The following is a 68,923-nucleotide window of genomic DNA, read 5'->3' as shown; positions in this document are numbered from 1 at the left end:
GCCACTTGAAGTCTTTACGTTTTCAGAAATAGGTGCAACATAAATAGCAAAAGTTGATCTTTCTTTTGCTGCGTGTATAAATGCTTTTGCACCTATCAGTACGGGTTTTACTATACTAGACTTATAATTTTTTACTTTGTTCATAGAACTATTAATAATGCTCTGGGAAAAGTCAAGTTTACGCGAATTCCAATCTATTCGAGGGTTATATTTTTGTAGCCAGGATAAACCTAAAATAACTAGATTGGACGGGGATTTAATTATGTTAAAAGCTATGTAGCTATCATGACCGTCTATTGTTACTTTTATAGGATGAGTTTCATGAGTGACATCTCCAGAAGACAAGGGACGACCATCTATGACTTCTACATGTACTGGTTTAGGTTTCCGTACAAAGGGTATTTTACGACTTTTAACAAATTGTTCATCTAAAAAACATGCTGAGGCTCCCGAATCTAATAAAGCAGAGGCTTTGTAATTCTTAGGTCCTAAATATAAGTCTATTATAAAACAAGGAGAGGGTTTTGAGGAGAGGATAGGACCTTCATTAGGAATTGTACAAGGTTCCAGCTGCACAGTCCCTATTGTAGCTGGACGAATCCGTTTTCCGACATGTTGTCTTCTTTGACCGTCGTACCCCTCATTTTATAGTTGCATCGTTTCTTTGGACAATGTTGAGCAGTGTGCTTAGGTTCACCGCAATATAAACATAATCCTTCTTGACGACGACGAATCTTTTCTTGCTCAGTTAGAGGTTTAAAATGTACCGCATCAATTTGCATGTCTTCTACTTCCGAATGTACGTTTGGCAAAGATGTTGATGTTGCCATTGAGTAATAACGTTGAGGTTCCCGTGAATGATTCTCAGATCGAAATTCAAAAAGTCGATTATCACATTTTACTACAAAGTCGATTGCTTGACTCAAAGTTTGAGGATCAGGTAAGTTGAGCATCAATTTCTTTACTTCGTATTGCAATCCATAAAGAAATTGACTGATGAGTGCAGCATCATCCCACTTGATGTCAATTGCAAGTTGTCGAAATTGTGAAGCATATACTGTTACTGAGCGATTTCCTTGTCAGAGAATTTGGATCTTATTTGTTGCAACACGAGTTGCATCGTGTTCACCATACATAGATCGAAACTCCGCCAAAAAAGCTTCCAAATTGTCCAATATTGGATTTCGTTGTTCAAGAAAAGACGAAAACCACGATAATGTAGAACCAGAAAGTAGAGTGCCAATAAACCTAACTTGTGATCCTGGAGTTGGATAGCTTTGCGGTTGAAGTTCAATTGCCAATTGTACTTGATTGATGAGCCCTCGAAACTTTGATCTCGTACCATCAAATTTCTCAGGTAAGGCAATTCTTGGTTCTCTAGTGCTTATAGGGTGTTGTACAATTGGAGAAGGAACGTGATTTGTTGTAGATGTTGAAGCAACTCCGATCATCTCTATATCTTCACTTTCTGCTATTCTTGTTCTTTCCTGTGTTGGTGAATTGAGTTGATGCATCGCAAGCATTAACTCCCTCATTTGCTCTTGCATTTGTGCCATTGCACTCTTCATTTCAACAAGCTCTGCCATAATGACACTAAGAAGAAAAATTTGTTTGATATTGCTCAAGACAAAAGAAAAGAAAGACTTGATAACAAAGAAGATACTAAGAACAATATCAGTTTAGAAGTGGGTAATCCGCAAACTTCTAATACGCTTATGTCTTGTCAAGAGAAAGGGGTAATCCACTCTTACTCAAGAAAAAACAAAGCTCTGATATTGTAAGTGTATTCTTGTCAATCTGTCAAGGACAAAGACTCGATGAGGGAAAATATACACCAAAAGGCTATCTCGATATAATAAGTCAAAATATAAACAAGTAGGTATATTAAAAGGAAACTGGAATGGCTATTGCCACAAGACAAGAAACTAAAGACTCTTGAACCTGGACTAGAAGCAAGAGAGGAGTTGACAAGAGTGAAGAAGCCTTCACTCTTGTCTCTATATATACTATCTAAGTAGGAGCTACGTGGCGACGTTCTATAGGACCTCCAATATGTATTGACTTTGTAGGACACATGCCTTGTCTTACAAGGCAAGTTTTTCTACGTGTGGGCCACATAGTTAGCTTGATCTTCAAGCTAACAACATGTGTGGCACATGGCCAACTTGTTGACCACGTTTCTAATCCAAAAAGTCAATTAAAGACACCTATGAAGTCAAAGCAGCGTTTAGGAAGTTTCTAGGAAGCTTCTATATTAAATATTATAGAATTAACTTACTTGTATCTACTTTTACTAACTTCTACCTATTTCTATATGTAATTATTAGCTTACATGATTATGGCCGTGACACAAAGTTGAATTGCATAGAAGTAAGGATCAGCAACAAAACAATGTGCATGATACTTTTGTTTCATGTATTTCAAATGCAATTAACAAAGCAAATAATTATACATCTTTGCTATATACAAAAACTTTGATCTTTCTTTGAACTGACAAAAAATCCTTCACTATTGAGTAGTTCATACCATTAGTGATTTTGAGTTGTTGTTTCCATTAAGAGAATATGTTTTGTTTCAAAAACCAATGCAAAACCGCATTTAGGAGGAGTTTCTATATGGTATGATGTCAAATGTGAAATTGCATCAAGTGCAACCAAGTTAGAAATTATGTATTATGATATTTGTGGACCAATGAAGACACCATCTAATATGGAAGCAAGGTACTTTGTCACATTTATTGATAATATTTCAAGAAAAGTATGGATTTACATCCTTAAAACCAAGAATGAGTGTTTCTTAAGATTTAAGAAGTTTAAGGTACTTGTGGAGAAGCAATGTGAATGTAAGGTCAAAGTATTGCGCACTAACAATAGAAGAGAGTATATGTCAAAATATTTTGAAACCTTCACCAACTTGCTAGAGAAGGAAACCAGCTCAGGACTAACTCAATCTAGCAAAGTCTGCTGGAATTCTTCCAAAACAACCATTGTGGTGCCTTCAACTCAACAACCAGAGAACTGTTTGATCTAAAGGCGGCTCCTACAGCTCCAGCATTGGCCGTTGCACTGCGGCCCAAGCAGCAAGATTTCTAGAAACTGCTCATCTGGTTCATTTGTGAGAAGATCACCAGCCTCAGCAGTGTAACGGCAATGCGGTCGACGTTTCATTCGTCTTCTGGATGGGTGCAAACTATCATAATCCAGTGGCCGTTGAAGAGCTTTCCTTGCCTCGTTTCAAGCACAGAGCTCCGAGCCTCAGCTAACAACCACGATGCCCTGCCCCTCGAATCGCGTTCCTCATCCGCCGTCCAACGGACGGCTTGGTGCGGCATGGCCTGGTGCGAAGTGCGGCCTCGCCGTCACTGCAAACTTGGCGCTCTGCGCTTTCTGACTTCGAAACTGCTCGAATCTTCACACACCATGATGTGGCATCACTGGGCCATCATCGATGTTCGCTCTTTCGAGCATGGATCAGCGCTTGCAGGTCTTGGCTATGATCGTAGCTGGTGGCGAATGATCAGGATTGCAGACAGTAAGAATGTGATGGTGCTGTTTTGTCTGATATGGGTAGAATGCGATGTGCAGTGAATGACGGATATTCAATCCCAGCTGAGCAATTGCAATGAACACTAGTCTTGCACATACTAGTGTATGTTGCTGAGAATTTGCATCTAGGGTTGAAGTGTGGGTGCACATGGATCTTGGTTGAAGTAAATTTGTAGATGTTGTGTCTGCTTGATTGGTTACAATTGTGTGTATCTGGTTGCTACTTAAATTGCAATTGTGTGTTTGTGTGATGGAAGACGCTTGAGCTGCGCATGTATTGAGCTTCACTGTCGGCAGGTGGTTGTGTTGCCGGTCACCATACGAGAATGGCTGACGTCGGAGTGGTTCATTGTTTCGCATGGTGTGTGTGCACATTTTGCCATTTCCATTCGCATTGTGGCGATAATTCCTTTGCATGGATTTAGGTTTTGCAAAATGTAGCAAGATGTGAAGTTTTTTGAGTAAAACTAATTGTTTTGAGGATGGAAGAAGTAGGATTTAGTAGGTCGTATCCTTCATCAGTTGTTAGAATTTATTGAGTTTGTAGTTTTTATGAGATGTAAAATGTAATGGTTAAAAAGTTGGGTCTAAATTGATTGTAGTAAAGTAAGAGATTGTGTTGGATTTGGAATTTGGTTTTTAAATATATATAGTGTGTATAACTAAAAATTCACAACGACATCCAGAATAATTTGGAGTATTTGAGTGGTATAAGACGATTAGCATGGTTGTTTATTATGTAGGTTGTCAAAATTAACTGGATTTTGTAATACACTAATGTGTATAAAAATATTAGTACGTTAATAATTTAATATATATGTATACATACATATTGTTTTTTTAATAGAAGAATTTAATAAGGAAAAGTGGTGAAGTGTTACAATCAAAAATAATAAGAAAGAATGTATCTGTTAAGTTGGATTAGAAATTTAAGTCACACAATTAGATTACACAACAAAGAAATTTATGAGTAAATATAGATGTATTAAGGTGTAAGAGTATAGATTGTAGTTACTTACAATTTATGTAATCATAAAATATTATTTGAGGTAGTTTACTACAAATCAACCAACCATGGTAAAAATTGACAATTAAACATAATCAGGCATTATATTCGATTAAAAATATTTTCATTATAATAAAAACTCTTATATATTGGTTTGTAATTTGTTTTATAAAATTTTATTTATTAATAAAAGATGTACTCCATCATCTAAATATATCATCTAAAGATTGTTTATGGTGGATTAATGTAATATATATTTAGATGTGTGCATAGTGTATTTTTTGGTTTCTAAGTGCATTTTGAGTATATTTTATGGTAAAGAGATTAAAATCAAACTTTATGAGATTCGATGAAAATAATTAATTATTAAATTTAAAACATATATACTATAAATAGAATATATTTAGAAGAAAATAAGACATAAATCAAAGTGTTAAAAAATAATAATATAATTATTATTAGTATGTAGAATATAATCAAAGATCTAACATTTGCATTTTAATCCATTTTTTTTGTAAGGAATTATAATAGTAATTATTTAATTTTCTTTAATAGGATAAATTCTACTATTTATAAATAAGATTAATTTATTATTATAATTATTAAGATCGTCATGATTTTTTTATTGATTAAGTTTTTAAATTAATAAAATAATGAATTTCTAATTTTATTTTTTAAATTTTTAAAAATTTAAAATTTCATACATTTATATTATTGGATTCAAAATAAATAAAATATAAAATAAATATTCAAGATTTTTTTGTAACAGTGTTCAATCATTGAGCTATAAAATTAATATAAATACTTAAATTCGTAATCTTAAAAATACGAAAAATGTGTGTACTAAAGATCTACTATTCAAAAAGATTAAAATTATTTTTTTTTTGTATAACTTAATCAAATTTTTTTTATAAATTCTTTTTTGATTAACTTAATCTAAGATACATTATATGGTAATAATATATTGCAAGTGTTAAAAAAAAATTAATTTATTTCTACTAGATGGCTACAGCTTCACAAGATAATTGTTAAAATCATTGATTGCAATCTCTATATTAACAGAACTTAAGTTTAAGATCTGTAACATTGAAAAAAGTTTATTAAAAAGACTTTATGGTAAATTTTTTAGTCGATTTCATTTAAAGGTGTATAAAAAACATAAAGTTTACCAAAAAATTTTTAAATTTTAAATTATAATATACTTAGATTAAGCATATTATTATAAAACAAGAGTACCAAAAGAAACAAAAAAAACCGCCCATTCCTAAAAAAATATTTTTTATATAACTTTTTACTACTAAAAATATTGTACCAAGAATTTAGATAATTTATTGCTTTAAGAATATTTGGTTTATATTCATTTTGTATTTTTTTTCCTTATAATTAAAGAAATTACATAATAAAATAAGTTTATAAATAATTACTAACATTTTTTTGATAATAATTTATTTTTTAAGGTTAAAAATGATATCCATATAACATATCTAAAAATATATAGTTTATTTGAAGTTATTTTATTAAAGATATTGTACAAAAATTACATAGTTTAATCGTAAAATACTAAAGGTTATAATATTACCTATAGTAGTATAAAATTTAGTAACAATATTAGATTTAATTAATCATTTATCTTAATTTTAAACGGTTTTTATAATATAAAAAAATTATTGTCTTTAGTGAGATTTTTTTATACTTAATAATATCACCAAATAACTTAAAAATTAAAAATTTATTATTTATTTTTAATAGATATTATCTAATTTTTTTATTGCATTTAAGAAAAATTGTGTAAATCTTTAAGGAAGTTAATTTCTGACTGAAACTTTATAATACACATTTTTAAAACTTTTAAATACTATCAAAATTTATTAACTTGTCAAATTATTTTATTCATCAAGATTTAAATAGAAATATCAATTTGATTTAACTAAGGCTTTAATAGAAATTAATACTTATATTTAAAATTTAGCAATTTAAATTTAAATTATATGGTACTTCTAAACACAGTAATAAATCTTAATATCTTCTACTAAGTTTTATTACTTCAATCAAATACATTTTATAAGGTTATAAGCTTGATAAAATAATTCAAATATCTTCTTGTTTACTTTCAATGTATATTTTGAAAACATTATCTTCCAAGATTTCTTTCTTCTTATGAATGCATTTTTGATCGTGTACACAAAATTTAGTAATATAAAATTTTACTGCATTACTAATTTAGTAGTTCTTTTATATCACAAACATATATAAATTATGTGAAGTATCAAAACAAAATTTTATCTAAATTATTTCTTATTTAGTAAACTAATACAAGTGACAATTTGTGTTGAAAGGTAATAAAAAAAATCAAAATATTAAATAATATATATATTTAAAATATTTTACTTTTAATTTTATTTGATTTTAATTCATTTATGTAATATCATATTATAAAAAAGTACCATTAAATATATATATATATATATATGTATATATGTATTTCTAAGCTTTTTGAATTTTTTTTATGTAAAATTTTCACAATATATTAAACTTAAATATGTCTCAGTTTATAATTATTTTTAATAGTTAAAGACAGTTTTTTTTAAATCAATAAGATATCACAAATCATTTTATGAAATCCTACCATTTATTGTAAGAATTTTTATATAACATGGTAGACATAAAAAAATATTAGAAATAAATAAAATATCTAAGAATTTAGATAATATATATCCAAAAATATATAATACATAACATGTATATATACACACACATACACACCCATATATATATATATTATTTTTAGAAATAAGAAGATTGGTATCTTAAATTTTATAATTTTTTAGTAAAATATATTTTTTACATATAATGTTGGAACAAATATATATATATATATATATATATATATATATATATATATGTGCATATATTTATGTTTATTTTTTATTTCATTTTTTTAAAAATAAAACCTTATGATATAAATAAAAAAAAACAAACTTAAAACAAAATTTCTTTTATTTGTAATGTGTATTTTATATGCATGAATATTTTATAAAATTGATCCAATTAATTTATTAATCAATAAAAATAATTTATTTTTATTAAAAAAATTTACTGATTTAAAGTGTAAATGAAAATTATATTTTTAAAATTTTACCTAAATATAATTTGATTAGAATTATTTAAAATTACCTTTATTAAAATATTATTTTATATAATTATTTTAAAATATTATTATATAACTTTTTTGTATAAGTTAAAGACTTGATTCTTATTCTCAGCAATAAAAAAGATTAAGAAGATTAAAATTTAAAGTATCAATTGTATAAAAGTTTATCAGTATAAATTTGAAAAATTTGTATTCTAAAATATTACAATCACACATAGTAATTTCTTTTTTTAGTATTTTTTTTATATACTTATATAAAAATTTAAAAAATAAGAAAAAAAAAGATTTTTTTTGTGTCATTGTATATATATAATTTTTTAGTAAATTAATTTATATAATATTATTTACAAATATATAGTATATAATAAAATATTAAATTTATAAAATATTCTATGATAAATATATGTTATAATTCATTACAAAAAAATAAAAAAAAAGTTATTAAAAAGCTCATGTAGACATATTATTACAAGTAACTAATTTATTAGTTATAATTTATTGTAGGTTATATTTTATGTATCATTTTATTTTTTTACAAAAATAAATCATATTAAATAAATATTTAATAATGATGTGATCCATATCTTAATAAATATCCTATTTTTTGTTCAGGCCTTATTAATTTAATGTCATTTATCTTTGATTTATTGTTCTTATTAGAATATAAGATAAAATAACCATTTTTTTGTTCACTTTTATTTCAATATTAAAAATCTAAATATTTCTTAAAAGAATATATTCTTATTGTAAAATCTTCTTAGATAATTCAGATAAATTATAAAGATAGTGATCAAGGGAAAAAAAACAATAGCAAAGTATAGAACAAAGAATTAATTTTATCCATCCTACAATCCTAAATCCTAGCATTAAACATAGGTAGTGGAGTCAATTCCACTTTCTTGATTATCAACACACTTGTATTTTGAAAAAGATTACGGATCATTTCAATTTAGAATTTTTCATCTTTATAGAATAGCTGACTTTGGAGGTTGATTTACATCAATCATATATCTTTAAATTTTAAATTTTAATTTTTTTTATATAAGACACCTAAAAAAATAACATTTAGATACAAACTATAGAATCTATTCCAAAAAATAAAAATAAAAACTCTACAATAATTCCTTTTGCAAGCTAAATTATAGGATGATAAAATGATATATTAGGTGTTTTTGGATGTGGATATTATAAGAGGGTAGTAAGCTTTGAAAAGAACAACTTCTTATAAAAGTGTTAAAAGCATTAAATGTAGCCTACACTCTCCATAATATTTATTATAGTTTACAATAAATACTATAGCTACAAAGTTTGGAATGTAATGAGGAAAAGTTGTTTATCTTTTTTCCTTCTCTTTGTATACAAGAGATAACCACATCAATACATAGATAAGAAACTCTCTCTCCTTCTATACACTTTCTTGTGTGTAAGTGTATGTACATTACTTCCAGCTACTCTTGTGTCTCATCAAACAATCTCAACACATTATTAACATGAATTCTCCTGTATATTAGTTTTAATTCTAAGAAACTTCTTTGTACCTTGTTCTTTATTTTTTTATTTTTTTTTGTTTTATTTTTTTTTGTTTTCTACAATGCATTGCTCTACACTATGCATCTTACCAATTATGCTCTATGTCTTACTTGCCTTTACAATCTTACAATCAAGCTACACTGCCTTGCCAAATTATCGTGCATTGCCATTAATTATTGCACTCCATTTTCTACCATTGTCATCTGTTACTACTACCCCTATTTGTCACTATTGTCGTAATTCATTATAGATCTTTGTTTTTGTGGAAAAAAAATAAAAAATAAAGAATCTCCTCAACTTTTTAATATTTTTGATTTTAAATTTAACTTTATTATTTTATTTAGCTTTATATTTCAAGGTACATTATATTTAACTTTTTTTTACTTGATCTTGTATTTTTTTCATAGATTAATTTATATTGAGTACTTCAACATTCTGAATTGTTTCTAATATGGTTCCAACTATTATCATTGCATTCCAACATTTTCATATGGCTCACAACACTCCAACAAGTAGCCTGAATTCACATTCAGAGCTAGAAGACATGTAAATTGACGTGGTGCATGTGAAATTCGTAATTCTAGAAGAAAAAAAAGTAGTATATGGAGGAAGGACTATGCTTGTAGTGTGGTGAAGAAGGCCAAAGAGCTGAGAACTGCCTCAAGAAGCAAAATTGACGCATTATCAGGACCAGAGGTGCATTTGTTCAGAAAAACGAGGATGCCCATACACAATAGGGACCATGTGGCTAAACAATTCAATACCATAAAAAAAATCAGGTTCTTCTCTTTCCACTCAGCTTGTCCATTACTTTAATATTCTTCTATCTTTTGGCCCTCAAAAATTAAAAACCTTAGCGTTATTAGATTTAAGAGCATCTGCTTGCTTTTTAGACAAAGAATTTGCTAAGCGTCACAAGATTCCTCTAATATAAAAACCTAAATCCGTTCACATAAACATAATAGATGGATGACCTTTATTGTTTGGTAGTATCACCCATAAATTAGAACCTATAGATGTGACGTTTAAAGTCCATAGTAGTTATATTATTTTTAATATTATTAGAACCCTGTCAAACCTTGTTATTCTTGATCTTTCTTGGTTAGAAATGCATAATCCATCCATAGATTGGAGGTTACAAAAGATGACATTTCCTATAGAATATTCCAAGAGTAAGCATGTTAGAAGATCCCGAATAAAAAAATCCTTATTTATTGGAGCAAGAGCGTTTGTATCATCGTCCAAGGAAGGCACATCGTTTGTCATTTACGCGACTCCAATTAGCGGAGAAAAGATTTTGATAGCAAGTATATCGAAGCAATATAAGGATTTTAAAAACGTGTTTCAAAAGAAGAATGTCAACATGCTATCGGAGCATTGACCATATGATTGTGCCATAGACTTGCAGAAAGGAGTACAACCACCTTTTGGCCCAATCTATAATTTATCACAAATGGAGTTAGCGGAGTTGCGAAAGTACATTGACAAGAATCTAGCCAAGAACTTCATTTGCCATTTGAAGTCGCCAACTAGGGCACCAATCTTATTTATAAAGAAGAAAGATGGCTTGCTACAGATGTGTATGGATTATCGAGGTCTCAACAAGGTGACAAAGAAGAATTGTTATCCATTATCTTTGATATCAGGTCTTCTAGAGCAACTTGGATGTGCAAGAATCTTTATAAAGATTGATCTAAGGAGAGCTTATAACCTCGTGCGAATCAAAGAAGGAGACAAATAGAAGACAACTTTTCGTACAAGGTATGGCCATTTTGAATATAATGTCATGTCTTTTGATCTTATCAATGCTCCAATGGTCTTTCAACACATGATAAATGATATCTTTCGAGAGCACCTTGATGATTTTGTTGTCATCTATCTAGGTGATATTCTAATATTTTCCAAGAACAGAGAAGAGCATGAGAAACATGTTCATCTAGTCCTTGAAAAACTCTACAAGAGAGGACTTTACACCAAGTTGGAGAAGTGTTTGTTTAACCAAAGTGAGATGGAATTTTTGGGATTCATTGCAACTACGGAAGGTTTGAAGATGGATCCTAAGAAGGTAGAAGCAATTGTATCATGGGAAGTTCCAAAGACGATTAGAGATGTACAATGCTTTCTTGCCTTTGCTAACTTCTATCCAATCTTCATTAAGAATTATTCTTAAGTTGCTGTTCCGCTCACTCAGTTAACATATAAAGACAAGCTTGAATGGAAACCTCTAGCGGAAAAGCATTTCAAGAACTTAAGACGGCATTTACTATGGCTTCAATCTTGGTGCATCCGGACTTTGTAAAGGCCTTCTATTTAGAGACCAATGCTTCAAATTTTACTATGGAAGCTGTATTTTTGCAGATAGGTGCAGATGAGAAGCTTCATCCGGTTGCGTTCTACTCTCGAAAGTTTTCTACTACCAAGATCAAGTATAAGATCCACAATAAAGAACTTCTTGCGATAGTAGATTCTTTGCAAGAATGGTGCCACTTTCTCGAAGGAGTTGTGCATCTGGTGACCGTATACATGGATCACAAGAATTTGGAGTACTTCATGTCGGCTCAAATTCTGCATTGTTGTCAAGCTCGATGGAATATGTTACTATCTAGGTTTGACTTTCTTATTACTTATCGGTCTAAGAAACAACAAAGACTATCCGATGTATTATCAAAGAGATCGTATCTAGCGCCAAAGGTTGGAGAAGTAGCATTTAATCAATAGTGTCTAACATTGTTGAAGTCAAAACAATTCAAGCTTTGCTCTGCTATAGTGTCAATTGATGTTGACTTCCACAATCAAGTATATACTGCGACTATTGGAGATTCTATAGTCCTCAATATCATGCAACGTATCAATAATGATAAGTTTAAGGTGGAAGGAGATCTTTTATACTTTGAGGAACAGTTGTATATTCCAAAGGGACTAGCATGACTCCAAATTTTCCAATCTCGACATGACTTTTCAACTGCGATACATTTTGGATTCAATAAGACCTTAAAACTTATTTCTCGAGATTTTTGGAGGCCCCAAATGTGGAAGGATGTCAAGGATTTTGTCCTCTCTTGTGACATTTGTTGAAGATCTAAGAACCCTCGACATCATCCTTATGATCTTCTTCAACCATTGCTTATTCTACGTCGGCCATGGTCTTCACTTTCCATGGACTTCATTATGGACCAACCGCCATCAAATTCATTTGACAACATCTTTGTTGTGGTAGATTGGCTTACAAAGATGGCATACTTTGTCCCTTGTAAGAAAACATCGTCAAGCAAAGACACAACAAGGCTCTTCCTTGATAGTGTGTATCGATATCATGGTTTATCAGATGATATTGTGTCAGATCGAGGAACCCAATTCGTATCAAAGTTTTAGACATCTTTCTTTGAGATATTGAAGGTGGATATCAAGCTTTCTTCGCCTTTCTATCCTCAAACTCACGGCCAAACAAAACAGATGAATCAAAATTTGGAGCAGTATTTACGATGCAACATCAATTATTAGCAAGATGATTGAACTACATATCTATCGTTAGCTAAGTTTGTATATAACAACACTCTTCATGCATCGACTTAAAAAATACCATTCTTTTTCAACTATGGGTATCATCCGAAGCTTGATTTATTAAGTCTGTTAACTAATAATAACCCGATAGCTGAAGGATTTATGAAATAACTATCGGAGCTTCAAACTACATTGAAGCTTCAATTACAAACTGCCCAAGAAATTTACAAAGCGTCCGCAAATAAATTTTGAAATTAGGTATCTACTTTCAAAATTGGAGATTAAGTATAGCTGCTTCAACGGAATATCAAAACCAAGCGACCATGTGATAAGTTGGACTACTGGAGATCGGGACCATTTATCATCTAAAAGCAAATCAATCTAGAGGCGTATCGACTAGGGTTACCGGCTGCTATGAAGGTACACCTAGTCTTTCATGTTTTTTTGTTGGAGCCTTATCGAGAGTCATCTTTTCCTGAAAGAGTACAATGTCCACCACCTAGTATTGAAATTGAGAACCACGAGGATTATGAGGTAGAAAAGGTACTAGATTCATACCATGAGTGGAAGAAATTGGAGTACCTAGTGCATTGGAGCAGCTATGATATCAATGAGCGCACATGGGAATCATCGAAAAATCTTATCAATGCATCGCAAAAGGTACATGTGTTTCATCGATGCTATCCTTAGAAACCTAAGCCCTTTCGATGAAAGTTTTTTTAGTAAAGTTCTTTCTCCTTGAAGTCTCTTAATCCTCGACTTTACAAAGAAGGGAGAGAAGGAACCTCTAAAAGACATAGTTAGAGACTAAAAATCTGTAACCTGAGCCCATTCTTCTATGTTTAATGCTTATATTTTTCGGTCTGATATGGATAGCCAAGAGATAGATACCATACCAATCATGTCTTCTCAACCAAGTATCTCAAGAAGACGACTCCGAGATGAAGAACTGCCTATACCATGAAGACAACGGAAGATACCTAGTAACATGTTGCTAGTGATTGTGTTTGAGGTAAAACTTGCCTACGGTGATCTTCTCGAAGGAGTGTTTGCAGGGCATTTTCTTAATGAAGACACGGAAGTTTATTCTTGGTCGGAAATTGAAGGCATAAGATACTATCGTTGGTTACAAGGACCAATGAACTACGTATTGCGCAAAAAATAATTTGAGTATATTACAGACACTATGCAACAAATTTTCAAGCTTCTTAGCTTATGGAAGCTGCTTGAGAAGCTTCTTAACTCGTAGAAGCTGCTTGAAAAGCTTCCTAGTTTGTGGAAGCTACTTGAGAAGCTTCCTAGCTTGTAATATATATAGGAGCCGAGACTGAGAGGATCCTCACTCTCAACAACACATCTTTTGGAGCTCTAACTCATCTTTTTAGTATTGTTCTTGTACTCATCTGATTAATCTAGTTCTTGCAGATTCTTCTTGAGCTTCTTATTTAGATTTCCAGTCAGTATTCTAAATTCATGATACTATGATTAATTATTGATGGAAATAATTATTTATTATAAAAAAAATAACAAAATCAAATTTATTTACAAAAAAAATCTTAGAAGTAATTTTATTTGAAGAATTTCCTATAATAAGTACTTTTATTTTTCTTACTATATATTGGAAAGTATTTTTTTTTTCATCACCTTATACTTATATTACAACATCAATATGCGAAAATGGAAGATTCAACCAAGCTTTAGAAGAATCTTATTCTAGGTTTAATCATTAAAAGATCATTTTTCTTTTGTATGCACATCATGATTGGATATATTTACATGTCTTGGATTTTCTAAATTTAAATACTTTTAAGTGTAAAATATATTGTATTGTCTCACAATTACAATTGTGTTGATGAAGCATCTGTGAAGAAGAAATGATTGAAAAAATTCTCTCTATATTTCCTATTACATTTGCTATATTTACACATCAATATAAGAGCATAGAATTTTAGAGTCATCTTGATGTCATGTCCTATCTACTTCTTGTGGAGAAACAAAATGAGCTACTCTTGTGTAATATAGAAGCTTGTTCTATTGGAACCATGGTTCGAAAATTTTATATACTTAATATTTTAAAGTCTAAGAAAAAATTATATAAATATAGCAAAGATGTTCATAAGTACCAAGGCAGTTATGGTTATGATTATTTTTGCCTGTATAAAAAGAATAAGTATTATACTACTAATCACAATGAAAAAAATAATTAGAGATGCATTCTTGCCATAAATGTAGGATGATTGGATATTTAGTACATGCATGCCGTACTTCAAAATATTTTATTAAAATATTCCAAAAAAATAAGAAACTTTGAGCTGAGGCTTGTGAGGTTCATACCATGGATTTAATTAGTGTTGATAATTTAGAAGCTTATATAAATAATAAAACTTCTAATGATGAATCAAATGATGTACTCATTAATTTTGCAACAACACATACTATCATGTGGGATAGATAATTTTTTATTGAAAAATCTTTAACTTAGTAAACTAAAAATTTGATCACTATGGCTAGAACAAATGCATTTCGTTTCCAAGAGAAAACAATGATAGAAAAGTTGCATGCAAACTCCATCATTAAATGTAAACATACAATGTTTGCACCTATCAATACCTCAAAGTCTAATTACCTACCAAGATGTGCATGTCAATAGTTATCACATCTAAATTGCCATTCTAAATAGGCAGGAAGTTTTAGTTCTTACATACAACTATAAAGTTGTTAAAAAAAGACTTTACTGTAACAAATGGTTTATATTGGATTGCAATTTGACCTCCATTATATTTAATTTTGCATCATCTATTAGAAAGACTTGCATTTGTCTTTGGCATAGATGATTGAAACATCCAAGATCTATGTTATTTAAGAAGATAATTTTAAGTATAACTGGATATAGTTTAAGACTTGCAGATACAAATGCTATGGAATTATGTGATATATGTAAGCAAGGTAAGACAATTGTGCGATTTGGATACTCCTTTAAGAGTTACCACTAATGCTTGAAAGCTTGTATGGTAATATTTTTGGTCCTATCAATCCAATATTTAAACTATTTCGTTGTTTTTTCATCTTTATTGATGCATTAGGCATACAATCACATGTTTCATTATTATGAATCTAAATATGTTGTTTGCTAATCTTATAATTATGCTTATTTGTTTTTGAGTAATTTTTCCTAATTATCCTATCAAAATATTGCATATAAATAATAAAAAAGAATTTGCATCAAAGTCTTTTTAAAACTATTGTATTATAACAAGAATTGAGTTGACATATTATATTTTATATGAATATATTCAAAATAGACTTGCAAAGTCATTTATAAAGTCTATACAACTCATTACTCAACCACTCCTTCTTCAAGAAAATTTTTCTATATTTATGTGAAATCATGTAATTTTACATGCTATAGCATTAATATGCATTTGTCTTTCTTTTTTTAAAATTATTATACCACAAGAACTCATTTTAAGTCATATTCTTAATATATCTCACTTATGGATATTTGATTGCTATACTTAGATTCCAATATCAAAACCTCAATGGCATACCGTTAGAGCTCATCGACAAGAGGGCATATATGTTGGTTTTGATTCACCAAGTATAATTCATATTGTTGATCCATAAACAGATACATTATTATGTGCATGTTTTTAAAATTTCTATTTTGAAGAAAATAAATTTTTAATTCTTAAAAAAAATTATATAATCAATAAAAAATAGAATATTTATATTTTGAAGACTAAAAATGTTTATAATAAATCCTAATCTTAGAACATCTTTGGCTAAAATTAAAGTTGCCAAGATTTTGTATCTAAGCTGGATCACAAATAAAATATTTGATGGCTTCAATGATGTATCTCAAATTATAAGAGTTTCCATTAATGAGGCTAAAAATGCACCTACTTAGATTGCAATATCATTAATTAATATACTTTCAGTTATAACATCAAAAACTAAAAGGATTCATAGACCAAATAAACCACAAAAGAAGAAGGCCATAACATTTATTGATTCCAGTATTATTTTGTAAAAGTTCCTATTAAACCTATGGGACCATTAATTAATGATGTCCATATAAATTATATCTTTACTTCATGCAATAGAAAATCTTGAAATTAGAAGAAATAAAACTAAATTAAGTATAGAATTATTTGTTTTATATTATACTACAAATAATATTTAGGATAGACCATCTATTACAATAGATGAATTATTTGCATGCATGATTGTAGAAGCTCTTTTTTACAAGAAAGAGGATTCTAAATCTCAAACCATCAAGGAAACAATGCATTGCTCTAATTGATTAAAATAAAAAAATTGCTATCAAGGAAGAATATGCCTCTTTGTGTAAGAAGAAAGTCATTGGTTGAATTATAGATATTTTTACATCTTACTCTATGGAATATAAGATGGTATTGATATACAAGAAAATGCTAAGGAATAAATAATCTACGATAAAGCTTGTTTTTTTGCCTAAGGATTTATTCAATGGTTTGGTATTGATTATGAATCCACATATTTTCAAATCATGGATTCAATTACATTTCGATATATTATCAGAATAGTAATTCATGCTATCCTTAAGATGTGTCTCATGGATGTGATAATTATGTATCTATATGGTTTTGTTGATGCAAATATTTACATAAAAATTCTATCTTATTTGAAAACATGAATTCCAAATGGATCTCTTCTAAAACAATATTAGGGTATTAAATTACACAAGGCCTTGTATGGTCTAAAATAATTTAGATGTATATAGTATCAATATCTTTGAGATTATTTAATTACAAATAAGTTTGTAAGTGATCCATTAATTCCTTGTTTGTTTATCATATGAAATAAAATTAGTTTTGTGATCATTGTTGTATATGTTGATATTCTTAACCTAGTAGATATTAGATCTGAATGCATTGCAACTACTAACCTACTTATCCATGAGTTTGAGATGAAAATGCTAGAAAAAATAACTTTCTGTATTAGTCTTCAAATTATGCATGTCACACATGGTGGCATTTTTTTCTATCAATTAACGTATATTAGATGAACCTTGTAGAGATTCAATATGATTGATGCTTATCTATTATTAAAACCAATGGTTGGATATAGTCACAATAGTGATGATCCATATTGTCCATACAAAGAGGAAGAGGAAATATTACAAGATCAGTATCTATACTTTGTAGTGGTTAGAGCACTTTTATATTTAGCCACATCTACAAGATTAGATATTATATTTATAATTAGTATTCTTGCAAGATACAATATATGTCAAGTACTATAACATTGAAATGACATTAAATATTTATTATGTTATTTAAAAGGCACTAAAGACTTGAGATCATACTACATACAATTTGCAGATCCAAAATTGATTGGATATTATAATACAAGATATAAATTTGATATTGCAATAGCTAAATCTCAACTAAGTTATGTATTTTCAATACATAGAGCTGCAATATCATGGAAATCAGTGAAACAAATTATAATTGTAACTTCATCCAACTATGCAAAAATTATTACTTTATGTAAAGCATCTTAGAAATATATTTTATTGCAATTAATTGATAAAATCATTCAAACAACCTATGGAATTTTATATGGTGTTTTTCCAACTATCTTGTATCAAAAAAATTGCTCTTGTATTGCACAAATGTAAGTTGGTTTCATTAAAGGTAACATGACAAAGAATATTGATCCAAAGTATTTTAATTATATGCATGATTTGGTTACTAATCAAATATTTAAGTTCAAAAAAATTGAATATGCAAATAACCTTATTGATCTCTTCACCAAAGTTCTCCCTTTGTATAACCATTTCTAACTTACTAATGGCATTGGCATGCGGTGACTTGGTTTTTTTGAGCAAAAAAATTGATGTGTTTTTTAAATAATTAAGAAAAATGATGTTGTACTCTATTTCTTTCATCTATGGTTTTGTCCTTGAATACAATATGGTTTTCTTACATAAGGTTTTAATGAGGCAGATGTTGTTTATCTTGCAAGTTTATAGAAAAGTATAGATCATAATTCTATGCATATTTTATGTTATACAAATATTATGACGAGCAATCTCATGATGTAATATGGTTAATGAATGAAAGAAAGAAAAAAAATATTATATTATAGAATATTTTATTTTAAAATATTATAAAAAATTATCTTAAAAATATAGATAATAGTCAAAAAGATAGTAAAATTAAAAAGTGCTAATGCTATTCTTTTATAAAATAGACTTCTATTTACTTTGTATGGCCATAAATAAGGCAAAACAAAGTAGATTAAAAAATTAAATAATATAGGTATGTATAAGAGAGAATTAAGAATAGATTTTAGCAAAATTTACTTCAAGAATCCAAGAATTAATATCCAAAGAGGACAAGTTCTCAGCCTTCATTGAAATCAAACCTTGAGGCACAAAACCTATAATAAATCTAAGATTCTTTAGTAGATTAAAGAATAGAATTTGAAAGAAAACTTGAGAAAATATTTTTAGGCATTGATTTTGTGTCAATTGAATTAATATTGAAATTTTCAAAGATTTTTAAAGTTAGTAATATTCTTGGTGGAATTAGAGTTTAAAAAATAATAATATATTTACAAATTTGAGGGTTTCTTGAGTTTTATGGTCTGTGTACAAATAAAATTTAGGCAATGTGTTGATCTGCTAGTTATAAATTTGTATGCAAATTTTGAGGTCAATCAAATGATTAGATTGAAGTATATAAAGGACTTTATAGGTTGAAGTCTCAAAAATTGGAGTTTGAAGGTCACTGAATATTTTTTAGATTGTGAGCAATCTATCAATTGGATTGAAGTGAAATTTTTTCATATAGATACTAGACTTGATTTCTAATGTTTAAGTGAGATTTGAAAGAAATTTAATTATTCAAGAAGAAGATATTGGCATAAGAAGTTTGGTATTTAAGTTGGAGTAGGAGACTGCTCAATATTTGATTGGATTATCTTGCATTTCTTTCAATTGATATGTGCAATTGATTTCATCTTTTTTATGCTTGTTTCTAACCAAGACATTAAGAAGTGTACAAATTTTGAGTTGATATCAATAATTTGATCATCAATTGTTGAGGTTCCATTTTGCTATAAGATTTGTTAAGAGTTTGTTTAAGATCTAAGATTTGATAAGAGTTTGGTTCAGGATTTGATTTAAGATTTGGTCTAGAATTTGGTTGGAATTAAGATTTGATCAGGATTTGATTTAGAACTTGTCTAGGATTTGTCCAAGATTTGAGATTTCATTAGGATTTTATTAGGTTTGACCTAGGATTTGATTAAAATTTAATTAGGGTTTCAATTAGGATTATATAAAGATTTTTACTTTTAATATTTCTTTAGGATTCTTTATATTTATTTTGTGACTTCTTTTAAATTTATTTTAATAAGTTAAAGTTTGATTGGATTATTAAGAATTACTTGAAGCTTATTTAATGCTCTATTAGACTTGGTAAAATTTTTCTTGCATTATTACTTATCTTCCACAACTAGGTACCTGATACATTCTCAAGTAAGAATATACTAAATTTGACAACAAAGAGGAGTGTTGAGAGCATTAAATATAGTTGTTGCTCTCCATAATATTTACTAAAGTTTACAATAAATATTGTAGCTACAATTTTTGGAATGTAGTAAGGAGAAACTATTTATTTTCTTCCATTTTCTTTGTATACAAGAGACAACTACATTAATTCATTGATAAAAAGCTCTCTCTCATTCTACACACTCTCTTATGTGTGTGTGCACATTATTTTGAGCTACTCTTGTGTCTCCAAACATTCTCAGCAAAAAGAGGCTATTTAAGTAAGCAAAGGAAATGCAAAAAAAAAACATAAAAAATGGATTCTTCCATGTTTGCTCTCCTCCAACATTCTCTCCAACATGTTAAGAATCAATATGAATCTTCAACTTGGGTCAGTCAATCAAGACCTAATGGTTGTAAGATGGATAAAATTAAAGCCAATAAAAACAACAAATAAATAAATAAATGCAAAGAATTGATCCAACCTATCATGCGGATTCATACACTTTGTTTCTCATCCAGATGGGTACCACATCACATTTTGCTGTTCTTGATAATCTTTCTTCATTTAAGATAAGATAATCGGAATTGCCTTCACAGGAAACGTTGAATAGGATGTGAGTATTGTGTGTGTGTGTATACAGTAGTCTGAAGTAAGTCTCTCGTAGGTAATGAATTTTCGCAACAATAATTTTGCAGCGCAGCAAGCCTCGGTGGCCTTTTTCGATCGTCTATTAGAATATATATATATATATATATATATATATAAATAAAAGGTCTTAATTAATTAATTGTAATAATAAGTTTTATCCGGTGAAATTATGATAGTAAGATTCATCCTTACTGAATGATTTGAAATGTGACTGGCGAGAAGCAAATAAGGCCGCTATAAAATCAATCAATCAATGGTGAAGCAGAAGAAGAAGAAGGATACCAAACGCTGTGAAGCAAGTCAAAGGAAACGGATCGGGTAGCATCAATCCTATCGAATGTTTTGCAAGAATGGCAACAACACAGATTCATCCGACAAGACGAAGGATCCATCGAAGGCCTTATTTCTGTATAAAAAACATAAAACATACACACACACCCATCCAGGAGAGACTGACAACGTTGCATTCAACATCACGATTTCCTTTTCTCTTACGCACTCATATAAAAAGAAAGAGAGAGAAGACAGACAGAGTACTGATCCAAGCGATGGTGCACCAGTGGAAAAAAAAAAAAAAAAAAAAAAAAAAAACACTAAAAAAACTAAAAAACTAAAAACTAAAACTGAATTAGCAGCCAAATCTGGAAGGACCGAAATAACCGTATTAACGTACTGGCCACGCTGCAATCGCAATCAGAGTAGGTGCCAATTTGCAGCGAGAGGCGTATTTGTTTTCTAGTTGACTGATTCACTCACAACCATCACCACCACCACCATTGAGCTTTGTAGGGAGGTGGGTTACCATAATCAGGACCACTACCCTCACTCTCAATCTCATCATCATCCCCACCTCAGTTAGCCAGCCATGCCAACCAAAAAAAAAAAAAAAAAACAAACAAAACAAAACAAAATACTAGAACAAAATAAATAAATTAATAAATAAATAATTATTCGTTAGTAAGTTCGTTCGTTCGTTTGTTGCTTCCGTTCCTTTCTTCCTGAAAGTGTGTCATCGCCAATTCTGTGTGTCTGTCTGTCAGGAAGGAAGGAACCTTCGTCAACGAGGTTTCGTTTCATTTCATTTAGTCAGTGATAACATTTTGAAGGGGTGTAGTAGTCGTAGTCGTAGTAGTGGTGTAGTAGTCAGTGGAAGAATAGAGCAACTGTGGTGTGATGAGTTGGGTGTGTGTCAGTGTGTGTGTGTGTGTACCGAACCTTGCTGCGAAAGTCTAGATGAAGAAGGAACACGCGGATGAGAAGACTGTGGCCCGTCCAACAGGGCGTCACGTTTGACTCTCCGCAGTGAAGCAGAAGAAGAAGAAGAAGCAGAGATCAGGCTCCCTCTCTTCGCCTCTTCCTCGAAAGTGGCCACGGATTCTTACATTGCGAAGAGGCTCCTTGCTGCAAATGCAAATGAAAAAAATCAATAAAAATAATATAAAAAAAAAAAAAAAAAAAAAAAAAAAAAAAAACCTTTTCTCAACTGCTTGTGTTGGTATCCTTGTAACCGTGTGTGTGTTTGTGTGCGTCTTTTTTTCTTTCTTTTTTTTTTTTAACATTTTTTTGCATTTTTGTGTGGGTTCTGGGTTATGGGTTAGTTTTTATTGAGAATGCCAAGTTAGCCCCACGCGGCCCCTCACGCGGCCCCGTCGGCGGCACCCCACTTTCGGAACAATCCCGGGTGGTGGTGGCTTCTTCGCAACAATCCTCTCTCTGTCCTTGTCTTGTGCCCCGCTGTGCTGTGCACTGTCGTCGTAAGTAAGCAAGCAAAGTCCATATCTCAAACCCTGTCACACCTGACCATCGTATTCGGATTCCTTGCGACTTCCAGTTGTGGCTGTTTCGTTGATAATAAATAAGCTTATAAGCCCGGTGGGTTCGCGAAGGGGAGTCATCAATCGCTAAGGGATGTTGTTCCTGGTGAGGCGGTGAAGTTGTTGTAGGTTTGGGTCGCGGTGGGAAGCAAACGGGGGTTCAGATCCTTGCGGGCGTGGACTTGTTTGTTTTGAGATGGCCTCCATGAACGAGGTATGTTGTCAACCATGACATATTTGGACATTTGTTGATGTTGCGGATTTGATTCTGTTTTCGGTTTTGTGTGTAATGCGCCGCTGTCTCAGTCTCTCCATGGACAAGGGACCTTTTGCAGTAAGTTGAAGCTTCGAATCTTAGTGTGGTCTTGGACACAATGAGGGATCAAAATTTCTTTTGTCTGAATGTGCTTCGTTTTGAAAGAGAACTTCCCGCTTTGTTTTTTTTTTCTTTTCATTTTGGACGGTAAGATGAGTTTATATTTTAGCTCGAGACGATAGCATAGTGAGTGCTCTGTGTGAATGCATATATATATATATATATATATATATGCTTTGGTTCCAGTTTTAATTGACTTTTAGAACGATTCGATCAGGTTATGAACAAGAAAAATGATCCTGAATGGATCGCCGAGAATGATGATGGGAAGGTAAAGAAAGGGAAAGGAGGTGGCGGAGGTGGAGGTGGTGGTGAAGGAGGTGCGAAAGGAGGAGGTGGTGGTGAGAAAAATGACAGCAACAAAGTCGAGCTGAAAGACAATAAACCCAAGGCACCTGCAGTGCCTGTAAGTAATACAACTCGCGTCTACCTTTAGATTTGGTCTAATGACACAGAGAGGATGATTTGTTTTGTGGATGGTTTGTGAAGCATTTCGGCGGCTTTATTTTCTTCGAAACATTGTGAATTCACCGTCACTCCGTTCTTGCCATATTTTGGCGGAATCGTTGGTGCTTTGCTTGGCTGTAGAAACATGAGTTCAGAGTGAAGATGTGCTGCCCGAAGTGTGAGGAGAAAGTTATGGAAGAAGCTCAATACGCCTCTGGCAAGTTTTCTTTCTTTCTTTACCTCGAATATCTCTCTTCCTACTGTTGGTACAAGCAACACGCACCATAACCTTGAAGTGCACTTTGTTGTGAAACTGATCGAAGTCTATTTTGTTAGTGTTTACATGGAGCTAACAGTCGCGAGTCTTGTCTCAGACTCAGTGGGTTAGTCTATTTTATTAGAAGACATCGTGATCTCTGTTTGAAGGTTCTACTTGCGCTCACTAGGGAAATAGTTTTACATGGTGCAGGTGTGCAATCCGTGAGCATCGACCGTGGCAACAGCAAAGTCACTGTGGTTGGGTATGTCGATCCCGCAGCTTTGTTGAAGAAATTTAAGAAGAATGTTGACAAGAAGGCGTCCAACTGGACTGTAGAAACAAAGAAAGAGCCTGGTGGTAGTGGCGGTGGCAAAGGTGGGAAAGCAGAGAAGGGTGGTGATAAAGGATCAGAGAAGGGACAGAAGCAAGGAAAGGCAGAGAAAGGGGGTGATGGAGAGAAAGGTGGCAACAAGGGAGAAGGTGGCAAGAAAAAGGGTGAAGACGGGGGTGGCAACAATCAACAGAGCAATGGCAAAGGAGGTGAAGGTGGTGAAGGGAAGGCTAAAGGTAAAGGAGGTGGAGCTGGTGGCAATAACAACGATCAGAACAAGAATAAAGAAGGTGGAGATAAGGGCGGTGGTGAAGGGAAGGCTAAGGCTAATGTAGGCAGTGGCGGCGGAGGAGGCAACAACAATCAGAATAAGAATGAAGGTGGGGGTACAGGTGGAGGTGGAGGGGGCACTGCTGGGGGTGCTGCCGCTGCTGGTGAAGGAAAGGGTAAAGGTGGAGGAGGAGGAGGAGGAGGAGGAGGCAGCGGCAACAACAATCAAAACAACAAGGAACCAGAATACCCCGTAGTATTCCATCCCCGCAGCTACGATTACGGAGGATTTCAATCTTTGATGAATCCCAGAGGAATTTACACGGACCCTCGAGGTTCATATGATCCCCAGGGCTCATACGGGGGAATGGATCCTCGGAGTTCATACGGAGGATTGGACCCTCGGAGCTCATATGGAGGAGGGAGCTACTACGAACCTGAGAGTGGATATCAGCCCAAGGACAACTATTACAGCGATTACAGACCCAGCCAATCCTACCCTGCCAACTTCCGCACCCACGACTCCAACAATCAGCCTATCACCAACCCAAATTACATGAAGAGCATTCAATACTGAGTCACAGTTCTGGTTTTGTGCAGGAGATCGTCACACGATCATCACGAGGTCCCCCCTCCCCCCCGTCCTCTGTGATGCCGATAGTCTGTGATTAGAGGGCATGTGTGCCATGAAGAGATGTGGTAGGCCTCTGCACTGGAGTCGGTGGGGTGAGTGTGGCTTAGCTTGTGTTGGTTTCTGCAAGTGTTGCGTGATTTGAAAGCACTGTGTATGTATATATGGACCGGGTGCTTCTCGTGATGGTTATGGAAAGGCATAACTTTGACACTCAATTCATTCCAGCATGTGTTAGAAAGCACGCTGCTGTGTGTGAGCGTTGCTGCGTTTATACTGAATGCCGGGTGAAGTGGATTCAATGAAGATGGATTCTGCTCGTGGAAACTCACGTTGAGGTGCACCGATGCGAATGCAGTTCACGTGCTGTTTGTTTGTTTGTTTTTATTTTTATTTTTATTTTTCGACAGGAACTGGGATCAAAGAGAAACCATCACAGATGCAGTTTTATTTCATTTAATTTTATTTTTTCAAAAAATATTCTTTTGTAGTGGTGTCTGAACACTTGCCTCAAGGATAGAGATTCTCTATTCCGAGTTGAGCAGTGCTAAATTTGAGCCTTCGAAGTGCAGAGAGAAGTGCCTCCGAGTAGCCAGCTTCTTCATTCCATTTTATAAACACCTTTTACTTGGATTGGTGATTGAGAAGATCATGTGGCAATTAATTGATGCTCGATGTTTCAATTCTCTACTTCTTGGCTTCTACTGATTAAGGCTAGAATTTTATTACACGTTTTTGAGCTAGATTTTCTTCTTCCCCCCCTTTTTTTTTTTTTCCATAAGGGAGAGGATTATTTATGCAATTACTGTGTGCTAGAAAGATTTGTTATAGCTAATGTATCTATAATATTGTTGTTGTTGCACTTCAATTCTAATAGGATGGAGTGTCTTGTATTGGGAGCAATATTATTAATCAAATTATTAATGTAAATTAGTTTATAATATAGTATTAGAGCATAGTCAAGAAACATACAAATATGTTTTATTATTGAAACACAAAATATAGTTTTAAAGAATATATGTATATGTAGTGAAATTTACAAATAAAATTGTATATTCTTGTATAATAATTGCATTGAGAGTATTAAAAAATTTAATAAAATTTTCAAATTAGTAGAAATTTTAGAAGGTTGTCAATATGTAGATAAATGGCCATTGTAGAAGTGAATGATATTAGTAAGGATATTTTGATAGGAATATATTTTGAAAGTGTAGAAAACAAAAATTGTATCTATTAGTTTATCTTCAAAAATTTGAATAAAGTACAAAATAATGTATATTTTCAAGATCTAAAATCATTGTAATCCATATTCATGCTTTTTTTGATCAATTTGGAAACTTAGGTTGTAAGCTATTTCAATTTTCTTGACTTAATGTGAAAATAAAATCTTATCTTTGTAGATATGGTTCTATCCAATTGAAGTCTTAAAAAATTGGCAAGATTAAATTGTAATTGTAGACAATAAATCTACTTTCAATCATTTAAAATATTTTAACAAAGCTTAGGAAGCAAAATATATATATCAATGTTTTTAAATCAAATAAAAGAAAAAACTACAATGTACCAATTATACTCAAATTGAGTTCTTAAATCCTAAAATTTTGATAATTTCATCTAGAAAAATATCATTTAGACTTAATTATTTCTTTGATCCGTATCTTAGTACTTCTACCAAATCAAAGTAGGATTTTGATTATAAGGATAGATTGCATCTTTTAAAGTAACCAAGAGTAAAGGACAACCTAATACTTGCAACAAATGTGGAGATTGTAATTGACAAAGCTTCAAAAGCACTTATATGGAACTTAAAATAATAATAATTATTATAATAATCTAATTTAGTCGCATGTCCTTTGTTTGATGATACACATCTAAATAGTTGTATAAAAACAGGTATTTTAAATTTTAAATTGAAATAATTTTCTATTTTTAATATATATATATATATATATATATATATGTAAGACTGTAACTAAAAATAGTAAATTTATTATAATTGAATAATTCTTTTATACTAAAATTTTAAATTAATTCATTAATTTTTAAAAAATAAAGTAAATAATTTAATTTTTTAATATTATTAATTTAAATAAATTAAATTTATGTTTTAAACATGATTGACCTAATAAACCTTTGATATTTGAATTGCAAAACTTGTTTAGTATTTTTTTACAATTTTATATGTAAATTTGTAATACTTTGATAAATTTGAGGTTATATCAAACCATAAAACTACAACTTTGGCTAAGAACTTGTGTATATCTTTTATTTTATTATTATAGTTAAAATAATTTTTAAAAAAAATAAAAATAAAAATAAAAAAAACCTTCTAATGTTAAAGTTCCTAAGTATAATCTAAAGATGCCAAGGATACATATAAATTTTAATACTTAAAAAACTCTTCATAAAAGAAATTTATAAAATTATAATATATATATATATATATATATATATATGTGTGTGTGTGTGTGTGTGTGTGTGTGTTTTTAATCACGATAGAAATATCTAAAAGTTCAAATAATGGCAACTATAGAGTGTGTAATTCAAATCATATTATATTATTTAGTAATGCAATCTTTAAAGTTTGAATTTGATTAAGATTTATATAAAGTAGAGCTTTTTTGTTAATTAACTACATGATAAAAATACACAAGTATCTATTATTGTTTACAAAATTATCAACTACTTTATTTAATAAATAAAAAATATATAATTTTTTAATACAATTATATTTTATAAACTATTTAACTATATAATTTTTTTCTTTGTAATCATGTATTATATTTTAAATATGATAGTTAAAGAAAAATCATTTATTAATCTTGTTTTAGAATATTTGATACAACTTAAAACCAAAAATATTTTAAAAACACACAAAAAAAACAAACTAAGAAACAAAATCTTATGTCATTGAGAAAATGGTATATTTAATTTGTTTTGCTTTGCACAAAAGTCTTTAACTATCATCCACACAATCCAACAAGTAATTTTATATGAATGCAAAATAATAATTACATCAATTCTTACCAAAAACATTTTTTGTATTGTTTTCAATGGGAACAAACTATCTACTTCCTTCTAAAAACAATAGAAATTATGTGCTAATGGACCTTCTCTAACAACAAAAACATAAAATCACAACAATGTCTGTAACAATCTTGAACATGATTTTATTAACATGATTCTTGTTTATATATAGAAGAAAAAAAAACCAAAAACTGCAAGAGAGAGAGAGAGATAGAGAGAGAGAGATCTCAGACCATGTGACGATGGGAAAAGTGGGGGCGTTTATTGCATTTGATAGATCTCCCATGAAAATGTCACACCACGTTTTCTTCTGGAAAAGAGCCACAAAATACAACAAAACCCAAGAAGCAGAAGAAAGAAAGAAGGGAATTCAGCATCCCACACACACACAAGCAAACAAACAAAGCATACTAATAAATAAACCCAATCAGCAGCACTACTACCACTACTTGGGACATCGAAGAAATTCATTTAAGGGGAAAGAGATTTAAGGGGAAAGAGAGAGAGCTAGAGAGACACTACTACTACTACGTCGAAGCAGAAGAAGAAGAAGAAGAAGCAGAAGCAGCAGCGACGCGACGCATCCGCATCGTCCCCCCCCCGCAACAACGTCGACGTCGCATCGTCGCAGCGAAGAAAGGAAGGAATGAATGGGATTGAGTCGATTCGATTCCGAGGGAGGGCGGCCCACATTTTATCCTCTTCCAATTGTTTCCGTCATCCATCCATCCATCCATCTATCCATCCAAGTTTGGCAGGAATTTGCTGATCCCTGGCTCGCCCCGATTGTGCCGAGATCGCCACCTGGTGCGACACGGAGCCTGCCATCTGGAAGGCAATCTTTGAGTGTTTGTTTCGTTGTTTAACCTGTTCGCACCCCCATCGGTAATTTGTTGCGTGCCACATAATATATTAGTGAACTGTGTTTGTGCGCGGGTTTGATTTCGGTGCTCATGTGAACGCTTTCGTGCCGTAGCGTGTATGTGTGATGCCACATCTGCTCGGAACCACGCTGTTAGTCTTGGGTTGGTGGGTGGGTTGTCGAGAGCCAGGTTCCTGCGTTGCGGAGATCGACGCGTCGTCCGCGGAACCCGAATTGATTGATTCGACGTAGTGGGAGTGTTTGTGAAGAGGTTGAAAGTGTGGGTTTTTATTCGGAGGGAGGGGAAATTGTGAGTTGAAGCTGGAAGGAGGGATTAAAGGATGGGTGAGTCTGTGGATTTGTTTGAGGATTTGAGGGAAAGGAATAACGAGAAGGGTCACGGGAGCTCCGTCGAGCCCGTAGAACCAGCAGAGCCCGCAGTTCCTTCGGCTCCCCCTGCTCACGATCATGTGGACTTAGAAGCGCCTCTGTTGGGTGACCCGAGTCAGCGTTATGGCAGCAATCAGGCGATTGAAGGGCAGATTCCGCCGCTGCCGCCTCCCGTGCTGGAGCCTTTGCCCCCGGAAGGAGACCCCTTGCTGTATGTGTGCCGAATTCTGAGCATCGTTACTGCCGTCGGTGCCTTGTTGTGTTTGCTCGTTAATGCTATCTCTCTTTTCCGGTCGTTCGATTACCGCGGCTTCGACTACCGCGTCAGTGTATGTCCTCCAGTCTCATTTCTTCGTGATTCTATTTTTTTTCTTAATATCCGTCCGATTCTCATGCCTCTTCTAAAAACCCTAAACCTACAATCACGGTCTTGGCCTACAATCATCTAGATTAGAGTAGAGCCACTCACTATAGCGAAGGGCAATAATCGAACCAGAGTTCCTGAATTAGTTTTTAAGTTTTGCGCACAGAATAATGTAACCTTATCATGTGCAATTTTTGTTTCAGAATGCCTTGGCTCTCTGAATGTATATGAAATTATAGTCGTCTCGAATCTTTGCCGGGTTCGTAGTGTTGTTTGTATGTAATCTGCTTTTGTATACCTTGATGGACAATCATCCTGTGTTGTAGGTTTTTGTTGGCATCCTACGTTGCTACACGATAGCCATCGCCATTTTAGTTATACTGGCCGAGACCGAGTGGGAGGCCCTCTTCAATTTCTGGAAGGTGCGTGTTTAGCGGTTTTTCTTTGCATTCGAAATGTCGACAATTGAATCATGTTGCACGCATTTTCTGTTCTGAAACCTGGGCAATTTGGTTCACCAAGAAAGGAAATGTTTTCTTAATTGTAGTGTTCAGAGGTGATTAACTTGGTGATGATCATACTCGTATGTCTTGTATAAATAGAAAACCCCAATCAATGCATGGAGTGCATTGTTTAGCGAGATGTTTAGGAAATCTTATACAAGGCGTTCTTTCCTGCAGATGTTGGAGTTTTGGATAGGTCGCGGGCTTCTCCAGATCCTGTAAGTGCTGAAATTGTGCATGTTTCCTGTTTTAGAGAACTCTTTAGTGTAGTTAAAATTATGTTTGGGATGAAGTTATGAATTGCTACGTGTTTAACAATGACAACGATAGTGATAGTTGTTGGTACGTTGTGTTATTTTGGTGCATCTGACAAGTTCTACGAGTGTCCAGTGTCGCAGCTCTGACGAGAGTGTTGAAAAGATCAAGTGGAGAGACCGGTGCCGAGAGCTTGCTTCACGAATTAGCTAGCTGGTGGCTGTTCGGCTGTGGGATTGTTTACACTGTAGCTGTGAGTGCCTTGGAATCCTATTTCCCATGTTCGCGCTCTGATTTGGTAACCTGAAAAATGTAAAGACGCATGTTTTGTAAGCTAATAAGGAATTTCATATTCTTGTGGTTGGCTATTGTAATGCTGAAAAGTTGCCTTGTTAACAAACCTTGGACGCCATTGCAGGGATTTCTGTGTTTGGGCAGCATCAAGCGGAACCATCTTAAGAGACAGAATTGGCGTAAAAAAGCTCAGAAAGATCTCGAGGTGCAGCCAATTCTTCCCTACTATTAGTGAGAAGAATTCAACACTTGCTACTGTATTCTTTTTATTGTGTGAGGGCCTGTTAGGTATGTTAAAGGAAACCAACTTTGATGACGGAATTAGAGGTTTGAGACTTATGAATTTCTCGTCTCGGTTCATTGTGAGAAATTGGTTCTATTTCATTAAATCTAACCTACCATGCACCATGAGATATCAGACCAAAGTTTTACAATCACAGTTTTTGCTGTCGTAGAGGTTCGGTTATTGTGCTACATGAACGAAACTCCGTTAAATATGCAGTAAATGTTCTATTGTTCTTATGTTCGTCTTCTTGAAATTTCCTCAGGAACTACACAGACGAAGAGCTGATCTAGAGGGCCAGCTATCGAAACAATAGTACATTCCTCCCCAAAATCACCAGGGTGCCATTATTTTTCCATTTTATGACAATCAACCTGAAACTTGTCTTAGGGACCCATTTGACACCCCTCCATTACTTCTCTTGTACGAAGAAATACATTCGACCTTAGGAAAAGTGTACGGGTCATCGAAGGGACATGGTTGTAAATAGAGGCTACAAAGCTCAACCGAAACATGTACTCAAGGAATTGAAGCAGTTAGTAGGTATGAAGTGCTGACCTCCTGTTCCATGGCTTGTGTGATCAAGATCAACAATCAGCAAATTCTGAGCTTTTTGTGACATAGAAGTAGCTGTGCACACGCACCCGAAGGTTCAACATAGGTGAGTTGAGCTCATAGTTTTTAAAATTCTCTTTTGTATGTAAGCTATTACTCCGTCGTTTCGACGCTCTTCATTCGCACTCTTGTAAGAGTTTTTGGAATTTTACATCAAATCAAAATTGCACTCAGAGTCCGGTGTGAAACCGACACACGACAGCTACAAATCAGATGCAGACATTTTTTTTTTTTTTTTTTTTTTTGTTGTTGTTGTTGTTGCAAAGATTGTTCAAAAACACGTGTTATTAGATTTATTTAGACAAAGTTTTCTGATATCGATATAAAGGCATGCATTGATCTAAGGAAAAAAATAACATTGTTACTACAATTATGATGACCAACTCAGACCTATTTACGATTTTTAGTAAATTTACATATGGCCGCTGACGAAATGCAGTATTTTTTCGACTAGAAAAGTAATACACGACTTTTATTCGTTTTATTTTCTAAATTCACTTTAGCAATCAATAGACGAGCACTTCCGTTTCAATGATAATAGCATTTGTGCATGACTCAAACAAAAGCATCTTGAGTGAGGCTAATCACGTAAAGTCTTAAGTTTATTTACTATGTCTTATTTACACTTATCTCTCTAAACATCAAAGATCATACCAAAGTGATTGTAATATTCTATTGTTTGTGATTAGTATTTTTTTTAATCAAAATTTAAATCAAAACTTTATTTTTGCAACAAACTCCTGCAGTATAAGATGGGTTTTATTCTATGAAAGATAAACTAGATGTATTTCATATTTATTTTGATTTAGTTTTGATATGTTTTTTTTGTGAAAAACATTCACAATAAAATTTTGGACCTTGACTACGAAAACTAGCACATTTTCTTATGGAAATGTTAGCCAATCGTTCTTCTTATTCTATTATTCATTTTTTTATTTTTATAAACCCATTATAATAGAGAGACACGTGGAGTTGCAATAGAGTCTCAGATCCACCTCACCAGGTGGGTGAGCGAGGACAGGGTACAGTGTGTACGACGACTCGAAGAACATACACTTCCTTGGTCTCCGAAATCCGCGGCCTCACTTCCCGTTTTAAAAGGCACCTAGACTTGGGCACCGGTAACCGCCTCCAGAAAATCGAGAGCAATTCCCAAGACTCCAGCAGCAGCAGTGTATATCGCCGTGGTCCCTCTCACTCTCCACAGCGGCCTCGGAAGCCACGCCCAGCCCCCCGCGACGCGTTTGTTTCGATCCCTCGATCTCGATCTCCGTTTAAGGGCTCGGGGATCCATCCCCATCGCCAGCGTCGCGGCGACGATTCACCCACGCACACGGTCTCTCCCTTCAGAGCGAGAACGAGAGGGAGGGAGCTTTGCAGGGATACCTGCAGCAGGTGGCCTCGTGCGGCATCGAGACCGATCACTCTCGTCGGGTGGAATTCACCACCGGGGCTGCATTGCATTGCGCGCAAGGAATTTGAGAGCGATGAGTGTGGGTCTTGCGCGAGGGGTAGCGTATTGCTGCCACCTCGGAGCTGGAAGAAACCTTTTGGGTTGCAGTTTTGGGCTTTTCCCCTCGCATTGCCTTCTATACTGCGGTGCTGTGTCAGTAGCTGGGAGAAGTGTTTGATGAGCGTGGTGAGCTAAGTAGCGGACGTGGGTGGGATAGAGAGAAAGCCTTCAAGCTTGTGTAACTGGGTTCAGTGTTTCCTCTGGGAGAAGCTCTTGGACTGTTCCTTTAGAGGATGATTTTGGGGAGTACCTTGAGGATTCAGGGCCTGAGAAACAGTTGAGGATACTAGTGCCTGATTTATTTTAGTTTTTTGTTCCGACACTGTTGGTTCAGTGTGAGCGTGGGAGTTTGTTCATCACAGTGATGCTGTGATGAATGGAAGTTGCAACTCTAGGGCGTAGATTCCTTGTGCGAAGGTCTGTTGGAGTCCACTTGCATTTATTGTTGTGAAGCCCTACTTCAGGATCAGGTGTTCGTCAGTTGCCTTGTGCACTGTATTTGTTATTTTTCTTTCCTTGCGAGATGTTGCACGATCTGTGCCACTGCAAACTCAAGCAAATGAGTGGAGATATTTCCAATGAAGAGGAGAACAGAATGAATGAGGCGTCAGGTGGCTTGACACAGTCACAGCATGATACACTCACAAAGTTCCGAGAAATACTGTCAGAGCAAGGTCTTCTGAGGAAGCGAGATGATGATCACACATTGTTACGATTCTTGCGTGCCCGTGGGTTCGATATCCCCAAAGCGAAGGCAATGTTTGAGGTTATGCTGGAGTGGAGAGCAGAAATTGGTGCTGATACCATCCGAGAGGTATGGATGCTTATAATACATTTTTGTAGAGCTAGCTTAGCCTACACTGAGGATCTTCGTAAGTGAATTCACGCTTCAGTTCCGGCGTTTGCGTCCCGGATCCCGACATTAAAACACAAAGTTTTTGTAAACGCAGACGTTCGAATTTCCAGAAAGAAAAGCTGTACGAGACCTATATCCACATTTCCACCACAAGACGGATAAGCTCGGCCGGCCGGTGTACATTGAAAGATTAGGCCAGTTGAATGTGGACGAACTACTCAAGCTTACAACTATGGACCGCATGTTGCTGTACCACGTGAAAGAATGGGAGGTTCTGCTAAATTCGAAGTTCCCGGCGTGCTCTGAGAAGGCTGGCACTTGTGTTTCCCAGTCACTTGCGATTTTGGATCTGAAAGGAGTGGTATGGTCCTCCAGTGTCTTCCTTCCGATTCACACTTATGATGTCTATGTTTAATTATTTGACTTCGTAGCCCAGTCATTATCCCAGTTTTTGAGTACATGTCCTCTCAACCACGTACTATTCGTCTCAAATTGGACGGCACCTAACATGGATAAGATCCATCCTACGCATACAAGCTGCATAAACAGGTCCAACTAGGCTGCCTGCTCATGCAGCTTGTACGCCTCTTCATGTGCCTTCGTTCGCTTCTCCAGTCTTTGCAGTTAGTTTCGAAGTAGAGATTCAAACTGTGCAATGTGATGCAATGTTATGCAATTGCAGAACATGAAGCACATGAGCAAGCAGGTGCGGCACTTCATTCAAAAAATCACCAAGGTGGATCAGGACTACTACCCAGAGTGTTTGGGGAAGATGTTCATCGTCAACGCTCCAACTGCGTTCAAGGCAATGTGGGCCGTGATTAAGCCATGGCTGGACAAGCGGACCCAGAAAAAGATTGAACTCCACGGTGGGCACTTCTCCTCGAGGCTGCTTGAGCTGGTGGACTGCGAGAACCTCCCTGAGTTTTTAGGAGGCTCCTGCAACTGTCTCGGCGGATGCGAGAACTCAGACGCTGGCCCTTGGAACGAAGCCCCCAATTGTTCAGACGCTCTGTATGATGAACCCTGCAATGCCGATGAGTAGTGATCCGTCTTGGATCTGTTCAAACCTGCTCTACTGCTCCAGCCATGGCGTGATTTCAGTTCCTCGAAGTGATGCTGAGTCTCTGTGGATGCAGTCGAGCTTGTTCGTGATTGTAGAACGGCGTACCTCTCCAGAATCATTATATTTTACTCAGGTTCACTTCTACTATTCAAAGCATTTCTGCATGGCCTCATAGCGCAGATATCCCTTGAGGAGCAAGTGGACAAGAGGGCAGTCCTCTCCGGGTCCTTTTTTCTATAGATCATAAGCGGTTCTGGTATGTGCTCTAGACAGCCATTCTTAGAGTGTTATATAGGACTTTGAGGAGGGTCAAGTCTCATTTCCTGATTTCAAATTGCAGAGGTATATACTTACTTTTTTAATGCTCTGTTAGTGTAAGTAAACTCTCGGAAGTGGACTTTCAAGCATAATCGGCAATTGTGGTGTAGAGTTTGTTTATGTGATTCTGCCGTTGCTCATCAGCAATGTATCTGTCCTGCACAATACCAGACATGCAAGGAAACCTCTTTGAAAAGCTAGTTCAAGGGAAATTCAGGTTTTTGATTGCGAAGTTCGTGTTAAATCTAGTGTTAATTTGTTGCGTAACCCATTTCTTGTGTAGGATATGCATGACTTGAATTAGGTTTTGTTTTTTGGCAGCAAATCGTGTTAAGCAAGGTGCAAATCAACCTGTGCAGAGGAGAATGTTAGAAATTTTTATATTCTTGTAAAAACTATCTGAAAACCATGTGCATGTACCCACAGTTAGCTTCAGTGGTTTCAGATAAATCCCACGAGTTTATTTATATGTTTGATTTTTTTCATGGTTTTTTCTAAGGGTATTCTTAAGTTGAGTAATAATAAGATTGAATCAATTTAGCTAATTCTGCTGTAGTGAACGCATTTTACAATTCTATAATTCAACACACATCAATGTATTTTTCTGTACGCAAAGACAATTAAATATCCACCAGAATTGGAATTGGATGTTTATGCCTTTTTTTCGTATTCGAAAGGCTTTCAGCATGTTTGAACGAACAATGTCAATTACTTCCAGTAAACCATTGTTATTAAGATTTTAAATATGAACTTATTGTAACCTGATATGATGCTCCATCATCAGCAAATAAGTTGAGATTATTAGCATTTAGTAATTCAAACATAAAAACTTTATTTTGTTTTAAATTATGATTACTATGATTATTTCACATCAATTACACAGTGAATAATACAACATATTTATGATCAATTATAATAAAAAGTACATAAACTTGCAAGTGAAATAACAAGATGAATTTATTTAATAATTATGAGGTAGTGTAATGTAAACTAGCCATTGTACAAAAAAACTAAAACAATGATTTTTTTACAAAATAATGTAAATAAGAACACAAAAAGTAAAATGAATTAAAATGTCTTACTTTTATGGATGCTAGGACGTAATTTAATACATGCTGACGTCATCATACTCTTACAATCATAACTTCATGTTGCATACATTACATAACATGAAGAAAAAACATCTATTCTCTCTTTGAGCAAATAATATAATGGTCATAAGTGTACATAACATAAGTGCAATACAAATTGCAAATATCAAATTAATCAAAACTTAAGATGTGAAGATTAAACTTATTAAAACCTCTAAATATTAACTTATAAAATCTAAACAGTAATGCTTGAGAGAAAAAACATTAAAGTAATAACTTAGCCTATATGGCCCATTTTTGAGTTCACTCGTAAATCAAACTGTAAAATCTATATTTTATTTTTATAACATTAGTTTTTAGGTATAATAAATGTATTAACAAAGATCGTATTAAAAATCATTTTATTTGAAATTATACTTCCAACTTCGTCACAAGTGTTGATTTATTTAGCAATATTGGTATTTTATTTTTTATTTTATTAATCTTTGACAAAAAAACGGACTTGACCTAAGAATATGTTCAACTAACATGGCAAGAACTATTGTTTAAATTACATTTGAATTACAAAAATAGTTGTGGTAGTTGGTATTATAGTTGCTGATAGATCAAAAATCATTATTAAGATTTCATTTATATAAAATAATAGATAATCTGGCTTAAAATAACATGATAAAGAACAACAAGATTATAGGGAACTTTTCGTTTTTTTGAATAAACTTATACCTAAATATCTTTATAATGACATTACATGGTTTCAAAATATTTTAAAATTATTCTTTTCTTAAAAATATATTAGAACCTCAGTTTAAAAAAATGAAGATGAAAATTTAATTATCATTAATTATAATTATTTTATATTTTTATACATTGATTATCTTGTATTTTGAAAGGTGTACATGGATAATTTGCATTCAACTTGTATGCATATGCTGAAACCGCATACACTTTGTAGCTGTTACTACTGTCAATATAATTATTGTGTTAAATTCGAAAATATCAAATATTTTTATTAAGCACTAAAATTCTCTTACCAACAATTATGAGCATTGATTAAACCGTTTCTACCAATTTCAAACAAACACACATATATTATAAGAAAGACTGGTTTTCAAAATATTAATAACCTACACAAGCAAATCTGTTTCGGTCCAAAATTGTACCGTTTATTTTTAGTTTAACTCTTTTTTAGTTTACAAAAATCCATTCCAAACTAAAAAATAAGAAATTTAGTTTAGTTCACATAAACTATGTCCACTAGAAAAATATATTCGGTAATAAATCAATTAAATAGTTGAGTGTTTCAATAAGTGTCTCAATAGAGTTTTGTGCGGTACTCCTTCTGTTGGATAGTGTGCAAGTATATTCCAAACTTCACAATGTAGTGTGCACATGATGTAGTAGTGTTAAATTACCTTGTGGAGTTGCAAAAATTATAAACCAACGTTCCTAAGGCTACTGATGAGTTCTGTCACCGAAGTACCACACCCTATGATAAATGTTCATCTATCCTGCCCTCTGATTGCCCACCACAGCATTGGTTACAACTGCATTCACAAAATAAGTAGTACATCTCCTAAAAGAAATTGATGATGCACCTATCCATCAGGTATTCCATTTCTCATTAACACTCCATCTTGATGTGTTGCAGTTGGATAATATATTCAGAACATACCGATTTGAGGAGCCGGATTTTGAGGACTAAGAGTTGATAGTGGCGCTTGATTCTTTATCTCTGGATCTTCAGCTGACGCATGCTCTAACCACTCCTTTGATAACTTTTCCTCAATAGACTCTGCAGAAAGAGAACTGAGCATCACCACTCGCTACTGGAGCACTTGTCTTCTGTTTCCAGCACATTTGACACACCACAATCGCAAATTAATGAATATATGATTGTATGTTTGTTGTCGATTTTAGCACAACAAACATACAATCACATTTGTTCCTCCACTGAAATCTCAACTACATAATGTGTACCTCAAGGCCTTCACTGAGGCGAAACAGCTCGTGAGGCTTTGTAAGGTTAAGTTTATATTGATCTCCTTGGTTTGAGGCAAGCAACTAAATTAGATTTACGTAATTTGAAGATCGTCACAGACACGCGAATTCACTTGATTTTCCTTTTCTTTCTCTAAAAACAGCTCACGAGGGTAAGTACTTTGAAAACGTGGAACATTCTATTTGCATCGTAAGGACTGTATTTCTTATGCACTTGAGAGTGGAGCTGAGAATTTTCTGTAAGACGTTCATTTTCGCCGCACAAGCGACCCAGCAACAGTTTCTGATGGTCTGTTTCTCTTGGTCTTACACCAGTACTTGCGACAGAGTAACTGAATTTAATGTCTTCACGTCTATGTTGACGGCTTTCACCACAATGAAATAGTATCCTCATGCTAGCGGACTCGTGATCAGCGATGCCAAACGACTTGATCATATATATATATATATATATATATATATCAACATCTCTTCAATTGTCGCTGCCAAGAGATGGAGAAAGTATGAACTCCAGAATCATTAGACCCCTAGATTATCCCTCAAAAGTGTAAAAAGTATGTAAGAGTTCAACCAGTCAACACCTAGAGCCATCAGAACAGAAGAGCACGGCTTGATGGGAATCACCATACGGAAATATGATCTCCCAAGGCTCCATCCAGCGAAGTTACTTCATGCTAGGTAAGTCGTAAAATTCTAGGTAACCGATTGTTTGTGTTAGCACACTGCTCAAGAGCCAACATGGTTCACTGAAACGGAAGCTCAGGCATGGATCATATGACGCTATCAGACTTTCCAGGCTTGTGCCAATGTAGGCTTCCCAGCATTTACCATGGGTTTTAGGAGCTTTGAGAGGTAAAATTGATTAATATAGAATTACATAGCTACGTTTGGATGGAGACATACAGGAGAATATCAAAACAAGTCTGACCAGCTGCCCCTCCTCCAGACCTGTTGGTCACTAACTTGAGAACCTGTCACTGCGGTGCAGCTGCGGGCGACTGGAAGCGCGACATGCATGAAATTAGAGCCACTTTTACCACTCGTTACTCAACCATGATGGAATAGAAGCTAAATTGCACCAATCCTGGAATAAGTTGGCAATCCTCCTGGTTCTCAATGTGGTTCCGTAAGCGACTGCAGTGTCCATCAGATCTTATTCTACATTAGCGGGTACAGTCAGATACATAGCATGTGAGGATTCTGAGTACGGCCTGGTAAGTAGACCTCGCTAATGCAATCTCTGGAAAGATCACGACAGCTCCAGTGCCGAAACAAATCTTCATCTACTATATTATGATCCTAATATCTGTAAGCTCCAAAGCGAGCCCGCGGCCAATTGACTGATTCCGATCATGAAAGCTAAATGAACACGAACGGTACTTCACCAAAGAAACTCAAATGCAACATCCTCTTCCATGGTTGCACGACAAAACAATCTCCGGCACTTCAATGTCACATAAAAAAATCTCAGAAACCTGAGTTTCTTCAAGAAATCTCTCCATTCGTCTGAAAACATTCAGAAACATGGACATAAAAAGCACGGCTAGAAAATTATCTCAATCTTTATTCGTCAAGATACTCATAAGAAAATAAATTCACAGACTACCAACGCATCGCAAAATGAAAATATTCGAAATGGACTTTCAGAACAAAAACTACGCGCTCGTTAGATAAAGCGAGTCCACCATCCGACGCAGCAAACAAATGGAACAGCCCCGCTGCACTGGACACTACTCGTAGCACAAGAAACGAAGTGGGAAGAAACTTGTTACGCAAGCATGACAGCAATGATGCATCGCGACGAAGCGAACATGAAGTAGAGAAGCTACGAAGTTGGCAGAGAATGAATGGGCTGCGAGGTGACGCATGGAAGGTGGTCGGAGCGTGGGCGGGACGAGAGCGAAAAACGCGGGAATAGGGAATGTTTGTTTGAATTCAAATCAACCCCGGTTCAATGGATGCTTTCTTCTTCATCGCCCTTGTGGATGGTTGTTTTTTCTTCTCATTCGTTCTGATCACTCGGAGGCAAAATATTGTAGAATGAAACTATCTCGGATTGTTCCTGTCAAATATATAAATATGTCGTTGATATTAATAATTCAGATTAACTTAGATTGGAATAGAATATTTTTGAACTATTTTTTGAGATTTTGAAACAATGTAGGTTTATGATTAGGTTTTTACAGTATAAGTTGTTACTTTGATTTAAGTTTTCTGAAATCTATCTTGATTGAGAAAGATTTTTAAATAATATTTACTATATATATACATACATATATACATATATATATATATATATATATATATATATCCAACTGTGATATATTAAAAAAAAGAAAAAAAATGGAAGCATTTAGAATTGTCAACTATATGTCTGCTTAAATAAATATAATGATATATATATATATATATATATATACACACACACACACACACAGATAAGAAAAAAAATCATTACATGTAACAGGTATGATTTTTAGTCTTTTGCAAGTTAATTTAAAAAATACTGCAGGAAATGTGACTTTTATTACTCAATTTTAAATGAACCAAAATTAACTAGCATTCAAAACAGAGCTAGTGAACATACATGTACACACAGTCTAATTGTAAAAATCGGTCAAATTTCAACATAGTAAAGTGTGTTCATCTTCAATTATATCTGATTATGTGCATTTAAAGACATACTATAGTTTATAATTATTAACTAATGTTTAAAAAGTACATTTGTGCTTTAGTTGCTTCAAAACACCATTTTTATGTAACTGAATATTACAGTGTGGAAATTTTAAGAAATGACCTAAAACATCATAATTTCCTTGAAAATGAATTCGTGACTGCTAATTAAGTCTCCCCAGATATTTAATTTTGTGCCAGTTTGTTCCAAACTATGGAAAAAAGTAATGTATATTTAATAAGCAGTTCATGTAGTTCAATAAGTGAAATTTAAACACGTTTAGCCACATGAACAATATTTTATCATGAGAAGGAGCCAAATAAGAACACACATTATTTAACATGCTCCCCACTAGCACAAGTACACAAGTAAAACAAATTTGCTTGCACTGTTCAAGTAAGCATTTATTTCCTACTTCAACAAGTGATAATTATTTAAAAGTATTCACACCATTATCTTAAACAACTTAAAAAATAACAACCTACTTGTTTTGGTGTGCAATGAGAAGTTATTTTCTTTTTCTACAATCAACCATTTACTACACATGTAGCAATTTGTACCAACTTCACAGCTTCATGTGACAAATATGTGAATGTTCTACATATTAGAGTTCTTAAATATAATGTATTTTGTTGGACTGACAGGAGACAAAATAGAAATTATGCAATATTTACGAAGGAAGGAAATAAGTTTGACATGAATTCCTTATTTGTATCATCAATCTTTCTTATAAAATAAATTAAATTAAATTAAATACTTTTAGAGAGAAAAAAAATGTTTGTGCTAAATCTTCAAGTTTATTACTTAGAATTGTTTACATGTATCAAGCAGTGCATGTACAATTTTAAGTTGCTTGCTTGCACGTTCTCCAAAATATGTTGTATTCATATTTTTAATTTTGAGAATTGGATAAAACCAACTAAAATAGATAATCAAATATATATAGTTAGTTAGTTAGTGGGTCCCTTTGCTAATTAATACAATATGTTGCAGAAAAACTAATAATCATCAGAAGTTATCAATCATCAGAACAAAGAACAATACAAGATACCCAGATTTTGCATAAAGTTGATTCCAAAATTTTTGATTAAGTAGTGAGAACTATTAGTCTTTTGGAGAATTAATTTTTGGGGTAGACAGAAATATGTATATATATATATATATATATATATATGTTGGTATGAATGAGATATATTGGTGTGGATTTGGATTTTTTTTGTAAAAAGGTGGGAGCTTAAGCAATCTAAAAGACGGTATAACTGAGAGCTTTTAGTAATATACATTGAACTGTTTATTGTTAGATAAATGTTGTTTATATTTTTTAATTTTAAGGGTTATTCAAAATAATTCATAACTAGAAAAATATTTAAAGATTCTTAAGTCACAAGCATCTTCTTTCATATGAAGTTTTGATTCTTTTCACATTCTTTTAGATTATATAAACTAATTATTGGGCTTCCAAGAATTTGAAATTCATGGTTCAGAATAAACATTAAACACTCTTCAGCAAGATTGCAAGAATTTCACTTCTAAATTTGAAGCCATAAATTTTAGGAACCATACAAATTTTCTGAATGTTAAATGTTTCATTAATATGTATGGACAACTGAGTGAAAATAACTTACACAATAAAAATTTAAAATCTTCTAAAAACCCCTTAAAACCAACTTAAGTTGGCAGATGTGTAAAAATACACTTGCACAAGAAACAATATTTTATGCATATGAATATATCTTTATCTATATATATAGATACAAACATGTCATTGAAACTCTTGTAACAAAGGGGCTACAAATGTTTATTATTAAGAAACAACCCCAATATATTTACAAAAATATAGGAAATTATTTTTGAAGATTCAAATATGATTAAAAAAAATATTACTAAACCTTAATGCCTTACAATCCAAAAAATTAACCACCTATTTTTTCAAAGAATCATTCAAAATTCTGGCTAAATATTAATAGTTATTACGAAAACCTTATTTAATTTTCAAATAAATATATAAGTAAAATATTAAATATTGGCTGCTTTGTGAATGAGACTGTTCAACTCATGTAGTTTTTAAAGGGATGTTAGGATATATATATATATATATATATGTGTGTGTGTGTGTGTGTGTGTGTTTTATATACTTTATTTCACCCCCATTCTAATCAACTCAATTATGGTTTCAGATATTCTGACGCTATTCCACAGCAATGTTTTTGCTTTGAGTTGGAGTCCATATTTAGAACAATGAGATTATCAAATGGTAGTCAAAATTTTGGAAAAAACACAATAAATTCCTCTGTCATAGTCCCTTAGTTACTATATATATATATATATATATATATATTTTGTTTTTTACTTTAAAAAAAATTATATCATAGTTTGAATGAACCAACTCACACTCGAAGCAGACATGAGAAATACACTATTCATAAGAACTTTATTTTAGGGTGCATGAAAAAGAACCGTCGCCCCAAAAAAAGTCAAGAGGAGAATGGGTTTAAGAAGAGAGTGTCCTTTGCCTTTTACTTTCCCACTACTTTCACTGGAGGTGGATGAGAACTGTCAGCCACGTCAGCCCAGGCTCCATGCTGGATATTATCTCGATGCCCTGCCACACAAGATCTAGTGCCAGTCCCTAGATGGATGAATTCATTGATAAATGAATTTATTTCGGAACTGACAAATTCGTACATACGAAAGACACGTCCTCTCGTCTCTTTGTACGCTCGTCGTCGACTCTCCAGGTGTCCATTTCGGCTGACGTGGAATTTGCCGACGTGGAAGGGTCGATCTGTCTGCGTCTGCATGAGTCCACGATGGCCGAGTGGCCCTGTCAGCCCGTGCCGAGATGACGTGGACACCCGCGGGGCATAATATCCATCACCCATTACTAGGCCAGAATGTGCCTCTCTTTAAAGCGGGAGCTGTACATTTATTATAATTTGATAATGTTATTACGTGAGGATATGTACCATATTACATTATTAAAAATAAAAATAAAAAGGATGAAAATTGTAAGAAGAAAAAAAAGCATCATATGTACTAGCACTGGCGTTTGTTTTGGGAGTAACGTATTAGAGCAAGATATTGGTGTGTGGTGATATACAACACTGTAATGAATCACAATCCAATGAATGCAACCAAGAATCACAAGATTACATTTCATTCGTTACAAAAAATAATATTAAAAATTACTTCGATGAACAGGAGAAAAAAAAAAAAAAAAAAAAAAAAAAAAAACTGAAGCATTACTGTATTTTTGTAAATTTTAATATGATTACATATATATATATATACAAAATAAACCAATATGTATATAAAAAGAGAAAAGAGAAGAAGAAATGTGTAACTAAGAACTACAACTTAAGAGCAATATGAAATGCAACCACATAAATTTTATGATTTTGGTTTGTGGTGTACTTTCATGTTTTATGTATAAAAATGAGTACAATTTTATAAACTTAAAATAAATACTTGTTAAATTTTTGTTTCACCTAAGTATTTTGGAAATAATCATTGCTTCAATTTCATTAATTTTCCCTCACGGTTAGTATGAATATCCTACTACTAAAATTTATTGTTCAGATTTGATATATATATATATATATATATATATAAATATACGTACACACAAACACACAAATCAGTCGTGTTACAAATTTGCTAATAATATATAGCGTATTCAAATTCTACAGTCAAACTTTAAAATCAGAAATGATTTTATATTGATTCTCACATATTTTCACAATATTCTAATTTGATTGTCTTTTAAACTATTTTGTTGGTGTGTTAAATAACATATATAAGCACTATAAATAAATAAAATTTATGTTTTTACTTCCTGTTATGTATCATGCTATATATAAAAAAAAAAAAAGCATTAATTACATTGGTACTGTAGATGTTTAAAATATTATATATTATAAATGGAATAATAAATAATGGCAGAGCATCTTTCAACAATTCTTAACCTGTTTACATTATGTGTTATGATAATCAAAAAAGAACAAAGGACATGCATTCATAAAATTGATTTTTAGGATGCACAGAATAAACTTTATAGAAATGGAAATACAATTTTACTCTGTGCATATGTTGTATGAAAAAAATATAAATATTTCATTGACCACAACTTGTATGATTCAACGTTACATTCTAAATACAATAAATATGAAATATTTTTAAACAATAACAAAAATTACATTATCAAATTATGAAAATGCAAAAGTTGCAAATATCTTTAACACTACTATTTTTATTTATTATTATTTCAAAAAAAATGCATTCTTATATATTCACTAGCAATCCATTAAAACAAATAGTTTTCACTAGAACAGAATAGCTGTGCTAAATTACCTTTAATTATGACCTTTAATTATGAACACCATTTTTCCAATAGAAAACCATAGCTCTACAGCCTAAAAGTTTATCTCTTCAACAAAAAATCAACATAGAATCCTAAAAATCTTACAACCATCATTCTCCATAAAAATAAATATATAAATAAAAGAATCCACAAATATAACCTTCTCGATATCACTATCACCCTCATTTTCATATTCATTCATTCAGTTTTGCAAATAGAGTTTCACTTTGTGACTTGAAGAATTGCATTTTTGACTTCTAAATGTCAATAAAAGTTCAAACAAATTCATCAACTTGTTCCAATTTTAAAATGAAAATAAATAAATAAAAAAACTCAATCATTCATTAAAATAAAAACGAGAGAAATAGAAATCAACCCAGAGGAGTAGTTTCAGACAGGAGCCAACACCAGGCAGAAGACGACGAGAAAGCATGGCATAAGATCGGAAGTCCAGTTCCCTGTGTCTCACGTCCCCAGAGGAGGACGAAGAAGAAGCACAAGACGAAGAGATAGCATGGCACAAGATCAGAGCGCTAGTCCCGGGTGGCTGAACTCCTCAGAGCAGGAGACAGAGTTGCGTGGTGATGGTGATGGTGTTGGTGTTGGATGTGAGACCAGGTTCCATGGCTGCAGTAGCGGCGGCGAAGGCCATCATCAACGAAGGTAGGAATGGGAGGGCGAAGGCGAAGAAGATGGTGATGGGTTTCGGTGTTCATGGGCACTCCCTGAGATGGAGAGCGAGGGAGGAACTCTTCCTGTGCATGCCATCTCTGTGAAAAGCTGCTAGTCAGAGTTGCAACAACTGCTGCACCAGCAACAGATTCTCCGTATTGTTCGTCTTTTCCCCGTCTTCGTCTTCGTCTCTACCACCCCAAGTGGAAAAAAAGCAAAGCAAGGCTGGTCGTCAGAGCTCTAAAGCCATTGCTCGTCAGGCTTTGCGCTTCCTGCTTCACCTGGGTCCAGATTTTCCCAGGCGTTACCAGAACAACCGAATTTCTCCCCACTGGTGCGTCATCAAAGCTGCGGGCAGACGCTGACGCAAAAAAGAAACAGAAATTGAATACATAAGTAAATAAGAAGAAGCGATAGAGTAAGAGGACGAGGAGGAAAAAGAAGAGGAAGCCCAGAAGCTGGATTTGTCGATGGGGGAGGGAGTCAGTTGAGGGAGAGATATGGCTAGATATGGGAGGGCTGCAAGGGTTGAGATGTACTGCGGGCCAGTGACAGGGATGGAGAGGGAAAGAAGCTATGGCATTGAAGGAAGGGGGCTGAAGCGCCGTGAGAGGAGTCAACAGAGGGTGCTGTACCTCGCGCGCTTGCAGGAACCATAGTCATCCAATTACTGTTACTGTTATAATTGTTATTACACTACTACTCCTCCTGCTGCTGCTGTTGCTGCTGCTACTTCTCCCACATCTCTCCCTCATGAACCGGCATTGGGGAATGAGCCTTGACTCTACCTCTCTCTGGGTCTGGATTTATACTCCCACCCACACAGTAACGCCAGCACCGCTTCCACTATCACTGTAGCAACTCGCGCACTCTCTCTTGACTAAAAGGCTGCTCTGTACTAAGCTCACTCACGGCCCGGCGTGACGTTACTGCAGCTTCACAACCCCTCTCGCGGCTCCAACTAATGTTCTTTGTGTTCTTTGCCGAAGGAGGAGTGTTCTGTTTCTCTTTCACCGCAGTGTGGCTGACGTATGTTTGCCATAGCCGATGAGTACAAGTGGCAGGCGGTGAGAGAGAGAGAGAGAGAGAGAGGTTTTAAAGTTCTTTTTTGTTTCTTACGGTGTCTTCTTCTTTCCCCTTTTATATTTTGGAGTGAAGTTCCTTTTTCAGCGAGCTTGGCATCCACGCATGCATGAGCTGGGGGTGTGGTTTGCGATTACCTTGCAGGGTTGAACTTGTTGCAAATCCGATTATTGGGGGATTGTCTTGGTTCTTGGTCGTTGGGCTGGACTGCTGGCGCCGAAAGCCTACTAGAGTACAATCACAGTAGACGTAGAAATTGATCCTGACCTACTAGGCGTCTTCTACATGTAATACTTCAACATCGACATAGTTTCAGAGTCACCAGCCTCCTCTTGAAGGTTACCGAGTCTCAAGCCTCCTCCCTCCCGCCTCCCTTCCCCTGCAGGCCCATGAGCTTACCTGTACGTGCCCATTCATGGAAGTCTCATGGTCACCACCAGTTCTGACTCCGCCTGGAAACATTCTTGTTTCGAGCTGCTGACCATGGGGTAGCGAGGAGCAGTGATGTTCCGCTCAAGTGATGGTCTCTTGCTTCCGACCTGTCTTATTCTCTTGATTTCTCCCGTCTTCTGCTAGTTCTCTTTCCAGCATATGGAGTTCTCTAACTTAACAAGTATGTAGTTGGACCTCCGCGCAACAATTGGCTTGCTCATCTGGAGCGAGATGGGAATCTGGTAATGGTTTGAATTCATCTATGAGTATGTGGGGGTAAAAATTCCGCAAGAATGCTGCAATACAAGACTCGGGTTTGGACAAACCACATTGAAGACGGCCCAGTCTCTAGTTAAGTTTCTGTAAATGGAGTGTCTGAAATTCTAGAAGCGCATCGAGTCAAGTATTTGAGCTCTCTTCCCTCTCACTCCCTTTTCCTCACACACACTCACACACACATGCAAGGATTGAGGCTATGCTGGAAGAAATGGGTGCGCAGCCAGCATTAGGGGGTGTGAAGATGGAGCCGACGGCAGCGAATAAGGGCATGACCATGTCTGTAGACCACAGCTCAACTACAGTGAGCGACGGCGGGAGCCCGCAGCAGGTGAATGAGACCAAAAGTAACAGTGTCTACGTCAGTCAGTTGAAAGCATGCATTCTACAGAAAAGGTACAAGGCAGAACCAATCGACACAGCTATCCCAGAGCTGGAAGATCCAGAGAGCCCCTCCGGCGCTCAATGGAGCCATGATCAGGGCGTCACAGTCGACAATCCAGTTCAGGAGGGGGCTGTGATTAAACAGCCAAACGCTGCGCCATTCTCTAATTGGCCTCTTTCGAACAGAGACTCTAATGTTGAAGTGGAGGCAACCAAGAATGTGCGCATTGAGTGCCGCCAGTTCTGGAAAGCTGGAGACTACGAAGGAGTCCCTGCCAATACTCCGCAACCACCAGGTTTGGGCTCTTTCACACTTGCAATGTGAAGCACCGTTCAAAGATTGCAAGATTGGGCTTCAGCTGCCTACTCTGAATATTTCGTAGAGTGTCTAGAGAGGGCTTATAGATGACAGCGTTCTGCCCTAGTATCTGAATAGTGACAAATCTCAGTAGAATTGGTGAACGCAGGTTTAACTGAGTGCCTTTACTATGTTCAGGTGGGATTGATCACGTACGGGTTCACCCGAAGTTTCTGCACTCAAACGCAACCAGTCACAAATGGGCTCTAGGAGGTACTTGGGTACAATTTCCAAACAAAAAGAAGAAAAGAAAGAAAGAAAGAAAGAAAGAAAGAAAGAAAACAAAGGAAAGAGAATAAAGAAGCTAAGTTCTAAGATTTTTCGAGTCTTTATACTTGATAGCTCGTCATACGTCGCAGTAGTGGATGAGATGAACAGAACTAAGGTTGTGGCGAATGAAGTCAGCGTCTGAAAAAGAATGGTGGGGTATTACACAAAACCTTCTGAGGTGTAAGGTCTGCAATAATCAGCGTCAAACATGACAGGGAGCACTGTACTGCAAGTAGAACCTCAAGCTATTTCTAAAGACCTGTTGATGATCATTAAGGTGAATTGGAATAGCTGGCCTCTACGGTGGATAGAACGGATTTGTGTACATTTCCTGGAAGTTGGGCTAAATTTGTTGATAAGTCTGTTCAAACCTGTGAGGATACAAAAGATCATGCTGACTTAAAGGGTATCATGAACAATCTTTGTTTGAAGGATGTTAGCCCTGACACTGCTTTCGTGGGCGCAGCTGTCGCTGAAATCCTAGACAATTCAATGGACGAGGTAGTTCTAAACACCTTCTTCATCTCCAATTCCTTACGAATTTTCTACTCGCATTACGTAGGAATATGTAATAATTCTTAGAGTTCGAGAAATTATCTGCATGACAGAATCTTTAACTGCACTCTCTAGCTATTCTATACACTACGTCAATTTCTTTAAGGCGCAAAATTACAGCCTCCTTTTCCTTTTGTGGTATTGATGTTTTGCCCATGTCATTTCGTTCAGGTGAAAAATGGAGCGACTTTTGTGAATGTGGACATGGTCCGAAACCCACGTGATGGATCGCCAATGCTATACATTGAAGGTTTGAATACAAACTCCTAGCAAAAGTAGGCTTTCAATATCTCTTCATTACAAAGTTCCGACTCCTTGATCATGGCTTGCATACTCGTTCTTATCTTTGATGATCAAGTTTGTACAAATTTTAATCCTAATTCACATATCTGAATTCTCAATAGACAATGGTGGTGGAATGACTCCCGAACGCATGAGGGAATGTATGTCCTTGGGATTCTCCACTAAGAGCAAAAGCGGGAACACAATTGGCCAATGTAAGTCTCAAATACACCTGTGCGTCATTCACATAGTGGGTCAAGGAATCCTACTCATACTGCTGATATTCAGCGCGGTCGACAGATCATGAGGGTTATTCCTTTCAAGGGTTTTAATTATTGCCGGGATTTTCTTTGTCAATGTAAGTAAACTTGAAGTGAAGAGGATCGACAAGCCTAATTTCAATCAAAAAACCATTGAAAATTACGAGGAAGTCTGGACTGATTCCCAAAAACCCATTAAATTATTTGACTGCTTGGGACAAGCCTGGATTTGAGAGCAAAAAACCAAAGGATTCCCTATGAATGAGACCGAAAGTAATTTCGTGAAACATTGTCTATTCGGAAACTCCAGATGGGAATGGATTCAAGACGAGCACCATGCGACTAGGAGCGGACGTCATTGTGTTTTCGCGCTCACCGGCTGATGTCGGACGAAGGCACGTCCAAAACTTTTCTGTGATGGTGGCGAATGTCTTGGTTGTCAATTTCACAGTATTTGCATTGATGCTTGCATTTTAGGGTACTTGCCACCCTGTTCCAAAAAGGAAAATATTCAGTTCCTAAATTTGTAAGCTTTACCAGCAATCATTATGTGCATATGCTACTGTGACTTAGCAAAATATGACGATAAGTTGAGCGCTTTTATGCAGAGCCACTCAGAGCATCGGCTTACTATCCTTCACGTTTTTAAGAAGTACGGGACATGATGATATTGTTGTGCCCATGGTGAGAATATCTCCCATTAAAAGCTTTTCCAGGATATCTTGTCAGTTTTAGGAGGTGAATCTGGTTAGGGGATGTCGCTTCTTGGGCGGTCGCCTTTAAACTGACAATGTTCAAATTATAAATATTCTTTCTGTATCCATCTCCAGCTAAGAAAAACGTTTCTATCAGTTGATCTCCTGAACGGAGTTACTAAACATCTGGTGCTAAATTTTGTTGTTCTCATGTGACACTACTGAAGCACTTGAATGAAAAACCAATGATGAGGATTCAATAAGGCTTCACAACTGCTTATGAACTCGACAATTCTGTGTGGGGATTCTCCTCACAATTGTTGAGAGATTGGATGACTTGTCTGCAGGTAGATTATGAGCTAAAGGATGGAATGATCTGCCCTCTGATCAGGAGCACAGCAAACGATTGGGTCCATAATTTGCAGACTATTCAGCAGTGGTCCCCGTATTGCACTGAACATGATCTTTTCACCCAGGTCAGAGCTGTTGGTTGGTTGGGCTTTTCCAGTTCTGAGTTTGTGAATATGCTCTCTAATTTACATTCAGACAAGTGCAGTGTGTCGAAGAATCACGAAATATGGTACTAAATTTCAATGCCCAGAATGTTTCTGAATCTTAATGTTTGATCGGCAGTTTTTCGGTATGACCGAGAAAGGAACAAAGGTCATTATTTACAACCTGTGGGAGGATGAACATGGCCGAGTTGAGCTTGACTTCGAATCTGACAGCCACGTGAGTTTGGATATTTTCAATTGAAATGAATTCAGTTTCAGGTTTGCAAAAATCTAAATCTTCGATCAGTGAAGTTCGTTGAAATACACGATGAATTAAGGAACTTTTTTTTGAATATCCAGGACATTCAGGTGAGAAATGAGGATTTGGACGAGAGAAAAATTGCCATGGCTCAGCGTTATACTCACTCAAGGCATTACCTAACCTACCAGCATTCCTTGCGGGTACGATACTTCATCCTAAAGTTGTCGTGTAAGCTTCCACAATGGTATCTGAAGTGTAATTATCATGTCATGTTTCTCATTCCACACGGTGAAATGTGGTTTCCAGAGTTACGCGTCCATCTTGTACTACCGATATCCGCCAGGCTTCCGAATCATCCTTCGAGGTCAAGACGTTCGACACCATGATTTGGCTGAAGACTTGATGTATACGCAGGAGCTCAGTTACAAGCCTCAGGGATTCGAAAGTTCGAGAGACGTCAAGGTGAATCTTTTGCAATGCTAGTCGTTTCTGCTCAACGTTATTGACCTAAACTTGAGCATCAATTATTTCTTTCTTTGTGCATGTTAGCGATTACATTATGAAAACACCTCACTAAAATATATGCAGATGGTTGCAAGAGTGGTCATGGGTTTCGTAAAAGATGCCAAGGAGCATGTGGATGTGCAGGGCTTCAGCGTTTATCATAAAAACCGTCTAATCAAGGTGTGCTCTTGTTAACACTTCCACTAATCAGCAGAACTTTTACCCTTTTTTCGAATAGACTCTCGACATCGAAATTGATTAGAATGGATCTCAATCAGCAAAACTTGACATCAACTCTAGTGTTTTGCGCTAAATACAAACATCTCACTAAGTGTTTCATTTAAATACAGCCATTTTGGAGAGTCTGGAACACTGCTGGAAGTGATGGGCGAGGCATTGTTGGTACGTAAGACAAGTTCAACTGTAACGTGGATAGAGAGTGGCAACTTTGTTGATGTTTTCATACTTGAAACAATTTTCTACTCTGAACTATCATTATGAGAACCGAGATTAACAGATGATCAGTTTTGAATTGCAGGTGTGCTGGAGGCTAATTTTGTGGAGCCTGCTCATGACAAGCAGTCATTTGAGCGCACTGCTGTATTATCTCGTCTGGAATTGCGTTTATTGCAGATGCAAAAATTATACTGGTATCTGCTCACCTCATCCACCTGTCTGGCTTCAATAGGGGTACTCCGAGACTTCCTACATGATGTTGCTGATATGAATTCTTGGCAGGGCTAACAACTGTCATCTTGTTGGCTATGTCAACAAGAAGTTGAACCGGAGAAACAGTAGACAAGCTGCTGCTGAAGCAGGTAATCTTCTGTTGAGCAAAAATATCCAACCTTGTCTAATATTTTGGAATAGTTTTGTCTTAATTTCGTTACATACAATCGATCCAAAATCCGAATTAGTAGTCAAGGTTGCGGTTCTGAACTTCGACAAACATGTGTAGTGTCGCATTTGAACAGTCAATGTTGTGACACGTTGCTGAGATGATAAACATGATCGATTTGCAGACTTGAATGCCTGTGGTTTCCAAGTCGAAGGCAACCCCTTTGACAAACTTGATCCTCTAATAGAAGGAGCACGTTTAAACATACCAGGATTTCCGGTTAACATGCCAGTTCACATGCCAAGGTTGGATATTTCTAGCCCTCCGATTGACATGGGTTTCCACCTTGTCTACCGCAACCGCTCAACGTCAAAGAGAGGTCCCCCAGGTCTAGATTTAAGCTACGAAATAGACCGGAGTGGGTCTGGCACGCCTGAAGTTTCCACGCCTAAGGTAATTATACGAAACATCCTGACATCTTTCTTATTATTACTATTTAGTCCCTTTTCCCTTGCTCTCTTTCTTTCGATCAAATCGGATACATCTTTACTTTTGTGTGGAGTGTCCACCCCGATACGACTATTGGTTGTGAGAATTGTTTTTGGAAGTTATGAGAGTGTTGCTCTCGAACAACTGATTCTAAAAGGAAGATATAGTGGACTGTACGAGCCACATGTGCTGTTCGAAGTAATTTTCATCAGTCACATAATTAAGACCTTGATGATTCAGTTTTACTACACTAATCCAATCGATCAAACATACGTCACAACATCATATTTATTCATTATTAAGGGATTATAAGCAGAAATGAAACTAATCAATTGAATCAAATTTTGTCTGTTCAGAACTTCATGTGGCAAGGATCAGGGCCTGATGCGAGAGAATCTCCTGAAGTCGGAAAGAGTAAAGAGGACCTTGCAAACGGATTTGATACAGTAGGCTTTACACTTACTCAGTCTTCGTTAATTAATACCACAAGGAGACAAAGAAGATGCCACTCTTTGTACCAGTGCTTGTTATATTCTAACTGAATTTTCAGCTGAAAAACTAATTATTGTGAGATCATCGCAGCTACAGATGGTAATGAGAGGAGCGGCGGATCCAGTTACGCTAAATGGAATGCTCACCAGTATGAACGGTCAAGGTCAACCATTTGATAACGAGATCACCAGGGAGCTTGAAGAGAATAAGCACCTCCGTGACAGGTGAGCATCACCCAATGACTGGTGGTCGCTTAAGTTACAATCCAAATGTCTTCGTAGTTGTGTTTTCCAATAGCGCCTTGACGATAACGGTCGCAGCTTTCGAACATGCTTCAATTAGACTATTCTAACTCATGCACTTCCATGCACAGGCTCCGTAAGCTGGAGCAGGCAGATGAGAAAAGCTTGCATTTTGAGATCGATAGGAATCGCAAACTCGAAGCGCTGGTAAACATCTGAGCTTGGTGGTTCTCTAAAAGCTTGGAGTTCATGACACTATAGATACTTTGAACTGAAAGGCTCCTTGAGTTAAAAGAAAAAGAATTGACTGTCACCTGATGACCTCTGCTGGTGACAATCTCTGGGGGGCATTGGCTTTTAGTTTCCCTCAATAGGAAATAGCTAAAAAATGTGCTGGCCCTGACAGTTGAAGTTGTTCCATTAAGAAGTGATCTGATTCTATTTGGGTAGGGCAGCTCCTTGATATGGAACAACAAGAAGCAGTTGACCGACGTTGCTTAGAACAATGCACCCGTGAACGAGACAACCTTCAAGCTGCCATTGCGGAAGAGAGACGCTTGCACGAGCATGATGATGAAGACATGCGGAAAAACTTGAAGGTAAACTCTTGTAGGCCTAAGCACCAGTTCACCCGCTTCAGTCGATTCTATTAGTGAAGCTACCTCGTCTATATTACAAGGTAGTTCTAGTGCACACGAGGAAGAGAGGTTGTGCAACAAGTCAAAATAAATACAGAACATCTGAAAGAAAGCTTAAATCCATACATATTAAGACATAAGTGTGTGCAATTGCTGATAAAACTACCTGACTTCCATATACAGTTGCGGATATATGTTGAGAAGCTGTAGTGCTGTGGGATGATTTTTTGTCATCAACAGTGAAAATCAGCAATTAAGGTTGAGTGTTCAATGTGATGTAGGTCGCACTATTGCGTGCTCGAGAACTTGAAGCTGAAAACAATCGCTTGCGGCTGCTGCATAATTGAACAGATCAAGCTCTGATGAACAATGTCCTGCATTCCTGTATAATATCGTACTTTCAACACAGTACCTAGAATTGAGCAGGATGAAACCCATTTCGGAGCTGTCGATTTTGGACGAGACTGTACGAATTCCAGGTGACAACTCAAAATGTACTTTGATCTACTGAAACTGATCAACGACATAAATACACTTCAATACCGTAGCACTGGCCTTCACGCCGCCGTTGATTCTGACACTGATGGGGGTGTCACGGCCACGAGGTGTGAACTGTTTACATGTTCGACAGTGCTTGAAGAAGAGCTCTGTACCACTACCGCTCTTACTGTTGTTGGAAATGTTTCCATGGCAGCTTCTTTTACTGCGATCGTAGGTACTGTTCAGTGGTCATCACATCTTCGATCCTCGTTGGTACTGTCAAGACGAACATTGTGTGACTATATGACGATATCAATACTTTGCCAGATTCCTGCTAAATCTGACATGGTGGATTCTTCTCAGGACCATACAAACTAAGGACACTGACATAATGTGTTGATTGAATAGTTCATGGACGTGGCCAGTCTGAATCTCCTGACTACAAGCTACATAGCAACGCATTGAAGCGTTTTGTCAGGATTATAATCGATGAATCCAGATTAAATTGAAATATGCATTATAGGAGTAGCTACCAACACTAGTGGGCCCACGTTTAACTACCAGCGTAGGTTTGGGTATCTCACCTGTATACAGAAAAAAACTGTACAGTGAAGGGAAAAACAGACGCTTCACAGAAGAAAAATCGTAAATCAGAGCCTGAATGAAAGAGGGCTGAAGATGAGCTATCAACTTTGTAATGCGGTGACTGTTGCAATGCTTGGGTTTGATATTTGAACAATAATTCCTTCGTGCATATGCTCCGAAATGATTGGTACCCACTATCACTGCATTGATGTCGAGCAAATAGAAGTTTTCGTATGCTTCTTTCTGGAGACAACAAAAGGGTCTCTGGAATGTCGCTAGGCTCTTGACGAACACATTGCATTTTGATTGTAGTGGATCTGGCCACTCTCGACCTATTGCAACTTCTCAGCAGAAGGCATTGAAGCTATAGAAGGATTAACCCCTAAAATTTCGCTTGAAAACTAACCCAAATACTTTCCTGCTCCATTACAACTAAAACCCTGACAGTATTAAAATTAAAGTTAAACTACAAGGCAGCTCTCATAAGCTGCTAGAACTGATAGGATTAAAAGCTATTCTGCTACTTTGTCGAATACGCCAACCCACAGTCACAGCCACGGCCAAAGACGCCAGGGCGAATAGTAGCGAGAATACGCTTAGTGCGCTCCCAAGTTTGCTGGAGCTTGGCAAGCTTGGTCCATTTGTAATGATTTCAAGTTGTAACCAATCACAACTCACTGAATAATGCTGATAGGGCATCCACGCAGAGCCGGCAACAGGATACCAGAAGGCAGCCGACATGCCGTGTGTTGAACCGATTGTGAATTGAACGTCCTGATTCAATTGAATGGAATAAGTAGAAGTTTGAAAAAGGCGAAGAGGTGGTGAGGTGTTAGCGTTTACAGTGCGGGAAAGTACTGACCAGAATCAAAGGGGTTCGTTCTCGATTCACCATTATCTATCATAGGTGAAGAACTCTCTATTCAAAGGGGGTTTCCTACAGTGTAATAACGTAATGAACACTTCAACAGCCTTTGACAAGCACGAGTGGCTTACATACGCTTTTAAACTTCGGTCGAGATGAGCCAAAAAATGTAAATGACATAGAACCAGGCAAGGGAGAGAATGAACCTGTTGAAGAGCATCATTAGTACGCAATGGCCTCGCAAACTCAAACGTATATGTACCAGTACCGTCCAGAGCTCCGTATGGACTGTCGGCAGCGACTAAACCTGCACAAAAGTGTGCGTGTGCATGTGTGTAAATATATAGCAATGCTCAAGTTCAAACAGTTGAGCGAATGTCGCTTATAAACCAATGTTAGGCCGAATCAAACACAAATAGTTTTGTAAAGACAATCCACGCTGGAGATCTGAGTTATTCTTGAATCCTGAACAATCAAACAGACAAAACTTGCCATATTTTGTATCTGTAGTGCTGTGAGTCCAAGATCCACGCCAGTTGTTTTGGCCACCACCGGTTACTACTCCTGAAAAAGACAGTTACGTTATCAGTACTTGTAACTTTATACAAGATGCCGTATCCAACGTAACCTAGCGTAAAATACAATCCTCTTAACCCATATCTGTATTTAAGAGACTTCTCCCTCTCAGTAAAGCATTATCAACGGTAAGGAACTGCAAACAACAAAATTAAGGGGCACAGTAGTAAGACTAGTCTTCTATCTGTGTGGCGAGCACCCGGTCTTGTTCAAAGCCATTTTTTATGGCTCCTAAAGAAATAGCAACTGATGGATGAGTAGAGAAGGTTGGAGACAGGCAGCTTTTGGCTACAAGAGAGGGAACTGCACCAGTAGGTGTCATCCCATCGTATGATCGACAATGAGGATTCCAAGCATAGCCATCATTCAACTTGCCAAAGCTGCAACAACACTTGCATCATCTAAAGTCAGTACAAGACGAAAGCATACAACCACCCTGACTGTATTTGTCCTCGCAATTATCCATTAGAGAAGTATGCACAGAAAGCTGGTCATCGTACATCAGAGAAGCGCCGCGGTCAACCGTTCTAGAGGAAATGAACAGGCTCGCCCAAAAAATTAGTTCGTGGCCATGATCAATATATCATACCTATCTCTCCCTGTGCCATTCAAGCTGTCAGCAATGTTTTCTCCATATAAGCGACCAGGAATCGCCTGGTTTATTTCAAAATGTAGGAGGTCCACCTCATGGCCGAAGCAGCTTGTGGCATTGCAAGTTGTAGAGGCCTCTGGACACCCGCCCATCTGTAGACAAAAGAAATGTTATACCTTGTGCAGCAGTGGTAGCAATCGCTTACTCAGAAAATATCTAGAGAATGCATGCCTTACGTCTAAGTTATTGCGTATAATACAAGTCTTCCCAAATCATGTTCTTCAACTTCAGCAGAGAGGTACATGTGCTTATATGAACATACATTATGATAGGTAGCATCGTCTCCAACTGGGAACATCAGAGATATTGCTGCCATATTCTTCTCACTGTAATCAGCAGAAAAACCCATAAAACGCTTGTCAAAATCGGTTTCCTTCGTACTTGCAAGCTAAGAAAAGACCATGGTCCATTGTCACTAGCACACATAGACTTCATAAATATAAGTACGATTAAACGGTCTTCCTTTCCGAAGGTCACTAAAGTACAACGTAATAGATCCACCTGCAGAATTCAAGGGTAGAGAGTGCTTACTTGACATCGAATTTGTAAGCTCCAGGGATTTGGAGCAGGAAAAAGATATCACGACCATCATGGGCCACCTGCATCGGCACTCTTCCAAACGTTTGATAAAAGTTTCAGAAAACTGTAGTCCCCCCCAAACATTACAACAGCCAGCTACGCTGAATAAGACAAACTTGTTCCTCTTGGTCAAATTGAATGTTACCATGGAGTTTATAAAATTATTCAGGAAGATGGTAATGAATCAGATTACACCTCTAAGGAATAAGTAAGACAAATTCGACTAGGAAGCGTAATCAATACACATTAACTTCACGACTCGAACCTCTGCTTCATATGCAGATAAAGAGTAAAACAAGATAGGTTGAGGACAAAACATAATGTTGCTCCCTTAGCACAAAAAGCTAGTGAGGTTCTGTTGCCATCCCACTTTTCCAAGGAAATATTGAAATTTTGGTCAAAATATCTCGGTGTGAAATCAAAACAAAAAGATTTGGAATGCCTGTTAAAGATCATTGAACAACGAACTCCAATCTGAGCTGAAAACAGCGCTTAGATTAGGTAGATACAACAGAAAGGAAACTCAGGGAAAGAGTAATAGCTTGGATTATCGCGAGAGCAAGAGTGAGAGAGAGAGAGAGAGAGAGAGAGATTGCAGGAATGTATTTCAATAAACTTAAAAATCAAAACAAAACAAATTAGTCACTAAGAAGTTAATTATTGATGATGGGGAGAAAGAAGAAATGATCTCTCACCATTTAATGATCCACGACACTCTTTCTAGACCGTTCATAGAATAGCGATATTTTCAAGCCGTGAGAGATACTTGTAACGATAAAAACAATAGAATTGAAATCGTGCCTTTATTTCCATGGATCCGCTGGGATAAGCAGTGTCGGGATCATCAGTCAGAGCCGGATTCAACGCAAACGAGTTTCTCTTCACAGAGCTCCAGTCGACGTCTAGACCGTCGATAGTGATGCTCCCAGGCACATAGAACGCTTGCAGCTTCACTCCCATGTTGCGCATACAAGGCGAGCCCGTGTCGCCTGTGTCTCCATGACTCCACACCTGAAGAAAATGCACGAAGACGACAACGAGACTGAGTAACGCCACTTGAAGGTGGCGCGCCATAGCTAGGGTCTGAATTCTGGAGGTGGTGTTCGATGGCGCAATGCTGCGAATGAGGACTCTGATCGATCAATTAAGCATATAATCTTTCGGACCTCGGTGTTGGGTCGTTTTCTTCCAGGTCGCCTCCTCCCTATCGCCGTCTCCTCCTGAAGTCAAGTCCTCTGCGGAAAGCTCTCCTCAAATTCCTTGTAAGTTGGAATCCTAAGTGGAAACTCCCTTGCGGTTTTTTTTGCTTAAAGTCAGGCATGTTTTTGTATACAACAAGTTTCGAGAGAGTTTGATCTGCTACAGCAATGAACTGTTTTAGTTAATAAGCTGACTGTAACTCATTAACAGATAGTTTCCCTGAGTAAAGATTAGAAGAAGTCGAACTTCCGTTTGCAGGGATCTTTCAGAACTACCAGCGCTGCGAATGAATCATATGTCCTGTTCCTTTTGTTCGGGATTAGTATCCTGAAAAAATTTCACGAAGTCTCAGAGGGAATGAGCAGATGGGGAAAGCTCCCCTCAAATTCCTTGTAAGTGTGCACACGGACGTCATGTCTTAACATTTGAGAGAGGAAGTGCCTAACAATCGTTGCTAGGTTATCTTTCTTTGAGATGATACAGATCGGAACTTCATCTAGGGACTCGGTAAAAGAAAACTACTAGAGATTGTGAGTGGTGGTCGTGCCGTGACACTACTACTTTCTACCGCATCTGTACTACCTCAAATTTACTACGTTTACCATCATCGAACACGAGAACTCACTCGTACATGTTACCTCCGGGAAACAGGGTCCGAGGAATACTACGCTGGGATTCCACGAGTTCATGGACATTTATACATTCCTCCAAGACTGGAACACGTTTCCAACCACTTATTTGCATTGACCTCCTGGATGGTTATGGAACACCAATCGCACGATATTGTACGAAAAACTTAAGGTCAGTGTGCATATATCATTCAGGAAATCGTTGACAGAGAATTTCAGCTGCTGATTAGTCATGCACTCAATGTAGTCAATCAGCAAAACGAGGGACATCGACACGGTTCAATACTATAATAAATGGTTAGATGGACATGAATTCCTGTACCACACGGAAGATATTGCGATCATAATGGTCACAAGACAGGTTCATTACTCGGATGGTGTGGCGCAAGATCTCCTATGCTCACTCAGGTAAAGCGAGGATAACACTCTCTTCCTACTCAAAATTGTACCTTTGCACTATTCTGGAATGCTGTGAAAAGACTATTTCTACTTAAATTAGTGAGGCAAAGTCAGATGCAGGATAGAATAGGAAGATTTTACTAGCCATCTTGAAAGCACTCACTACATTCAAGATGATAGAGCTGTACAATTTCCCTCCGGGTAGACTGCAGATCTGCTTCCTAATCCAACACCATACGCCACCTACAACTCAACATCATCACTAAAAACACACTACCTGGACATTGAAAATTTTGAAAAGTGACGGCCATAAATTGCCCTCATCCTCTACAGCTCGGGTAAGCAGCCTCAGATGGAATTCACTACAGCCAAAGAATCGTTGCACGTTAACAATTACATGATTGATAAATCGTCTGGACCGTTCCAAAAAAAAAAAAAAACTGCCAGTCTCCATTCGTATCTAGACAGACTTGCCTCAAAAAATGGGGCTGCTCCTCACTGTCGACAAATTTGATCGACCACGAAATATATCCTACACTTGCAGTGGCTACCTGCGTGAGTAATCTTTCTCAACTGCTGGTCTCCTCATCATCTGCCTTACCAATCCTGCCACCGCCAAATCCTTTTGCACCTCCGGCGGGGACTTTAGCCTTGGCAGATTTCTTGGCAGGCTGCTTCTTAGGTTTCGCCTCCTCAATCTTCTTCTGCTCCTCCTGCAGCGCTCGCTTCTCCAAGAATTCTGTCACACCGAGGTAAATTACACCACCCGTGAGAACTGTAAGCCCTATGGTCGCGAGAACGAACAGGGTCGAGACCGTGGTGCTAATTCCAACATCGGACGGGTCTACAGCGCCAGCTGCGATTTCATCCGCCAGCGATGCCCCTGCACTCATCAAAGAAGTAGCCAAGGCCAATGCGGACGCATTGGTAGCTCTTCCCAGCACTGAAGGCGACGGCGACGGCGACGGCTCCTCAGCGCTCCTCCGGGACGGGCTGCTGCCAGAAACTCCAAGGCATCTAGCCTGGCCTAGTAAAGAGGGAGTGGCAGCGGCATTGGAGGTGCGGGAGGCAGGCGGGTGGGCGGAGGAGCAGCGGAGTAGGGGCTTCAGCGCGGGGCTGAGGCAGACGACGGGAAGAGCAGACGCCATAGCCAGGGTGACTGTGCAAGGCAACCTCAATGGTCCCAGCCAGGCAACGCGAGAGCGTGTTTGTTCCTCGGCTTCAACACTTACGCGGGGAAGAAGAGAAGGGGGGTAAGGGCCACGCTCACAGGGTGGGTGTGGTCCTACGTCACCCCCTGTTCCTCCTCATGGCCTGGGTTTGGATAAGCCTTCTTCTTGTTCATCGACTACTCTTCCCAGCCTCATACATACAATACAGCACACCCCCCCCCCCCATTCTGCTACTACTACTTCAGAGTTCTATTTCTTTTCACACTTCGGACCATTTCTCTATCAGCCACATTACACTTGTTAGTTTGTTTGTTAGTTTGTTCACCCACTATGGAAACTATTTGGATTGTATTTCATTACTCTTTTTTCTTTTTAATGCTCCAATAAAAATAAAAATATACCAAAAAGTAATATATATATATATATATATATATATATATAGATTTAGTGTATTTTTATAACACTAATAAGCAACTTAAAATATTCCGACTAAAATTTCAACTTTGTGGTATTTTTATAAGACATATTGATTATTTTAGTTGTAATTATTTGTTGTGCTAAAAATATTAAATCACTAAAAACATTTTAAATTGAACCGGTTAATTTGACGAAAATTATCAAGTTAAATTTATGATATATAAAAAAATGTTGTTTTTAATGTATAAAAATAATTGGTAAAAAAGTAAACACTAAATTTGGCATTGTTTTCTTTTTTCTTTTTTCTTTTACTTTTATATGATAGAAATTGAGAAGTAGATATATTTTTATAATTCCGGTGTTATAGTTTGTGATAACATTATCATGTTATTCATGAGCTACTTTTTTGTGAGAATCATTAAAGCATTCTCCATCAAAGCAAACATAGAACCAAGTTTGTTCAATTATGAATTTTAGTTATAGCCTTTAAATAATAGAAATTATTTTTTTATTTTGAAATTAGCAAATTAAAAATTACATAGTATGATTTTTAATTATAATAAGTTCACAAGATCTGTTTCTTTTTAATATTCAACGTACAGAGTTTTGAAACATTAACATTTACTTATTTAAATTATCAATATTTCATTATGATCCAGAAATATGTTGGATGATTGAAATATCAAGTTCATCTTGATTTTTTTTTTAATATTTAATTATGTATCTATAAAAATAATTTCATTACTATGGATATTAAGATCAAAATGTGATTTTTTATAGTTGTTAAAACCATTATGTAATATTATAGATACGAAGTTCATTGTATAAAATTATTTAAGAAGAAGTTGAAATATTAAGCACGAAAATATATATATATATATATATATATATATATAGTCTATTTCTATCCGTTGATATTGTATGCATCTATTATAGTAAAAAATATATTGATAAAAAATTATAAGAATATTTGTTTAAATCCTTTGGAGTTTCTTTGTAATATTTGTTTAAGAAATTCTATATGCATCTGTAAGATTTTACCACAGTAGAATGTTTACATTGGCTATTTAAATTTAAAATCTTATCATACTAGTCATCTATGACAAGGATATCAAAATAACACAATGGAATTGCAAAAGTTTAGAAAAACTTAAAAGATTAGCATGGTTGCAATTGTATACAGTTTATAATGAGTGTTAATTTAATCAGTTAAATGTAATGTGTTTCTTTCATGTTATGAAGACACAATACAGATTGTATTAGCTAAAGCTTAAATTTTAACTATAAATTATAAATATTTTATTGATAATTAGATTTAAGAGTAAATATAATAAAATAAGATAAATTAACAAGTGGATTTTATTAGGGTTCTTCTGAAATTACAAACATGAGATTTTATTATACTTATGGTCTTATCTAAATAATCAAAGTGTTTAATTGTAAAGAAGATATCAAGTTTGCATACATTAAAGAAAAACACATTTATTTATTTATTTATTTGTCACACTTTATCAAAGTATATTTAATAAAATTTAACATAACGTGCAATGTTACAATAAATATTACTTATTATTAGTATATTAATTATATACTTAAAATAAAAAATAAGTACATTTTAACTTCATCACTTATTTCTTACTATGTGGCATTTAATAAATTTAAACTCAAGGTAATTTAATAAAAAAGATTTATCTTACTATCTAAATAATCACCACAATAACATACAACAATTATATAATTATATAAATAAATTAAACATGAACATATTCAATCGAACATAAGATACAAAGTACTAATCAATCAACCTCTATTAATAAAATATTGAACATAATAAGAAAAGCTATTTAATACAACAATGATATTGACTCATTTAAAATTAATATTTTATGATATTCATGGTTGATTATTATGAAACTTCTTAACTAATAAAATAGAAATAAATTAACACAAAACTATTAAAATTAAAATTACAGGTATTTAACAGTAATCAATAACTAATTTAGTAAAAAATAATTAAGTTGATAAAATTAAATAATATATTTATTGATTTTACATTAATTTTTAAAATTAGTCTAAAATATAAGATTTCTTTATTTATATGGTAATAATATTAAGCTTTAAAAATTAATCATACTAAAAGTAGTCAAAGATGTTGAATATCTCAATTTACTTGGCAATGATTTCAAATTTTATTTCAATAATTTTTCATTTTAAAGGTCTTTAAAGACAAAAGATTGTCAAAGTTATTTGGAAAAAATGCCAAGTTTAAATGACAACAACTTGAAGCACCAATTTAAATCAAAATAAATAATACATACTAAATTGCCAAAACCCTTTAATACTATTATTAAGTTTCAGCAATTGCTAATATATAAATGAATCAAAGTTGTGAGATTTTCCAATTGATTTGGCAATACTTCAATGTTTTTATAATCTTCTATAAATAAGAGTTTTAAAACTATAAGATTAAACAATTTATTTAGAAATAATTTCAAAATATGATACTTGGATGTAGAAGGTAAATTAGAAATTGTATTAAAATTTCTATAAAATTTCTATATTAAAATAAGATTTATTTTAAAGAACCATAAATTAGAAATTGTATTAATTTATTTTAAAGAACCATAAATAAATCTTAAAGAATCTCTAAAGAAATTATAAATAATCTTTAAAAAGTACAAAAAGAAAATCCTAATCAAATCCTAAATAAATTAGTAATAAATCCTAACAAATTTGAAACAAATCCTAAGTGATCTTAATAAAATCCTAAAAAAATTCTAAAAATCCTAAATTATCTTAATAAAATCTTAATTAACATTTGCTAATTCTTATTGCAGACTAAAAATCTCAACAATCATCAATCAAACTATTGATAATTATATTTATTGTACACATTAATAATAAACATAAGAATTTTGGTAAAAAAAGAAACTTTTAATTAGAAAAAAATATTTTTAGTTTGCTTAGGTATTTGATGTCCTCATTTTTTGACTGAAATGCTGATCTTCTAATAATAAGAATTCCTTACTAAATTATTTACTTGCTCTTAAAATTGAAAAAACTATTAGAAACTAAGTTCAATTCTTGTACATAAAAATCTACTTTAATCCAACTAGTAGATTACTTAAGATCACAAAAACTCTTACTGATCCTAATAATCATATAATCAAGATCCTAATCCAATCAAACAAATATTCTTTAATTTAAATTTTTAATTAATCTTAAATTTTTAATAAATATTTCAAACAAAAAAATTTACAACCTTATAAAAATTTACTTGTCCATTTGCTACAATATTCACAATTTTTTTAAATATATAAACTTTCTTTTATTTCTAAAAAAATCAAAATCAATGAAAATATTTCAAACTCCAAAAAGCTCTTTGATCAACAAAAGAATTCCAAAATTGTTGTAGAAGCATAGTTTTGTATCTTGGGGTCTAATTTTGATGTTAGTTTATTACTTATCTTTTTTGCATATCTATTCTTAGTTTTTTAAGATATTTTTTTTGTAAACTACTCTTAATTCTTTTCAAATTTTTTTTAATATTTATTTTTTAATAATATTTTTTTTACCTAATTTATGGCAATATAAATTAAATAAAAGTCTTTAATTGCAAAAAAAAAAAAAAAAAAAAAACATAAATATTAAATTTTTTTATTACCTCTTTTTTTTAAATATATTTTTTGATATTATATTTTAAAATTAGGATCTTCTATAATAAAATCTATAAATTTATCTTTTACCATATAATTCTATTATAACAAGATAGTTGCCTCTTTTGAACATATATAGCCTTTGATATGTATAAAAAATTAAAATCTTGTTATTAAATTTAAACCATGAATTCTATGTCTTCATCTAAATCTTCCTTATCATTTTTGTTATCCAATTCAAAATTATTGTCTTCTCTTAGAAGGTTTAAGTCTTTAGTAAAATCTTCTATATTAATTTATATTTGTCTTTGTTTGAATATCTTTATTTATTTTCTAATAATTAGTATTTTTAACCATATTCCATTTAGCTCTTGTAGTAAATAAGTTGTATTATCATAAAAAATTGTTATCACATGTGGTTCAAACTAATATTTAAAAACTTCTTTAAAGTATTATATTGATTGTCTAAGTTATTATCATAATCCAAAATCCAATCACCTTCTTCAATTGCTTTAGATCTCAATTATTGTTGTTTATCAAATCAAGACTATTTTGTAACTTTACTCTTCATAGTCTTTCTAATGTTATTTGCATATCTTTTGGTCTTTGCTCAAGTTTCTAAATCTTAAAAACTATAAGCTCTTTTCTTGTCAATTTATCTTCTTATGGTAATACACTCCAAGTTAATACTTTTTTTTTAATTGGCATAATAAATTTTTGATGTATCATGACCTCTATAGGTATATGTCTTGTAATTAAACTATGAGTTTATTTATCAATCCACAATGCAAATGGAAAAAAATTGAGGCCATTCTAGCACCCTCTTATTACAAGTTTTAATTAATATTTTTACAATTAGTGGATAACCACATTCATTTTTCGCATTTTCTTCTAGATTATAAGTAATAGTTAATGATAACTTAATCCCATATCTTTCAAAGAAATTACAAGCTTCTTATACATTTAATTCTCTATGATCTATAATGACCTTTTTCACACATCCATAGTGGCAAATAACATCATCAAGCAAAAATCTACAAATCATTTTGTAGATTTTGTTCTTAATATTCTACTTTCTACTTGATCTGATAAATTCCCACAAACCAAGTCCAAATATTTCATTTATAATAACCCCAATTATCATAATAACTAAATCAATAATATATTTAAATTAAATAGCTAAAAGATATGTCAGATATAAATTATCTCAATATTATATATTAGAATATGTTTAATAAGTTATATAAGATTTTATAAATAAAAACATATTTCAATATATATTTCTTTACTAATATATTTTTTTAAATTTAACAAAAGTAGTTCAAATTTTCCTATGTCATGTCAATAAATTGTTGTAAAATTTTCAATTCTTTTCTTAGTTCTCTTTTATAAGAATCTTTTATAAAAAAAAACATTATATAATTTTTTTTCTAATTTTTCTAAATTTTATGTAAATCAATGTGTTTTATTAATTAATATATTTAAATATTAACCAATATCTAATAATTTTCTTTCATAAAGCTCTTCAAAAAATAACTAAATAAAATATTGTTCCAACATCATGAATGTCTTTAAATATCTTATCTATTCTATCATATCTTACTTAAGATAGTATATCTATTACTAAATTGTTTTTTTGGACAACATGCTCGAATTTTGGATTCAATAAATTGATACATGTAATCTATCTTAATATTTTAATATTTGGTATTATACAATTAGTAATCATTTTAAGTAATGACAAGCAATTTATTTCAATTGTTGTCATTGCACCAATCAAATAATCTTTGTCAACTTTGATAGCCAATATAACTTTCCATAGTTTTCTTTTGACTTGTGAATATGCACATTGGTAAATACTCAAAATCTTAGTTCCAAATTAAATTGCAAATCTATTCCCACTTAAATCTCATCTATTACAGTCATAATTAATTCTTCTTAAAATTAGAGGTAATAACAATAATACCTTTAGCTTTTGTATTAATTGAATATACTTCTTTTTATATTTAAGTTAATAACCTTAACATAATAGTTCATACAATGGATATGCTATTTGATCATAATGAAGAATCTATATAAAATAAAACACATATGCATCCAAAAAGCTGCATACTTGTATTAAAGAATCACTTGTATCTTTCATCTTCTAATTGCATCAACTTTGCTTGCATTTGGTTTCTTCCATAAAACACACATAAATGCCTAAAAATCATAACCTCTTCAAGTCAAAATGCAAATTTTGCTCCAGATTGTGTAAGATAATTTTTTAAAGTCAAGTTAAAATCTTTTTACAATCTTGTATATAATCAACATACTTACAACATACCTTCTCATCTAAAGTCTCATCTTTTTCTTCCTCTTTACAATCTTTAATATGAACATCATTTAAAAATAATATAACTTTTTTAGAAATAAATTCTTTCAACTTCTTATTCATTTAATTCATTAAATATGCACTAAATTAATAACACTTTATGAAAGAATATAAATTTTAAGTAATCCAAGTGATATTTTTATTATTATCAAACCTCTACTTTCATGTGCAAGTTGAAATTAATTATAATTTGAATATAATTCATCCATTAAGTAAATTATCATTCTAGCAAATGCTTCAATAAAATCATCTATTAAAAATATTATACTTTTATTTTTAATAGTTATTGCATTTATTAGCTACATATCTTAGATAAATTGTAGTGATCTATTTTTTTTAGATGTTATAAACCAACAACTTGAATATGAAGCAAAAAAAGTTTCTAAAATCTTCATTTGTATCTTTACAAAAGTGTGTCTTTGGCTCAAGAATTTGTTTCAAGTTCTAAGATACATATAGTATTATAAAGATAATCATTAGAGCTACAATACTAAGATTTATAAATCTTATATCATGAACTTTAAGGACAAATGATTTATCTTGTTTTGTAAGAATATTTTAAAATATTCAATTTTCTCTTCCTACAAAGAA

General features: G+C 34.4%; 6 protein-coding genes and 3 long non-coding RNA genes across 15 annotated transcripts; 4 read left to right on the top strand and 5 right to left on the bottom strand.

Moving 5' to 3' along the window:
• Positions 1-20,698: 20,698 nt before the first annotated feature.
• On the bottom strand, positions 20,699-21,257 carry LOC149987729 (uncharacterized). The gene is made up of 2 exons (XR_016506655.1): positions 21,118-21,257; positions 20,699-20,865 (listed from the first exon to the last, which is right to left on the bottom strand). It is a non-coding gene; the product is annotated as an uncharacterized LOC149987729 (long non-coding RNA).
• A 1,528-nt stretch (positions 21,258-22,785) lies between these two features.
• On the top strand, positions 22,786-25,743 carry LOC112292404 (uncharacterized). Its single transcript, XM_024540842.3, has 4 exons — positions 22,786-22,953; positions 23,333-23,521; positions 23,704-23,779; positions 24,032-25,743. Exons 1-4 carry the CDS (start codon positions 22,936-22,938, stop codon positions 24,997-24,999), a joined length of 1,251 nt encoding a protein of 416 aa, XP_024396610.1. The 5' UTR covers positions 22,786-22,935; the 3' UTR covers positions 25,000-25,743.
• A 3,515-nt stretch (positions 25,744-29,258) lies between these two features.
• On the top strand, positions 29,259-31,819 carry LOC112292407 (uncharacterized). Its single transcript, XM_024540844.3, has 6 exons — positions 29,259-29,661; positions 30,023-30,118; positions 30,377-30,417; positions 30,590-30,707; positions 30,873-30,953; positions 31,297-31,819. The coding sequence occupies exons 1-6, from the start codon at positions 29,284-29,286 to the stop codon at positions 31,345-31,347; spliced, it is 765 nt and encodes a 254-aa protein (XP_024396612.1). The 5' UTR covers positions 29,259-29,283; the 3' UTR covers positions 31,348-31,819.
• A 1,140-nt stretch (positions 31,820-32,959) lies between these two features.
• Positions 32,960-35,631, top strand: LOC112292406 (phosphatidylinositol/phosphatidylcholine transfer protein SFH1). The gene is made up of 3 exons (XM_024540843.3): positions 32,960-33,973; positions 34,110-34,376; positions 34,698-35,631. The coding sequence occupies exons 1-3, from the start codon at positions 33,683-33,685 to the stop codon at positions 35,058-35,060; spliced, it is 921 nt and encodes a 306-aa protein (XP_024396611.1). The 5' UTR covers positions 32,960-33,682; the 3' UTR covers positions 35,061-35,631.
• A 2,109-nt stretch (positions 35,632-37,740) lies between these two features.
• Positions 37,741-40,360, bottom strand: LOC112292293 (uncharacterized). 5 transcript variants are annotated; one of them, XR_016506653.1, is made up of 4 exons: positions 39,392-40,360; positions 39,113-39,181; positions 38,163-38,282; positions 37,741-38,005 (listed from the first exon to the last, which is right to left on the bottom strand). It is a non-coding gene; the product is annotated as an uncharacterized LOC112292293 (long non-coding RNA). The 5 variants fall into 5 exon arrangements; XR_016506651.1 differs by having other exon boundaries at positions 39,070-40,360; XR_016506652.1 differs by having other exon boundaries at positions 39,113-40,360.
• Positions 40,361-46,383: 6,023 nt separating this feature from the next.
• Positions 46,384-55,918, top strand: LOC112292785 (protein MICRORCHIDIA 7). Of its 2 annotated transcripts, none has more exons than XR_016506649.1 (21): positions 46,384-48,665; positions 48,866-48,940; positions 49,464-49,498; positions 49,724-49,802; positions 49,957-50,049; positions 50,405-50,489; positions 50,703-50,778; positions 51,137-51,265; positions 51,423-51,521; positions 51,644-51,745; positions 51,852-52,007; positions 52,134-52,229; positions 52,400-52,451; positions 52,588-52,699; positions 52,788-52,867; positions 53,072-53,340; positions 53,733-53,822; positions 53,959-54,092; positions 54,242-54,317; positions 54,561-54,709; positions 55,030-55,918. XR_016506649.1 is itself a non-coding variant. In XM_024541602.3 (21 exons), exons 1-21 carry the CDS (start codon positions 48,185-48,187, stop codon positions 55,093-55,095), a joined length of 2,529 nt encoding a protein of 842 aa, XP_024397370.1. In that variant the 5' UTR covers positions 46,384-48,184; the 3' UTR covers positions 55,096-55,918. The 2 variants fall into 2 exon arrangements, 1 of the variants encoding a protein (XP_024397370.1); XM_024541602.3 differs by having other exon boundaries at positions 54,566-54,709.
• On the bottom strand, positions 46,386-46,963 carry LOC149987728 (uncharacterized). The gene is made up of 2 exons (XR_016506650.1): positions 46,830-46,963; positions 46,386-46,555 (listed from the first exon to the last, which is right to left on the bottom strand). It is a non-coding gene; the product is annotated as an uncharacterized LOC149987728 (long non-coding RNA).
• Positions 55,919-56,024: 106 nt separating the features above from the next.
• Positions 56,025-59,841, bottom strand: LOC112292786 (uncharacterized). Of its 2 annotated transcripts, XM_024541604.3 has the most exons (9): positions 59,652-59,841; positions 59,287-59,496; positions 58,438-58,505; positions 58,169-58,232; positions 57,844-57,998; positions 57,564-57,634; positions 57,171-57,242; positions 56,885-56,985; positions 56,025-56,587 (listed from the first exon to the last, which is right to left on the bottom strand). In XM_024541604.3, the coding sequence occupies exons 2-9, from the start codon at positions 59,452-59,454 to the stop codon at positions 56,294-56,296; spliced, it is 993 nt and encodes a 330-aa protein (XP_024397372.1). In that variant the 5' UTR covers positions 59,455-59,496; positions 59,652-59,841; the 3' UTR covers positions 56,025-56,293. The 2 variants fall into 2 exon arrangements, with proteins under 2 accessions (XP_024397372.1, XP_024397371.1); XM_024541603.2 differs by lacking the exon at positions 59,652-59,841 and having other exon boundaries at positions 59,287-59,645.
• Positions 59,842-60,828: 987 nt separating this feature from the next.
• On the bottom strand, positions 60,829-62,092 carry LOC149987727 (uncharacterized). The gene has a single exon (XM_090256340.1). The coding sequence runs from the start codon at positions 61,859-61,861 to the stop codon at positions 61,283-61,285; it is 579 nt and encodes a 192-aa protein (XP_090112466.1). The 5' UTR covers positions 61,862-62,092; the 3' UTR covers positions 60,829-61,282.
• Between the last annotated feature and the right edge of the window lie 6,831 nt (positions 62,093-68,923).

This window comes from Physcomitrium patens, chromosome 15 (genome assembly GCF_059467195.1).
Source record: "Physcomitrium patens ecotype Gransden chromosome 15, ASM5946719v1, whole genome shotgun sequence".
Taxonomy (NCBI): Eukaryota; Viridiplantae; Streptophyta; class Bryopsida; order Funariales; family Funariaceae; genus Physcomitrium; species Physcomitrium patens.
Note: the sequence above shows the minus strand (reverse complement) of the source record. Positions and strands in the feature narration are given on the sequence as shown.

What these genes read in the sequence shown, in the direction of transcription:
- LOC112292404 (XM_024540842.3), top strand. An exon ending in CCAAGGCACCTGCAGTGCCT is followed by an intron (nt 23,522 to 23,703) that starts GTAAGTAATACA and finishes GCTTGGCTGTAG; the next exon opens with AAACATGAGTTCAGAGTGAA. An exon ending in AGAAGCTCAATACGCCTCTG is followed by an intron (nt 23,780 to 24,031) that starts GCAAGTTTTCTT and finishes TACATGGTGCAG; the next exon opens with GTGTGCAATCCGTGAGCATC.
- LOC112292786 (XM_024541603.2), bottom strand. Translation starts at nt 59,559, where the DNA reads ATGGCGCGCCACCTTCAAGTGGCGTTACTCAGTCTCGTTGTCGTCTTC. An exon ending in GCTTACAAATTCGATGTCAA is followed by an intron (nt 58,233 to 58,437) that starts GTAAGCACTCTC and finishes TGCTGATTACAG; the next exon opens with TGAGAAGAATATGGCAGCAA. An exon ending in CTAATGATGCTCTTCAACAG is followed by an intron (nt 56,588 to 56,884) that starts GTTCATTCTCTC and finishes CAATTGAATCAG; the next exon opens with GACGTTCAATTCACAATCGG.
- LOC112292407 (XM_024540844.3), top strand. Translation starts at nt 29,284, where the DNA reads ATGGGTGAGTCTGTGGATTTGTTTGAGGATTTGAGGGAAAGGAATAAC. An exon ending in GGATTGTTTACACTGTAGCT is followed by an intron (nt 30,708 to 30,872) that starts GTGAGTGCCTTG and finishes ACGCCATTGCAG; the next exon opens with GGATTTCTGTGTTTGGGCAG. An exon ending in AAGCTCAGAAAGATCTCGAG is followed by an intron (nt 30,954 to 31,296) that starts GTGCAGCCAATT and finishes AAATTTCCTCAG; the next exon opens with GAACTACACAGACGAAGAGC.
- LOC112292406 (XM_024540843.3), top strand. Translation starts at nt 33,683, where the DNA reads ATGTTGCACGATCTGTGCCACTGCAAACTCAAGCAAATGAGTGGAGAT. An exon ending in GTGCTGATACCATCCGAGAG is followed by an intron (nt 33,974 to 34,109) that starts GTATGGATGCTT and finishes TTGTAAACGCAG; the next exon opens with ACGTTCGAATTTCCAGAAAG. An exon ending in TTTTGGATCTGAAAGGAGTG is followed by an intron (nt 34,377 to 34,697) that starts GTATGGTCCTCC and finishes ATGCAATTGCAG; the next exon opens with AACATGAAGCACATGAGCAA.
- LOC112292785 (XM_024541602.3), top strand. Translation starts at nt 48,185, where the DNA reads ATGCTGGAAGAAATGGGTGCGCAGCCAGCATTAGGGGGTGTGAAGATG. An exon ending in TAGACAATTCAATGGACGAG is followed by an intron (nt 49,499 to 49,723) that starts GTAGTTCTAAAC and finishes CATTTCGTTCAG; the next exon opens with GTGAAAAATGGAGCGACTTT. An exon ending in CCGGCTGATGTCGGACGAAG is followed by an intron (nt 50,490 to 50,702) that starts GCACGTCCAAAA and finishes GCTTTTATGCAG; the next exon opens with AGCCACTCAGAGCATCGGCT.
- LOC149987727 (XM_090256340.1), bottom strand. Translation starts at nt 61,861, where the DNA reads ATGGCGTCTGCTCTTCCCGTCGTCTGCCTCAGCCCCGCGCTGAAGCCC.